The sequence below is a fragment of the Gossypium arboreum genome, chromosome 7 (genome assembly GCF_025698485.1).
Source record: "Gossypium arboreum isolate Shixiya-1 chromosome 7, ASM2569848v2, whole genome shotgun sequence".
Lineage (NCBI taxonomy): Eukaryota > Viridiplantae > Streptophyta > Magnoliopsida > Malvales > Malvaceae > Gossypium > Gossypium arboreum.
The window spans coordinates 11,729,627-11,801,715 of NC_069076.1; the positions used below are offsets into that span (position 1 = coordinate 11,729,627).

Sequence of the window (72,089 nt, forward strand, 5' to 3'; positions counted from 1 at the left end):
CGTCTAATTATACCGAGTTATTTCTTTGATAGTGTGATCGGCCTCCGACGTTTCCTTCGATCCCCGAGTGGCTAGATAAGTACTATAAGAAGAAGAAAATAAAGAGATTAAGCACTAGGCTTAGTAAGCTTACAAGAAAATAAATCACAACATTCAACGTAATGGATAATTATGCATAATATCATCTAACATCATAAATTTCTTTACTTCTCAATTTCTATCTTCTTCTTTATTCCCTTACCTTCTTTCTTACCTGACCTTTCCTTTTTCATAAGTATAATCTACTTTTCCTTTGCTGTTAATTCACTGTAATTTAACTCGTATCCTGACCCGTTGAACCACTCGGAATACTAAGGATACTAGGGTCGCTTCTGTCTCATCAATATCTCGCCAATGCCATGTCTTTGACATGGACTTACATGAATTATTCTGTCTCCAATGCCATATATAATATGGACTTACATGGCTCAATCCTGTCTCCAAAGCCATATTTCTAATATGGACTTACATGGCTCATTTCGCTCATCTCTGTCAACCCTAATATCCTAACATTCCTAGGGTTCAACCGGCTTTCTAACACTTTTCCTCTGTCACTTCACCTTAAATTCGACTTTAAATATTTTCATAACATAAATATATAAATGCTGGAAATTGACAATAATAATGTAAAATAAAAGAATATTGCATTTATTTATCAGTAAACTTACCTCGATACAAAATGTGACTAAACTTTACAATTTAGTCCTTTACTTTTTCTTTTCCCGATCTACTCTCGAATTTCGCTCTTCTTGATCTATAATAGCAAATTTAGCTTATTTAATATCAACATTTATCAAAACAACCCTTTACTCAAACTTTGGAAAAATTACATTTTGCCCCTAAACTTTCACATATTTGCACTTTTGCCCCAAGGCTCGTAAATTAAACTTCATCCTATTTTCTTATGTTTTATGACATGCTGATCATTTTTCCTTCTATGGCAACATCAAATTCACACACTAACATGTACTTATGACTATTAGGTATTTTTACCGATTAAGCCTTTTACTCGTTTTCACTTAAAACCAAGTAGCACAAGTTGTCTAACATAATTTAAAACCTCATATTCCATCATAAAACATCAAAATACACAAATTTCACCTATGGGTATTTTTCCAAATTTGATTCCTAACTTAAATTATTGCTAGCATAAGCTTTATCGAGCTACTGGACTTCAAAACGTAAAGATCATTAAAAGCGGGCTTGGAATCACTTACTATGAAGCTTGAAAGTTGAATAAACCCCAGCTATGGAGAGAGGTAAGGTTCTGCTGGTAACTTGAAGAAGATGATACAATTTTATCATCTTTTTCACCTTTTTATTAATGTTAATAACCAAATGACCAAAATGCCCCTCCTTACTAAACTTTCAAAAATTCCTTCCATGTCCTAATTTTGTCCATGAACTTAAAATTGGTCAAATTACCATTTAAGATCTCCTAATTAATATTCCAAAATAATTTCATACTAAAAACTTCTAGAATGCAAGTTTTGCAAATTATTCGATTTAGTCCCTAACCTCAATTTAAGCACTTTATGCATAGAATTTTATCACGAAATTTTCACACAATCATGTAATCATACCATGAACCTCAAAATAATAATATATATATATATATTTTTTTTACCCTAAATTTGTGGTTTCGCAACCACTGTTCCGTTTAGGCCCTATTTCGGAATGTTACATTTCTCCCCCCCTTTAGGGATTTTCGTCCCGAAAATCTTACCTGTGAAGAGATATGGGTACTGTTTTCGCATAGCCTCTTCGGGTTCCCATGTAGCCTCGTCTACCCCATGTCTATTCCATAGTACTTTCACAAGTGCAATACTTTTATTCCTTAATTGCTTTACCTCTCGAGCTAGAATCTTTACCGGTTCTTCACCGTAAGTCATGTCTGGTTGAATCTCAACCTCTGTTTGAGAAATCACATGTGACGGATCTGAACGATAACGACATAGCATAGACACATGAAATACATTATGAATCTTCTCTAACTCAATCGGTAAAGCTAACCGATATGCTAATGGTCCGACTCTCTCAATCACTTCAAACGGTCCAATAAAACGTGGACTTAGTTTGCCTTTCTTGCCAAATCTGAGAACTTTCTTCCACGGGGATACTTTCAAAAAAACTTTGTCACCAACTTGATATTCGATCTCTTTTCTTTTTAAATCGCATCGACTTACGCCGTCTCAAGTCGCTTTTAAACAATTTCGATAACTTTCACTTTTTCTTCCGCTTTTTAACTAGATCAACCCCAGAATCATCTTTCTTTAAGCTCATTCAATATAAAGGTGTGCGGCATTTACGTCCATACAAAGCTTCATAAGGTGCCATCTTCAAACTTGATGATAACTATTATTGTAGGCAAACTCTACCAATGGTAAATATTTTTCCCAACTACCTTGAAATTCTAATACACAACATCTAAGCATATCTTCAAGTACTGAATAACTCTCTCGATCGACCGTCGGTTTGAGGGTGGAAAGTCAGACTAAAACTCAACTTTGTGCCCAAAGCCTTCGTAATTTCTTCCAAAACCGTGAAGTAAATCTTGGATCTCTGTCTGAAATGATCGATAATGGTACCCTATGTAGTTTGACTATCTCGACATATACAACTCGCCAACTTGTCAAGTGAATAATCCATACTGACGGGATAAAATGAGCCGACTTCGTTAACTTATCAATCACAACCTATCTGCATCTTTCTTTCTCGTGTAACGGCAATCCTGTCACAAAATCCATAGTAACTCGATCCCATTTCCACTCGGGGACTAGCACAGTCGCAATAAACTCAAGGTACCGATGTTCGGCCTTTACATTGCTGATGATCAAGCATCTAGAAACAAACTCAAATATCTCTTTTCATTCCTACCCACCAATACAATTTCTTCAAATCATTATACATTTTTGTACTTGCTGGATGAATAGATAAAGAACGCTATGTGCTTCTGTAAAATCTTCCAATAAGCTCATCATTCTTTGGTACACAAATTCGTCTCTAAACATCAAACAACCATCGAACCAATCCGAAATTTGATTCTATGCCCTCACATTGAACTCTTTTAGCTTGTAACTCATTATCATCTTTCTGAGCTTCACAAATCTCTTCAAGAAATACCGGTTTAGCTCTAAATTCAGCTAAAATAGAACCATCATCCGACATGGCTAAATTGGTATTCAAAGCTCGCAATGTAAATAAAAGTTTCCTGCTTAAAGCGTCAGCAACTACATTTGCCTTACCTGGGTGATAATCAATCACTAACTCATAATCTTTAATCAACTCTAACCATCTTCTTTGCCTCAAATTCAAATCTTTTGAGTCATCAAATATTTCAAACTTTTGTGATCGGTGAATATGTGGCACTTCTCACCGCACAAATGATGTCTCCAAATTTTCAAGCAAAAAACAATGGCGCTAGCTCTAAATCATGTGTCGGATAGTTCTTCTCATGTGGCTTTAGTTGTCTAGAGGCATAAGCAATTACCTTCCCTTCCTGCATAAGTACACAACCAAGTCCATTCATGGACGCATCATCAAATCACAAACTCCTTACACGGTTCTAGTTGCACTAAAGCAGAGCTTTAGTCAACAATGCTTTTAACTTGTCAAAACTCATTGACACTTCTCATCCATTCAAACTTAACATCCTTTCGCAGCAATCTTGTCGTGGGTAGCTATCATGGAAAATCCTCTACAAATCGCCTATAATATCCGCAAGACCAAGAAAACTTCTAACTTTTGATACATTTCTAGGAGGCTTCCAATCAACAATGGTGAAATCTTGCTCGGATCAACCTTAATACCTTCACCAAACAATATGTCTAAGAAAACCAACTTCTCGTAACGAACTCACTTTTGCTGAACTTGACATACAACCGATTATCTTTCGAATCAGTAAATCGTTCTCAAATGCTCGCATGCTCGGTCTCATCATGAGAATAAATCAAGATATCATCAATAAACAAAACTACAAACTTATCTAAGTACGGTCCGAAAATTCGGTTCATTAAGTCCATGAAAATGGCAGGAGCATTAGTCAAGTCAAATGGCATCACAAGGAACTCATAATGACCATACCTAGTCGAAAGCGTCTTCAAGACATCGACTCTTTAACTCACAACCGATAATATCCGAATCTCAAATCTATCTTGAAAACACAGTAGCTCCTTCAATTGATCAAACAGATCATCAATTCTAGGCAATTGATACTTGTTCTTTCTTCGTTACCTTGTTAAGTTGCCGATAATTTAAGCGAAATCTCATCGATCCGTCATATTACCTTGTTTCAATTCCAGAATTCCTTTCTCTTCGGTCAATAAACCTCGGATGATGTACTTTTTACGAAATTCCTCCTGAAAGAAATCCCAAGTGACCTCTCCTTTGGTACAACTGATACAAGTGTCTTCCACCAAGAGTAGGTGAGTCTCTAAGAAGTGATACTACACATTCCATACATTCCTCGGTGTACAAGATAACTCATCAAAGACTCGATAGTATTTTCTAACCAAAATTCTGCTCTTTCTGCATCATCATCTTTTGTTGCTCGAAACTCTTCTGCCCTTTGTTTCCTGATTCTATCAACTGGTGGCTTTTCTCTTATCACTGCACTGTGATTGGGGAGCTTGAGCTACATGGGTAGCCCGAGAATCATGAGGGGTGGAGGTCTAATCTGCCGGATTCGTACGAACGAACTCGGCAAACAAATCATTCAAAGCTTGGAAGAGAGCTTCTCGAGTCACTCCTCCCTGATCAACTATTACTGGCCTATTCTCAGATGGCGCTGCCCCTTCTGTGGAAGCAGGCGCATTACTTTCTACATCATCATCACGGCTGCTTGGATCCATTACTATAAAACAAAATATTTAAAAAAATCGTCAGGAGTCGTCACACTATCAAAATACAAGTATGGCATGTATAGCTAGACTTTTTCTCACACTAACTGTTCCGAGAACCGACTAAACCTGCTCTGATACTAATAAATGTAACACTCCTTACCCGAGACTGTTTCCAGAATCGAGCACGAGGCATTACTAAACTTATTCTATCCCTTAAATAGGTTTAAATTGTTTATTTAAGCATTTCGGAATGTGCTGCCATTCTGCGTCGTAGTCGCCTAAAAATTCATATCTTGAGTTCCGAAACTAGAAATTAAGATCCGTAAATTTTTCCTGAAACTAGACTCATATATCTATCTACTAATTTTTTTCATAGATTTTTGACTTGGCCAATTAGTACAGTTTATTAGTTAAAGTTTCCCCTGTTTCAAAACTCGACTGCACTAACCTCTTGTTACTACGAACCATGTTTCTTCCTGTACAAAATTCATATCACTAAGCCGTTTGTTTCTCTTAAAACTAGACTCAACAAGGATTATAACCATATAAAGTATACCTTCTAATTAGTTTTGTAAAATTTATGGTGAATTTCCAAAGTTGAAACAGGGGTTCCAGAAATTGCTCTGACCCTGTTTCACTAAAACTCAGATATATCATGAAATATAATACCTTTACCTATTTTTATTATTCCATAAGAAAATAGACATAATAAGCTTTAATTTCATATATTATTCATCTTCAAACTATGTTTATAAAATTTTTAGTGATTTTTCAAAGTTACGTCATTGCTGTTACTTGAATCTGTTTTTAGGTTACTTTCACATTTTTCATAATTTTCATGTGATAATCACCATTCAATCATACATATTAATAAACATGCATATCATCGGCCATTTTATTAGCTAATCACTAGCAAGTATTTACACATCATTCATTGTTCATATTATACCAAAAGTGGCTAAGTTTCTATACATGCCATACACAAAACAAAACGTCTAATTATACCGAGTTATTTCTTTGATAGTGTGATCGGCCTCCGACGTTTCCTTCGATCCCCGAGTGGCTAGATAAGTACTATAAGAAGAAGAAAATAAAGAGATTAAGCACTAGGCTTAGTAAGCTTACAAGAAAATAAATCACAACATTCAACGTAATGGATAATTATGCATAATATCATCTAACATCATAAATTTCTTTACTTCTCAATTTCTATCTTCTTCTTTATTCCTTACCTTCTTTCTTACGACCTTTCCTTTTCATAAGTATAATCTACTTTTCCTTTGCTGTTAATTCACTGTAATTTAACTCGTATCCTGACCCGTTGAACCACTCGGAATACTAAGGATACTAGGTCGTTCTGTCTATCAATATCTCGCCAATGCCATGTCTTTGACATGGACTTACATGAATTATTCTGTCTCCAATGCCATATATAATATGGACTTACATGGCTCAATCCTGTCTCCAAAGCCATATTTCTAATATGGACTTACATGGCTCATTTCGTTCGTCTGTCAACCCTAATATCCTAACATTCCTAGGGTTCAACCGGCTTTCTAACACTTTTCCTCTGTCACTTCACCTTAAATTCGACTTTAAATATTTTCATAACATAAATATATAAATGCTGAAATTGACAATAATAATGTAAAATAAAAGAATATTGCATTTATTTACTGTAAACTTACCTCGATACAAAATGTGACTAAACTTTACAATTTAGTCCTTTACTTTTCTTTTCCCGATCTACTCTCGAATTTCGCTCTTCTTGATCTATAATAGCAAATTTAGCTTATTTAATATCAACATTTATCAAAACAACCCTTTACTCAAACTTTGGAAAAATTACATTTTGCCCCTAAACTTTCACATATTTGCACTTTTGCCCCAAGGCTCGTAAATTAAACTTCATCCTATTTTCTTATGTTTTATGACATGCTGATCATTTTTCCTTCTATGGCAACATCAAATTCACACACTAACATGTACTTATGACTATTAGGTATTTTTACCGATTAAGCCTTTTACTCGCTTTTCACTTAAAACCAAGTAGCACAAGTTGTCTAACATAATTTAAAACCTCATATTCCATCATAAAACATCAAAATACACAAATTTCACCTATGGGTATTTTTCCAAATTTGATTCCTAACTTAAATTATTGCTAGCATAAGCTTTATCGAGCTACCGGACTTCAAAACGTAAAGATCATTAAAAGCGGGCTTGGAATCACTTACTATGAAGCTTGAAAGTTGAATAAACCCCAGCTATGGAGAGAGGTAAGGTTCTGCTGGTAACTTGAAGAAGATGATACAATTTTATCATCTTTTTCACCTTTTATTAATGTTAATAACCAAATGACCAAAATGCCCTCCTTACTAAACTTTCAAAAATTCCTTCCATGTCCTAATTTTGTCCATGAACTTAAAATTGGTCAAATTACCATTTAAGATCTCCTAATTAATATTCCAAAATAATTTCATACTAAAAACTTCTAGAATGCAAGTTTTGCAAATTATTCGATTTAGTCCCTAACCTCAATTTAAGCACTTTATGCATAGAATTTTATCACGAAATTTTCACACAATCATGTAATCATACCATGAACCTCAAAATAATAATATATATATATATATATATATATTTTTTTACCCTAAATTTGTGGTTTCGCAACCACTGTTCCGTTTAGGCCCTATTTCGGAATGTTACATGTCAATTGTCTAACGATCCCTTTTGACTTGCACAATCTATTAAACTCATCAGAATAGAACTCTAAGCAATTGTCTGTGCGGAAGTATTTTATTTGTTTTCCCGTCTATTTTTCAATCATAATTTTTCAAAACTTAAATGCGGAAAACACATCACTTTTCTACTTCAAGAAGAACGCACAAACTTTTTTGGAAAAATCATCAATAAAGGATAGCATATAATTAGCTCCATCTCTCGAAGGCACTCTAGATGACCCCCACAGATCAGAATGAATATACTCCAACGTTCACTTCGTGTTATGGATTCTTTTGGTGAATCGAACTCTCTTTTGCTTCCCAAAAATACAATGCTCACAGAAATTCAGTTTGCAAATTCTTTGTCCATCAAGAAGTCCTCTTTTACTCAATTCTGCCATGTCATTCTCACTCATATGCCCTAGGCGCATATGCCAAATTTTAGTAATATCATCATCTGACAAGGAAGAGGAAGCGACAGCTGCATTACCAGTAATAGTAGAACCCTGCAAAACATATAACTTGGCAGTCTTTCTCTGCCCTTTCATCACAACAAGGGAACATTTGAAATCTTTAAAACCCCACTTTCAGCTATGTATCTATACCCTTTTGAATCAAGAGTACTCAACGAAATTAAAGTTCTATTTAATTCTGGAACATGTCGTACGTCACTAAGTATTCTGACAACTCTGTCAAACATCTTAACTTTAATTGTTTCAACACCTGCGATTTTACATGAAGCATTATTTCCCATCAAAACAACATCTTCAGACACTATTTCGTAAGTTGTAAACCAATCCCGATTGGGACTCGTGTGGAAGGTGCAGCCTGAATTAAGTATCCACTCCTCGCTCACTTTAGAATTGTTGACTGAAGCGACTAGAAGTTCACCATCGCGGTAGTCTTCTACAACATCAGCTTCACCGAAATTTTCTGGTTGTTTTCCCTTTTGATTTGCAGCCTCCCTTTTAATCTTGTTCTGTAGCTTATAGCACTCAGCTTTAATGTACCATTTCTTCTTACAGAAGCTACAAGTTTTACCTCTGTTTAAAGACTTTGATCTACCCTTGATTTACCGCGAGGATTCTGTTCCTGTGTCCTTCCACGATCATCATTAGCATTCTGATCTTGTTTCCCACGAATAATGAGACCCTTTCCCTGAGAGTCTGGTTTAACTACAAGATGTTTCATCTTATCATACGGGGTCAAAGAATCATAAACCTCATCAACTGTGAGAGACTTGCGGCTATATAAAATTGTGTCTCTAAAGGTTGAATAAGATGGGGGCAACGAACAAAGTAGAATCAACCCTAGATCTTCCTTATCATATTGAACCTCCATGGCCTCTAAGTTTGAGAGAATTTCTTTAAAAACTGTTAAGTGTTCGTGTACAGACGCACCTTTCTCCAAACGATGAGCATAAAGACGTTGCTTCATATGCAACTCGCTTGTTAGAGTTTTCGACATACATATTTGTTCTAGCCTCTTTCATAATGGAGCGGCAGTCTTCTCTTTCATTACATCCTGCAAAATTTCATTGAACAAATGCAGATGTAATTGTGTTAACGCCTTTCGATCCTTATGCTTCTTCTCTTCATCTGTTAATGTCGAAGGTATCTTATCTATCCTTAGTAGGGCATCCTCCAGATCCATCTGCGCAAGAACTACTTGCATCTTAATCTGCCACAAAGCAAATCTGGTGTTGCGATCCAACAGTGAAATTTCATACTTCAAAGACATCATTACAGTGATCGAGATGAACAACCCGGATGCTCTGATACCAATTTGTAAAAAATAAAATAAAGAACACACATATTTTTACGTGGAAACCCTGAAGAGAAGAAAATTCACTATGTCAAATTCGAATAATTATAAGAGGAATAGATTATGTCTATTTACACGCTTGTAAAGCCATATTCTAGTAAGACTGAAACACATTATTCTAATCAATATAAAATAGATGGAGTTTAATAAGGTTTAAAAAACCTTATTCTAAAATAAAATAAAAGAAGTGCAGTTCTATATGGATTTTACTTTCATTTTATTTTACCACTATATTTTATTTAAATAAGAATTCGGGTCATTTAATTCTAACAGTTATTTTGAGCAACCTAGAATTGAAATTAACCTTTCTTCATAAGCTTTAGAGTTCTTCATTTGAGATGTTTCTTTGAATATTAACAAAAGAAAGAAAAATGAAAAATATTATGACATTATGCATTTGAGGTTTCCAATTATTTAAAAGTAGAGTGATAGTTCTAAGTATGTATCCTTCTAAAAATGACTTTTCTATGAAGACATCCAAGCATGAGATGATAATGACCTTCTTTCACTATCCTTTCATGTTCAGAAATTATCTTTTGTTGTCCTCTTTGAGCCTGACTGAATTATCTTTGGAATTAACCTTAACCAAGGATCACCTTCCACTCTAAGGGACAAATATCATGAAGAATTTGTCTGTTGTACAAGAAGTAGACGGTTCCAATATGTTGTGGAAATAGTGTCTTTTGAAATAGAGGCAAAATTTGATGTGATTCAAGTTGAAAAGGAATTCTAACACATTTTGTTTTGGAAAAAATTGAAGAAAAGTAAAATGAGAAGAGAAAAATAGAAAATTGTGAAATGAAATGAGGAAGGACAATTGAATTTAGAAGAATGAGTGATAAATTTCTTCATGAAAAAAAATGATCCTTCGTTCTAATATCCTTAAATATTTGTTTAAGCCTAAATATCTGTTCTTTTAAAACCCTAAATCTTGACTTATACTACGTTCCTTTTAAGTCTATTTTGATCATGTATGGATATCTAAGTTGGAATGTCTATCCTCAAACCTTATCTCATGTATTAGAATTTTTATTTTACTTTTAAAAGAATTATGAATCTTCTAATACGTGGTAGAAAAAGAGAAAGAATAAACTCTAGAATGAAAAGCTCAATAAAAAGGGGTAGTCTAGAGCAAAATGGAATTCAAAAGCTGCTAGCAAGTTACTAAGATCACGAAAACCCATAACACCAGGGAATATCAAATTATCATCTTTCTTTTGGAAAATTGACCTTCCAATCATCACAGTAGGTCTTAACCCATGTCAAAGAGTTATTATTTCAAAGGACTAAACAATATTGCATTTGCTTAATTTTAAAGGAATTCATGTTTACCAAGTTGTTTCGTTTGTGAGCCTATATGGTTAGGGGGCATACTTCTTTCATCCTGATGCTTTTATGTATTAACTAACATATTGTTCTATCAAGCTTTTTTTCCTTAAATGACTAAGGCTTAATTTTACATTATTTCTCAAAAGTGCTTTTTGGGGTCAAAAGCATTTTTGGGGTCAAAAACATTTTTGGAGTCCTAAACAATATTAAACAAACAACTTTTGTAGTCAGAAGTGTTTTTGAACCCAAAAGCAAAAGTATTTTTTTTTTTTTTAGCTTTTGCTTTTGGCAAAAGCGTTTTTAGAATCAAAAGATAATTTTAACTCTTATAAAGTATTTTATATAATATTTATATTGGGTATATAACTATTTTGAAATTTATTTTAAATATATAATATTATATATTTAAATTTTTATTGGTTATATTTTAATATTTAAAATATAATTTATATATTTGAATTAAATTTTATAAATAATTGATAATAATTGTTTTAAAAATATTTAAAATTTATATTTCAGTATATTAAAATATTAACAAAATTATAATAAATTATTTTATATTCTTACTAAAATATCGAATATTAACTAATTTGAACATTATTTAAATGCATATTTGTTACTTTATAACACTATGTCTAAAATAGATATTTTATTTCTCAAAACATTTTTAACAGTAATACTAAACACTTAAATCTTAAATCAAACTTTTCAAACTTCTCAAATCACTTTTTTATAGCACTTTTTAAAAGCACTCCTCAAAAGCAAGTCCTAAATTAACACTAGAGATTATCTAGTCAAAGTTCATCAGTCTTTGAGAGACTTAAATTTTATTCTTAATTCAAATTATTTTCGCCATATAAGAATATCTTTGGAAAATGTAGAAAATGGTTTTCAAATGGGACAGTTGTTCTACGACAGAGTGAAGACAAGTCATGAAAAGGAATCATGAAAGTTTAGGATGAAAAGTTGTTGGGGGCAAGAAGATAGTGAATTGGAAGAGAAGTGGTACAAGTTAATCTACAACAGTTTGGGGGATTACTTTGATTTAGAGAAAGAAAAGTGAATCAGAAAGTTTAAGAAAGATTTGAGAAAAGTGTTTAGAGTATTGAGCATATTTGCCTCATTTATGAGCATATACATTATGTTCATTAAAATGGCATGTATCATGTATGCATATTTTGACAAGTACATACATCAACTTGATCATGTCATCATAAGCATCCTTGATTGATATCATCGTAGCATTTGCACAACTTCATGAAGCATTTATGTTTTCTGAGAGTTTTTTTTTTTTTTTTTCCCAAATTGATCTTGCTTTAATATTATTCGACTTTTTGGTTAAGCCAAACATCATTTCCGTCTAGTTTCGCCTAGTAAGTATTTCTAAACTCTGGTTTTCTCCAAGTTTATTTTCAAAAGTTATGATTTTGCGCAATTGGTATTTTCAAACTCTAGTTTTACCCAAGTTCACTTTCAAAAGTTTTGGTTTCACTCATTAAGTATTTTCAAACTTTGATTTCGCTACTTATTAAACTCTAGCATTTTCGAAAGGTAAAAGTATAGTTTTCAGTACCCAAAGATATCTCTACTAAGTATTAAATGAGAATTATAGAATCTGTGTTGACTAATAATTTTTTATTGTGAATGAAATTGGGCAAAGAGGCAAAATGGGCAAAATGATAATTTTACTATTTAAGAGCATTTTGATCATTTCACATCATGTTAATGTGATATTAAATTATTGGAATTGAATTTAATGAAAAGGAATGGGTGAGAAGGATTGAAAATGCAAATTATGTGGAAGGTTATTTTAAATTTTTACAAATGATTATATATATTTATTCTTAAATTACAATAAATTGTGGACCACTCAAAAAGGAAAGTGTCTTGAACTTATTATTGTTATTATTATTATTATTACTATATAAGATAGGAAATAAAGAGATAGATAGTTGAATGGTTGAGCGTTGCCCCAACAGTTGATGGCATTCGGTTTTAAAAGCCAATTTTGGCTATCTTCATTAATTAGGCCAATATGCCCATTATATATGTAAATATATATTTTGGGTTATATCGATTGAACTTGGCAAATCTTTTTATATTAGAATTTGGATTTTTTTTTATTTAAGTTAGGCCCTAAAATTGATAATTATTTTTATATTAGAGTCTAATTTGGATAAAAGAAAAAGTTTAAGTCTCAATGTAAAAATATTTTTCAAGTTCAGCGCTTAACTTCGACAAAAAAAAGTTTAAGCCTCAATGTGATAATAATTCCCGATTTCAAGACTTAATTTTAATTTTAAAAAAAAATTCAAATCATAATATAGAAATTGGTAATTCAAACCCCAAATAATGATTTAACTCATGTATGTTATTAGGACAAGGACGGGAGCTCAAAAAGGTTAATTTTTCACCCCTAGCTAGATGGCAATATCAAGGAGGGGAGGTTTGCTCTTTTTTCCAATTTTCTTATATATTTCTTAAATCTAAACCAATCTCAGCACAAACTTTGATTTTTCACTAAAATCAAGTAGAGAATCAACTTTCAAACTTAGTTCCTCCATCCATTGCAACATTCAAAGTTAAGTTTTTATGGATTTTGAGGGGAAAAAAATGGTTGCTAAAGAGAGAAAGGTCAATAAGGTAAAAATAATGTCTTTTTTAACTCTCATAGTTTGATATTTGAACTTAGATGTTACGAAAAAGTTTAGAAAAAATATATTTATTAATTTTAGTTATATTTTTGTGTATATGGAAAAATGAAGAACGTTGTTAAATAATGGAATTTTCTTACTAATTAAGGATAGAATCAAGTTTATGGAGGTTTGATTATATGTGTTATTGCATCTTAAGTTAAGTACATCGGATACTCTTACTTATTTTATTTTAAAGTACTTTATGAATTTGGTAATATTTATGTGATAAGTATTTATAATATATATATATATGTATATAAATATATACAAATTCCTTGGCTCAATGGTGTAGAAATTAGTTATTATTAAGTTCTGCTAAAAATTTGAATGTGAGATGACATATTAATTAATGAGGTATTATGAGACTTTGGTTGCTTACAAGTATTAGTAAGCATATTTGGATATGTTGGAATTATGTTATTAATGTAAAATGTGAATAATTGTCATTATGACTATGAATAGGACTTATTGGTTAATTCATAATTTTACTCGATAAAGTCAATACTATGTTAAAACATAAGATTTGTTACGTAAAAATTTAAAAATAATAGAAACGTGACTTTCCACTATTGGGAATTATTATACAAAATGGACTTGTGTATAAGGCTTAACGAAATGCGAAAATGTATATGTAAATGTAAAATACCTATGATGCCTACATGTGAAAGAAAAAGGATGAACATGCTCATAAGGCATTTATTAATATGGATTTGATCATAAGTTTGTTAAAGTGCATAAAGTGCCCTTATATGATATGTGTATATGTATTTGTTAATTATCTTGATGGATATATGTTATTTATAATTGCAATGTGCCTTATTAGACTTAGTAAAATGTTATGAAAGGTTGGTATGCCAATTAAGGTCTATAGCATGTTTGAAGTTTTGTTGGAGGTTTCACACTTATTTGCACTTTTTATCGCATTTGGGCCTTGCACTTATGTGTATCTTGGTGTGGTGTAATTTATGCTCTCATGAGCTCATTGGTGCAGTAGAGGGATGTGTTGCGCTATCTTACAGTTTAGCATATCGGTACTCATTGGTGTGGTGGAGGAGTCTCGTATATGCAAATAAATTTTACTAGAATTTAATATGGGCGAAAATGAATTAAAATATTGGTAATCAACTTTAAATGTGAATATTGATAACTAAAAGCAAAAAATAAGTGATGTGAACTAAAGGACTTTTAACTAAATGAGACAAAAAAGAAATAGTAACCGAATAGATGAGTTGAAAGAGAATTTAATATGAAAAATGTGCTTTAAGGATGTGTGGTTTAGTGAAGTTACCTTAAGTGATATTGGATAAATTAATGATCCGAGCATACCTTAGTAAAGGAAATGGTAAAGAAATATATAAGGTGTAAAGAATACGTACGAAAGCTTATGTATGCATGTATGAAAATGTTAGGAAGTTAAGGGATAAAGGATTTAAATATTGTATAAGTCATTCACGTAAATTTCATTATGTGATAAGTTGATGAATTATGGAAATGTAAGTTTAGCCCTATAAGTTGATTAATGTAAATGAATCCATTAGGGACACTAAAACGTAGCTTGAATGAATTGATACGACATAATTAAGAAGGGCCAACATTGACAAAGTATAAGATATATAGTTTAGCAAGCTCAAGCGTTAGTTGTTTAAACGTGAAGGTCTTGACAAGAAGCTTGTAATTTCGGCTTAAGAGCATCGCATCACCATTTGATGTTTTAAAGTCGTAATCGTTACTTGTATTTTGGCATCTACATAGAGGCTTAGACTATTATATGAATTTGTAAATATTTTAACTTGCAAAATTAAGTGTCCTTTGGATCCTATTTGAAAGCAAATGAAGTCATTGGTTCATAAATGAAATTATTCATGTTTGAGATTTGAAATTATGTTTAAATAAGACTCAAATGATTTTAAAATGTTTGGAAATTTTTTGATATCATATGTTGATGTTTGGGAAATGATTCAAAATAATTTTTTTTTTAAATGTATTCAAGCTTTCAAAGTATTAAAAATCATTTTAAAGAAGTTTTATTAAGTCTTAAAATGGTGTTTTATTAAAAGATTTTTTTTTTTTTTTTGCTTAAACTAAGAAAGATGGATAGAAAAGATAATGTTTGTTCACTTTGCTAACGTGACATCCACGTGTGTGTTACATCAACAAAATGAACAAACATTAACAGCTTATTTGGTTGGCTGTAATGCTAAACCATTACAGCCTTATTCAGTGGCCCAACCCTATTCCATTGTTTGGTTAACTGAATAGGCTATTACATCTATATTCCTTACAGCCTTATTCAAGGCAAAATCATCGTTTACAATTCAGCACTCCCCCAAGGGAATACCTATTCAGTGCGAAAATTGTTCAACTTTACCCTTCTCACATCTGAGCATTTTCTCCTTCTTTCGTTCTACCCTTCTCCTCTTTTCAGTCTGATTCCCATTTCATTCCACCCTTCTCCCTCTTTTCAGTCTGATTCCCATTTCGTTCCACCATTCTCCCTCTTTTTCACCTAATTCCATTGATTCTCAGTATCCTCAAGCTCCGGTTGAAATCAAGGTCAACCATTTCAATTTCCTCTCAACAAAAACACAGCTTGAAATTCTAACTTCAGTCTGAGAGGAAAGGGCAAACGATCCAACACCCAGATGTTAAATCAGTGCTGAATCGAGTGAAGCAGTTCGCTGGCAAGGTAATTTTGCTTTGTCTTAATTAAGACCCCCCTTTTGGTTAACTATCACAGATCTCCAAGAATACACTTTACTTAATCAAGCTATTCTCTATTAGTTCGTTTGTTTACAAATTGCATCTATTTTTCCTTTTTTCAGCCAACATTGGGGCAAATAGTTAGGCAGAAACTGAGTGAAGGTAGAAAGGTAATCTACATATACTCCTTAATACAATAAGCAAACGTTTGGTGTTTATTTTATTTGTGTCCATTGTTTTCTTGAAGAAAGATTCTTTTATATGTTATTAGATTTGGAAGGACAAAGATAGAAATGAGGATTTGTTCTTTTGCTCGTTCAAACTTTTATTGATTTGCTTTTTTTAGGATATTTTGCTCTGTTAACCATTCTCCTTTGTAATGATTCATAATTGATGCTCGGGGGGAGGGGGGAGGGGGGAAGAGAAAAATGGTGAAAATTCAACTTCTAGAAGTCTTCCTACACCTTGAATGTGCACTCGAGACTTATATGACATGCCTTGGTTAACTAACAGCCATTACATTATGTAGCCATAAAAAGCTGCTATATTAGTACTGAGGGAGAATCTGCTTAATTGGTTGTGCACAATTACTTTTTAGTCTTTACATAGGATACATGAGCCATTAAACACTGCTAATTAACTTCTCATATAAGTATTGGTAACTTCAACTAAACTTTTCCGGGAGCAGCATATAACTTTCTAGCTTGCTTGTACTAAAAATTATATATATAAAATACGTATTTTCCGTAAACTTCATCACTAAAAAAGTTGGACCAAGACTAAAAACTTCTCGTAAAGTCTTCGCATTCAGATGTCCATCATTGAATGCAATGATTGTAAAACCCTAAAAAAGAGAAGCAAGCAGCCCATAAAAATATTTAAGATGTAATGATAACCATGAATAATTTAGCTTTCATTTGAAAGAGAAAAATTCTACTCAAAGATAAGAGAAATCTAGAACTCTATTGTAGCATAAAACAGAAGTGAACATAGACAGATTCAAAGATCAAAGGAAGTGTGATAAAAGATGCTAAAACAAGAAACAAGAATCAGGTAGTTTCCCATTTTTCTCTACAGATGGAAGAAGATAGATATTGACAGATGGGGCAGTTTGAAAGAACTATAGAATTAAATGAAAATTGAAATTTTGGACATTAGAAAAGTGGTTAGTATATGGCCTAAACTACCACCTAATAGAATAAACTAAATAAGCAGAAAAAACTACAAGTGCTAATAGCTCTTTCAGTTCCAAGTATTTCAGTACCTTGTCATTTCTCTAATGCATTTGTTCAGAAGGGATACTCTGGACTACATCAAAGGGAAAACAAAAATTTCCCCATTTTGGATGTTGTGGGTGAACAAACTATGTCGAAGGTAAATGTTCTTTTCTAGTGACCCATTTTGGTGCGCCAAAACTAATTTTGTTACGACTATATTGTTATTGCTTGTATTCTCCTGCCTATCATCTGCAACTCTTTGGTGTGAAATGTTAGATTCATGGTAATTTACAAAAATTATTTATATTAAAATTATTTGTCCTATTTTGGAAGAAACTCGTGTCCAACATTTTCATTTGTTGAGTTGAAATTAAGAACTGCCCTAGTAGCCGAAAAACATAAACATAATTCAATGATCAAGAACAGATAATGTGCTCATAAGCTTTGTTTTAAAAATGGCTTAAGATGCGTATATATATATATATATATATGTAAATTTCTTTTATGAGTGCATATATGGATGGAGAATTTGGTTTGGAGATTTGCTTAGTGCTAGTATTGCTAGGATAGAATGGGACCGGATGTCACATCTTTGCTTTTTTGTAATTGAAGTTGAACTGTCGTATGTCTATATGGAAAACATAAATATGATATTGATTGAATTGCTTCTTTTGTTACCGACGAGAATCATATGAAAAATGTTATTTTCTCAAAATCATCATCACTTTAAATGTTGTTTTTTTTTGTTTATATATAAATTTAAAATGCATTTGTGACATGACTAGATGAGACGTGTAGCATACAATTCGAAAACGTTTAGAAAACTACGAGTGCTAATAGCTCTTTCAGTTCCAAGTATTTCAGTACCTTGTCATTTCTCTAATGCATTTGTCCGGAAGGGATACTCTGGACTACATCAAAGGGAAAAAAAATTATTTTTGTACCTATTAGAGAAAGACTCAATAATCCAAATTCTAACAACTAAATAAGGAGATTGCTAAGAGGAGAGAGGAAGGGAGAGACGGATGGAGATGGATATGGATATTATTGACTTCTATAAAAGAATATAATTAAAATAAGACCAGAATAGCAGAAAGGACTACATGTAAAATATTTATAACGTTTCAATGACTACATGTAAAATGTTAAAAGTGATTTAACAATTATAAGTGAAGGAGTATAAGTATTGAGTTATGTTTCTTAGTTATTAAAATTGTGCCTCTTAAACTTATTTCAATAATTATATCTCATTGTTAAAAGATGTGAGTAATTAAATAAACATTTATTTGGATAATTGTATTTATATAAATAAACATGAAATTCTTTGAAAATAATATCGAATTTCAGTTGCAACAAACTTTAAAACTTTGAAAATGATATTATTATTATACACTAGTAAATGCTTGATAAATTATTTACTTATACATAAGCAAATATATTTTTAAATGACTTATCCTATTTATTAATATGTATTGTTCATTTTTTCTTTGACAGTTTGTTATTGCTTCCTCTTCTTATTTGGCTTGTTTGATTGCTTCCTCACCTAGAGTTGAGCATCTTGTATTCACTGAATCACTGTAAGTTCTTTAGCAATTAAATTCTTTGATTTTGTTTTACTGTTATTGAAATTAGTATTGGAGAAATGTGACCCTTTTACTACAATTTGAAGATATGTAACACTTTAATATCTTGCAGTAATGGCTCGTCTACCTTTAATAGTACAAAATGAGAGGCGTAAAAGAATTGGTCTTGCTATTACAATATGGTTGCAAATGTGTACAGTTGCGAGTTGGTTCTTAGTTGCACTGGGTGTCATTCATAGCCTGCATACTTATAGACCAAGGATTAGATCCTATATTTTAGATTTTTATGCAAAACAAGATTATGTGAAAAGACTTGTATATGCTAGTGACGAGACGTGTATTGAACAAGTTAGGATGAATAGAACTACATTTTTTAAACTATGTGAGATGTTACAAACTTTAGGGGAATTGAAGTCGTCAAGGAACATGCTTGTTGATGAGCAGGTGGCAATGTTTTTACATATTATTTCTCATCACCTTAAAAATCGAGTTATCAAGCATCACTCTAATAGGTCCGGGGAAACCATTAGCAGATCATTTTACAATGTTTTAAATGTTGTCATACACTTACAAGATGTGTTATTTAAAAAGGCAAAGCCAATTACAGCTAATTCTACAGACCCAAGGTGGAAATGGTTTAAGGTATTGGAGTGAGTTCAATATATAGCTCGTATATAATTTAGTACATTTGGAATTAAATATAGTATTCTAACTGGAGAATTTATACATGTGATGTAGAATTGCTTAGATGCTTTAGATGGAACCCACATCAAGATTAGGGTTCCAACAGTTGATAAACCTAGATATCGAACACGAAAAGGTGACATAGCAACAAATATGTTAGGTGTTTGTACACCTGATATGCAATTTGTTTATGTTCTTCCTGGTTGGGAAGGTTCTGTTGCTGATGGACGAGTTCTTCGAGATGCCATTAGTAGGAGACATGGACTAAAAGTTCCTCATGGTAAAATGTAAAAATTAGAGAAATTTAAATTAATTTTTAAGATCATACTTTTTTTGGGAAATTAACCATGACAAATAGTTTCTTTTTATAGGTTGTTATTATCTAGTTGATGTTGGATACACAAATTGTGAGGGATTTCTTACGCCTTTTAGAGGACAAAGATATCATTTGAATAAGTGGCGTCAAGATTACCATCCAAGTACTCCGAAAGAATTTTTCAATATGAAACATGCTTCAGCGCATAATGTTATTAAAAGATGTTTTACGTTATTAAAACTTAGATGAGGAATACTTAGGAATCCATCATTCTATCTTGTAAGGGTGCACAATAGAATTATTATTGCATGTTGTTTGCTCCATAATTTTATTCGAACCTATATGAGTCTTGATCCTATTGAAGAAGAGTTGGGAGAAGGATTACCTAGTAATGTGATAGATGATGATGAACCGAATATCATAAATATTCATCCGTCAGATGCATGGGCTACTTGGAGGATGGAACTAGCCAACCAAATGTTCGATGAATGGCAAGCATCTAGAAATTAGTTAGGTTTAGGGTAAAAACAGTAAACATTTAAGTTGTTTATGTTATTTCATATATCTAGTTTATGAAACTTTGGTAGTGTTTGAATTGGTTTTTTTTTTTTTTATTGTACTAGACTTGTTGAATGATAATTTATTTTCTTTTGATTCATCATGTGTTATAATTTTATAAAGTGTTGACCTTTTGATGCATAATATTGAACTTAATTTTCACTTGCGTTTTTTCTTAAGATAGTTATGTCAGGTTTTTCCCAATCAAGTGTTTCTTCCCAAAGTTCTCGAGGAACCAAAAGGAAATGGGTTCCAGAAGAAGATGTTGCATTGGTTGCTTGTATGGTTGACTTGCACAATACTGGAACCTTTAATGCGGATACGGGATTCAAAGCTGGTTATTTAAATGAGTTAGAAAAAATGTTAGAAAAAGTTTTACCCAATGCCATGTTGAAGGCTAAACCTAATCTTGAATCAAGGATTAGGACATTGAAAATGGATTGGTCAATCGTTTATGACATGCTTAGTAGAAAAAACAATAACAGCTTTAGTTGGGATGAGCATAGGCAGCTTGTTGTTGCTGAAGATGCGGTGTGGAACTCATATACAAATGTAAGAATTAGTTCAAGTCTTTATTATCTTATTTTGACAAAACTTATATCTAATATGAATTTCTCATTTTTATAGAGTCATAAAGAAGCAGATCAATTCAGACATCGGAGTTTCCCTTATTATGACCAACTTACTGCCATCTACGCAAAAGATCAAGCCACTGGAAAAGATGCTCAAACAGCTGCTGATATCATTGAAGAAATAAATGCTGAGGATGTAACTGCTACAAATACTCATAAAGAACGAAACAATTTCCATAGATCTGAACCTGATGTCTCTTTGGATGACATGGATCTTTTAGCTACACAACCGCAACCAGAACCGCAACCAGCAAAAAACCAAGGTGATTCTGCATTTTCAAAGAAGAAAAAAAAAGATTTCTAATGCAAGTGATTTTTCTATATCATTTAATGATGCTGCCGCTTTATTGGCAGAAAATATACGGACTGTTGGCCTTGAAATCAGTAAGAGTACTGCATCCGAAATGGTAATTCAACAAAATTCAGAAATGACCACTCAAGAAAGTGCGCTGAAATTATATCCAACATTATGTGAAGTAGAAGGTTTAACTGAAGATGAACGCTATCGAACATTGAGCAAAATTCCAAATCACCCAATGCAAATACTCATTTTCTTTGGTTTACCTTCTACTGTGCGATTGGAATGGATCAGAAGATTTCTTACTGACCATTAAAAATCATGATTGTGTTGATATTTTAATAACTTTTTGTGTTTGTAATATTTGGATAGTATAATGACATGATAGAATGTTAACTTTTTGATGTAAAATTTTAAAACATATAAATTATGACATAGAAACTAATGAAATCATATAACTTTTATTAATATATGAATATTATGCTTGGATGTGAAATATAATTCTCAAGTTATTTATTACTTTTTAACAATGAGTTATTTATTACTTCTAATATTTAATTATTTTTTATTTTAAAATAATTAAATTATTTATTTTAGTAATGATATTTTAACATATTAAATATGTATTGCGTTTAAAAATAATAAAGTAGATTATGTATATTTTATAGTATTATATATTTTGATTTTTAATTCATATAATAATAATTATATTAATAATTTTATTAAATTATATTTTTATTAAATCATTTTCCATAATAATCTTATTAAAATTTAATAATAATAACAATAATCATCAACCTTAAAAAAAATTCTCCTATGGGCCTGCTACCCTAGCACGCCAGATGTCTGCCGCTTTGGCACGTTTTTAGATTTTTGTCTTTGTTGTTTTTGGTTCTCTTGTTTGTTCGACTGATAGGAGGCAGCTACGTCATCCAATACTATTTTTGCACCCACACGACTGTTTTCTGGTCAGTTCCCTCGCCTGCAATCGATGGAAACTAGGTTAGCAAGGCTAACGCTGAATGAAGATGAAGAGGCAGTATTACAAATTCAAGATGAGTTGATCCCAAATGGAGAGGAGGTTTTCAAGTTGGTGGGCTATTTTTTAACAGCTAGTATCATTCATTTTCCAGCCATGAAAAGCACTATAGCCAATCTCTGGCATCCCGTTCGGGGTGTTCAAATATGAGATTTGGGAAATAGGTGTTATTTGTTCCAATTTTATCATGTTATGGATATGGAAAGGGTCCTAAAAGGGGCGCCTCGGACGTTTAATAATCATCTACTAATGTTACAAGTAGTACAGTGTGGGGAGGATCCTTTACAAGTGTCGTTATTTTTTACACCTTTTTAGGTACAGATCCATGATGTTCCTATTGGCCTATTTTTTTAAAGTCTGGCAGTGCAGTTGGGTAATTTTGTTGGGAGTTTTCTTGAATATGATGCACTGAATTTGGGGAAACAAAGCAGAAACTATATGCGAGTAAGAGTCAAGATTGATGTTAGACGCCCGTTGAAAAGGAAAAATCAGATCATGTATCGAGGAAGTTACACATACATGAAATTTAAGTATGAGGGTTTGTCTCTATTTTGTTTTTACTATAGACGCTTGGGTCATAGTGATTCGTATTGTGAAGTAAAGATTGCATTAGGTGTGGAAGTTGCTGAGTTGGGATGGGATCTATCACTGAGAGCTCAATCTATGAGGGCTTTATCCGTGAACAGTGTTTGGCTGAGGGAAGAGGGTGAATAGATAATGAAGGGGGATAAGGATGGTGATTATATGGAAGAAAATGTTGCGTGGATAGCTGAACATAAAACTCAAGGCTGTGGGCGATCCATCGATCCAGTATTGGGAATTTGTTTGGAAGGTAATACGGCATTCTTAAAGCCGTATGGGTAAAAGCTAATATCTATCCCAATGCTTACTGAAATGGAGCATGATTTGAAAGAAGGGGTAACTATTTATGAGGGAAAAAAGTGAACTAGAGGAGAATTGGGGATACTAGTAGAGAAAGGGTAGATTAACAACTCAGTAGCAAGAAACAGGACAATGATGGAGGTTAACCAGTTATCATCAGCGGCTGCCAATAGGCAAGCCGACCGAATGCAATGACAATCCTAAGTTAGAATGTCTATGGACTGGAGAGTTCACAGACGGTACGCAAACTTCGGCACATGCTGAAGACACAAAATCCCCAAATAGTCTTCTTTATGGAGACTAAGTTATGCAAGAGTTATATGGAGAAAGTTCGTTTTAGGTGTGATTATTCACATGGAATTGAAGTTGATCCGGACGGTACTAGAGGAGGGTTATGATAGAGGATAGTGAAGTGAGAGGTGTATGGCGATTCACAGGATTTTATGGTTCCCCTTATATACAAGATAGAGAGGACTCTTGGGCTGTCTTGAGGAATTTGTATAGTAAAGAGGGAATTCCTTGGTTGGTGTGCAGGGATTTTAATGAAATCATGTACGGGTTTAAAAAAAAGAAAGGACTACCATGAGACAAAAGGCGAATAGAAAGGTATCGTAATGCATTGGCAAAATGTCAGTTGACAGATGTCGAGTTCTCAAGTAACTAGTTCACATGCGAGAGGGGGAATTTACTTGAAACAAATATTCGAGAGCGATTAGATAGAGGAGTTGCAAATAAAGAGTGGTTAAATCTATTCGGAAGTGCTAGGATTTCTCATCTTGTTCACTCTTTTTCTGATCATTGCCCCCTTTTAATTAATACGGGGAGATTTGACAAAATGGTGAATAAAAAACAGTTTAAGTTTGAAGCCTGGTGGATTATAGATGAATCTTTTGAACAAAAGGTTAGAAATATTTCGCTGGCGTCTTCAGGAGATTTGTTGGAAAAATTAGATACTTTAAAGGCAGGCTTGGCAGACTGAAAGGATAAAGTTCGAATCGCTAGACGAGGGCGCAAAGATTTACTAATTGCATGGCTATCAGAATTGGCTAAAGCTGATCGAAACGATGCTAATCTGGCTGAAACGATTGACACAAAGATTCAACTGAATCTTGAAATTGATAAAGATAAACGTTATTGGGAACAGAGAACTCGTATTAACTGGCTGAAGTTCGGAGATAAAAACACAGCTTTTTTTCATAGCCATGGTACACAACGTCGTAGAAGAAATTGCATTCAGAAACTAAAAGATGCTGAAGGGAACGACAAGGATGACATCCAAGAAATGGAAGAGATTTGTAAGGTCATATTTTCAAAATCTTTTTACAGTTGAAGCGAGAGGGGATGGTGATCATTTGCTGTCAAGAATTGATAGATGCATTTCAGAGGACGATAATCAAAGGCTTACAGCGCCGTATAACCCGAAAGAGATTCGCGAGGCTATTTTTGCATTGGGTTCTACAAAAGCCCCCGGTGAAGATGGATTTCCGGTTTATTTTATCAAAAGTGCTGGCACGTGGTTGGAAGTGATGTAACTAATTTCTGCTTACAGGTTCTTAACGAAGGTAAGGAGTTTAGCCAGGTTAATCACACTCATATAGTACTTATCCCAAAAGTAGCCAGTCTATGTGATATAAAACAGTTTAGGCCAATCAGCTTGCGTAATGTGATTTATAAAATCTTTGCAAAAGCTATTGCTAACCGACTTCGAAAAGTTATTGAGAAATGCATTGATCAAGCTCAAAGTGCGTTTGTCCCAGAAAGATTGATAACAGACAATATATTACTGGCTTATGAAATTCTCCACACACTCAAGCTAAAGCGGCAGGGGAAAAGAGGTTTTATGGCTGTGAAGCTCGACATGAGCAAGGCATACGACAGGGTCGAATGGAACTTTATCAAAAATATAATGATTCGAATGGGGTTTACTGGAAACTGGGTTGATACTATTATGAAGTGCTTAACTTCTATATCCTACTCGGTTGTAGTTAATGGATATACGGAGGAACGCTTTAAACCAAAACGGGGACTTCCCCAAGGAGACCCATTAAGTCCATTTCTTTTTCTATTATGTGGGGAAGATTTATCTAGTTTGATGCGCCTTGCAACTAAAGAAGGATTATTGAAAGGTGTTAAAGCTAGCAAAAAAGGACCATAGATTTCGCACTTGCTGTTTGCCGACGATTGTATTTTGTTTTGATAGGCGACTGGTAGAGGGGCTAGAGTATTGAAGGGCATCCTACGAGAGAATAGAAGCTGCTCGGGTCAATGTGTAAATTTTGACAAATCTACAGTATTTTTCAGTAAAAATACATCGGAGGAAGCAAAAGGCGAGGTTGCAAGAGTATTGGTGGTTCGATGCTCAAATGACCCAGAGAGTTATCTTGGGTTGCCTAATATACTAGGAAGAAAGAAGAAGGCATCGTTCCAGAATCTAAAAGATCGGATAAAGAAAAGAATTGATAATTAGAGTACGAGACACCTATCTCAAAAGGGTAAGGAAGTATTTATAAAGGCCGTTTTCCAAGCCATCCCTACTTATTCAATGGCTTGTTTTTTATTGCCGAAATCATTGTGTTTAGAATTAGAAAGCATTACAGTGAGATTTTGGTGGCAAAAAAGTCATAGCAGAAGAGGAATTCATTGGAGTGCGTGGAGAAATCTTTGTCATTTAAAAGAGAGAGGGGGTCTCGAATTTCGCAATCTTTGCCAGTTTAATATTGCGTTATTAGCAAAGCAAGGTTGGAGAATTCTTTTTTATCCAAATTCATTATTAGCAAGGATTCTCAAAGCTAAATACTTCCCGCATTCAGATTTTCTTAATGCTCGTTTAGGTAACCTACCTTCACTTACCTGGAAGAGTGTCTGGGCTGCTAAGCGATTGTTGCAGGACAGGTTGTGTTGGAGAGTCGGATGAGGAACCAGAATATCTCTATGGGATGATTGTTGGGTTCCGGGATTAGATCCAGGAGGATGGGGTACCAAAAATGATAACGATGTCAAGTTAGTTGCAGATTTAATTGATGATACAAACATGACATGGAAAACTGACTTAGTTAATAATACCTTTCCAGTTGATGTTGCTCAGAAAATTCTACGAATTCCACCAGCAGAAACACCTCACGAGGATTTTAAAGTATGGAAGGGAGAGCAGTCTGGTGATTTTTCAGTAAGGGGCGCCTGCAAACTATTACAAGATGCTCGATTGGATCCTAATTTTTATTTAATATAAGCTAATCTAAAGGATTTCTACGGCAAGCTATGGAATTTACAACTGCCTGCCAATATAGCAATTACAATATGGAGAATATCTTAGAACTATATCCCAACTCTAGCTAATTTAAAACATAAACGGGTGAGTAATGACGCGGCATGTCCTCGATGTGGAAGAGGGGAAGAAGACATCACCCACATCTTTAGGTATTGTCCTACAACAGGTGAAATGTGGCCATTATTAGATCTGTCATGGATCAGTGAAAGTACGATTCAAGGATTTTGGGAATGAATTACCTGGGTTTTCAGAACGAGTACCTCTGAGCAATGTAAGATTTACTGTTGTGGCATGTGGTTTATTTGGAACTCAAGGAATAAATTCATACATGAACAGAAAACAGAAACAGGGAGGGAATTATCTCTTAAAGTTTGAAACTACATAGCTGAACTCGAAGGGTTGAGGATGAAAGGAAGTACCTTAAAACCGAGTAGTAGTCACAGGTATCAAGAGGGAAGAACCAGCGTGACGATTCAGTTCGACGCAGCATTTGATAGTAGGAATTTTAAGTCGGCATCCAGCCTGGTGGTCTGGGGCAGAGGCGGACGACTCATGGCAATGAAAACAGTTTTACACCGGAATGTTCAGTCTCCATTTGCTGTGAAGCCCTTACGGATTTACAGGCGGTTAAACTAAGGAGTGAAATGGAGTTCCCCTCTGTGACAGTTATGGGGGATTCCCTAACAATCATTAAGAAGTGCAAAGTCATGAAGAGAGATAAATCAGTCATAGGACCGATTATTCACGATATTAATAATAGGATTAATCGATTTGAAGATCTCAGATTTCAGTTTCTAAACAGAACAGAAAATGATTTCATAAGATTGCAGTCGAAGCGCTGAAGAAGGAGGAAGAAACATACCTGGTGCGAGGGAGAGACGATCTTCCGGAAGGACGGTAGAGCAGAGATCCGGATTGAAGAATACAAAGTGAAGAAGGAAATGTAGAGGATAGCAGGTAATGGGGATATGAAACAGCTACCAAGGGAACAGATTGGACAGATGATGGGAAAAGACTATGGAAAGTGGAGTCCAACTGTTACTGAGTCGACTAGCATTAATTATTTAGATTTCCTTTTTGCATAATATCTGGATTTGACTTTTCAAAGATGTTTTTGAATTTGTTTTGCTTTAGTAGTAAACTGATCAAAAACAGGTAGGCCTAAGCCCAAGGTGTGATCCAATGTGGGTTTCTTTTTTTTTTTGAATATTAATAAAAGCTAGTCGAATTTCTTCAAAAAAAAATTCTACTAGGGATATTTTAGTCATTTTAATTTTTTTCCTTATGCTATTAGAACATCATTTCATTTAACCAAACACAAGAATACTATTACAGTTCTATTCCATTCCATTCAACCAAACAGTTGAATTACTTATTACAGTTCTATTCCATTACAGTTCTATTCAATTACAGTTCTATTCCATTACAATAAACCAAATATACTGTAAGTGTTCCATCCATTTTGAGGTAATTTGACAAATAACATAAATTCAAAGACTAAAAAATACAAAAAATTAAATAAAGGAATAAAATAATTTATTTTTTTTATAAAATTGAAAGCGCTAAATGAGTCATTGAAAAATAATGGAGCCTAAACTTCAAAATGGAACCGTGAGTTGACATTCTAAGATAGGGCAGACAAAAGGGGAAAATAAAATCTTCCGTTCAAGTAGAAAGCTTGACCAGTTATATATGCGACAAACTATATGGTCTGTTAATGTAGTTGCCTGGAGTTCCCTTTGTGAGTGGAAGGAAAGTTGGCGATGTATGCATTGAACCTGTTCCAAATTTATGTGAGATGTACCCCTGAGAATGCAGGATCCACCATAGTTGCTTTTCCAAAACAAGATAAATGAAACTCTACCCTACATTGCACTTTATATCCCCTCTGCAACAAATTAAAGATGAGGCGATAGAGAGGCTTTTAGTCCCGATTCCATACAGGATTCATGTGAAAAAGATGTTTGATCTTCTACTTCCACTTGAATGCTTATGTGGATTCTAACTACAATGTCATGATTTCTCTTTGATGAAATGATGAATCCTTTTATCCTGAAATTAGGTTGTGGACTGTTTTCATTTCATCATGATTCAATCCCACAAAAGCAAAGGAATAAGGTCACAAACTCACATGTTAAAACTTCCATGGATGTGGCAGACAATTGGAACATATTGGCCATCCCATTGTTGCATTTGAAGCTCACTTTTTCATGTGGGCTTGTTTTAGATTCGTCTGGGAACAATTAATTATAATTTAACTCATTTTGTTTCTTTCCGTCTAGGGGGAATATTGTACTTCCCTAATTAAATTATGTCTTGTTTTCATTACCTTTTAACATTTCATAGGTTGAGATTCGAGACAATAGAATATTTGATATTTTATTTTATGAACTATTAATTAATAATAAGATAAATATAAAAATTTAAAAAATTTAAAATAAATATAAATATTTTTTATTTTAAACATAAATCTTTCAAATATAAATATTATTAAAATGCATCAGTTTTAAAAATAATTATGATTAAATAAAAAATTATTATGGTTTTAACTTGGATGAAATAATAATTAAAATTTTTGTCGCACTTATTTGACACAAATTCAAACTGTATTATCTTTATCCCCTACTTTTAATATTGTGTAAAAAGAATATTTTTGATTATGCATGAATTTAACTGTCCAACCTATAACCCTTACGTCACATTTAGTTCACTGTAATGGAATAGTGTTGTAATTGAATAGAGCTGTAATGGAATAGAACTGTAATAAGTAATTCAACTGTTTGGTTGAATGGAATGGAATAGAACTGTAATAGTATTGGTTGAATGGAATGATGTTGTAATAGCACAAGGAAAAGATCTAAAATAACCAGAATATCCTTAGCGTAATATTTTTTAGGTTAATGATTATTGTTATTGTTATTAAATTTTAATAAGATTATTATTGAAAATAATTTAATAAAAATAATAAATAATTTAACCATATTTTAACATAATTATTATTAAATATAATTTAATAAAAATGATTTAATAACATTCTTAATATAATTATTATATGAATTAAAAATCAAAATATATAATATTATAAAAATATATATAATCTACTTTATTATTTTTAAACGCAATACATATTTATCGTGCTAAAATATCATTATTGATACAAATAATTTAATTATTCTACAATAAAAACAATTAAATATTAAAAGTCATAAATAACTTCGAATTATATTTCACATCCAAGCATAATATTCATATATTAACAAAAGTTACATGATTTCATTAGTTTATATGTCTTAATCCATATGTTTTAAAATTTTACAACATAAAAAAGTTACAACATTGTAATAACATTCTATCATGTCATTATACCATCCAAATATTACAAACACAAAAAGATACCAAAATATAATCAACACGACCATAATTTTAATGGTCAGCAAGAAATCTTCTGACCCATTCCAACCGCACAGCTGAAAGTAAACTAAAGAAAATGAACATTTGCGTTGGATTATCTAGAATTTTACTCAATGCTCGATAGCGCTCATCCTCAGTTAAACCTTCTACTTCACATAATGTTGGATATAATTTCAGAGCATTTTCTTGAATGGTCATTTCTGGTTTTTGCTGAATTAGCACTTCAGAGGCAATACTCTTACTGATTTCAAGGCCAACAGTCCGTATATTTTCGCCAATAAAGTGGCAGCATCATTAAATGAAGTAAAAGAATCACTTGTATCAGAAATCTTTTTTTTTCTTCTTTGAAGATGTAGAATCACCTTGATTTCTAACTGGTTGCGGTTGTGTAGCTGAAAAATCCATGTCATCCAAAGAAAATCAGCTTCACATCCATGGAAATCGTTTCTTTCTTTATTAGTATTTGTTGCAACTACATCCTCAACATCTATTTCTTCAATAATATCAACGGTTGTTTGAGTATCTTTCCCAGTGGCTCGATCTTTTGCGTAGATGGCAGTAAATTGGTCATAATAAGGGAAACTCCGATGTCTGAATTGAGCAGCTTCTTTATGACTCTACAAAAATGAGAAATTTATATTAAATATAAGTTTGATCAAAATAAGATAATAACAACTTGAAATAATTCTTACATTTATATATGAGTTCCACACTGCATCTTCAGCAACAACAAGCTGCCTATGCTCATCCCAACCAAAGCCATTATTGTTTTTTCCACTAAGCATGTCATAAACGATTGACCAATCCCTTTTCAATGTCCTAATTTTTGATTCAAGATTAGGTTTAGCCTTCAACATAGCATGGGGTAAAACTTTTTCTAACATTTTTTCCAATTCGTTTAAATAGTTGGCTTTGAATCCCGTATCTGCATTAAAGGTTCCAGCATTGTGCAAGTCGACCATACAAGCAACCAATGCAGCATCTTCTTCTGGAACCCATTTCCTTTTGGTTCCTCAAGAACTTTGGGAAGAAACAATTGATTGTGAAAAATCTGACATAACTATCTTAAGAAAAAACGCAAATTAAAATTAAGTTCAATATTATGCATCAAAAGGTCAACACTTTATAAAATTATATAACACATAATGAATCAAAAATAAATAAATTATCATTCAACAAGTCTAGTACAATACAAAAAACAATTCAAACACCACCAAATTTTCATAAACTAGATACATGAAATAACATAAACAACTTAACGTTTACTATTTTTACCTTAAACCTAACTAATTTCTAGATGTTTGCCATTCATCGAACATTTATTTGGCTAGTTCCATCCTCCAAGTAGCCCATGCATCCGATGGATGAATATTTACAATATTTTGTTCATCGTCATCTACACATTACTAGGTAATCCTTCTCCAAACTCCACTTCAATAGGATCAAGACTCATATAGGTTCGAATAAAATTATAGAGCAAACAACATGCAATAATGATTCTATTGTGCATCCTCACAGGATAAAATGATGGACTCCTAAGTATTCCTCATCTAAATTTTAATAATCCAAAACATCTTTCAAAAACATTACACGCTGAAGCATGTTTCATATTGAAAAATTCTTCCGAAGTACTTGGCTGGTAACCCTGACGCCACTCATTCAAAAGATATTTTTGTCCTCTAAAAGGCGCAAGAAATCCCTCACAATTTGTGTATCCAACATCAACTAGATAATAACAACCTATAAAAAGAAACTATTTGTCATGGTTAATTTCCCAAAAAAAGTATGATCTTAAAAATTAATTCAAATTCCTCTAAATTTGCGTTTTACCTTGAGGAACTTTTAGTCCATGTCTCCTACTAATGACATCTCGAAGAACTTGTCCATCAGCAACAGAACCTTCCCAACTAGGAAGAACATAAACAAATTGCATATCAGGTGTACAAACACCTAACATATTTGTTGCTATGTCACCTTTTCGCGTTTGATATCTAGGTTTATCAACTATTAGAACCCTAATCTTGATGTGCGTTCCATCTAAAGCACCTAAGCAATTCTACATCACATGTATAAATCCTTATGTTAGGATACTATATTTAAATCTAATGGACTAAATTATGTACGAGCTATATATAGAACTCACTCCAATACCTTGAAACATTTCCACCTTGGGTCTGTAGAATTAGCTGTAATTGGCTCTGCCTTTTTAAATAACACATTTTGTAAGCGTATAACAACATTTAAAGCATTGTGAAATGATCTGCTAACGGTTTTCCCGGACCTATTAAAGTGATGCTTGATAACTCGATTTTTAAGGTGATGAGAAATGATATGTAAAAACATTGCCACTTGCTTATCAACAAGCATGTTCCTTGATGACTTCAATCCCCCTAAAGTTTGTAACATCTCACATAGTTTAAAAAAGGTAATTCTATTCATCCTAACTTGTTCAATACAGGTCTCGTCACTAGCATATACAAGTTTTTTCACATAATCTCGTTTTGCATAAAAATCTAAAATATAGGATCTAACCCTTGGTCTATAAGTATGTAGGGTATAGATGGCACCCAAGTTGTAACAACCCAAATTTCGGTAAATTCGGCTTTTGTGATTGTTGAGTATGGAGGTATCTGAACATTTGTTTTGTGTTGGTTTGGCATAAAATTTATGTTGGTTTAAATGTTTATGGACTCTCGAGTGTGTTTGGGAGGTCTCAAGTTTGACCCCTAATTTGGGCTAATTTTGGGTTTTTACCTGAATAAAACCTGACTTTTGGTTAGTCGACTTGTAGAAGCCCAAATTGCCTGGGCCCGTTTACATCCAAAACCCAATTCCTAAACCCAAATGGCCCAGACTAAACCTACCCAACAAAACAATAACCCAACCTATCCTAACCCAATTACATGAGCCCAAACCTAATTCATAACAACCTAAACACTAAAACCCTAAAAGTTAACCCTAGCCCCTTAGCTTGTTGGCGCCGCAACCACCCCCTGACTGTCGGCCAATTGCCCTCTGCGCCACTAGTTCTGCAGCACTAGCCATACCCTGCAAAAACAAAGTAAACAAGCAAGGCAGAAGCAAGATATAGCAAAAAATAATAATAAAGCATGTAAAAAATAGGCTATAAAAAGCCGAATGAAAAAACGGATTGGGGGTTGGATTTTTTTATCAATACAAAGGATATTTCAATATACACAAGCAGATTCGGGAAAATATAAAGAAAGAATACGAGAATAACATCAATCCAGCAACCAAAAATACCAACATCAAACGTTTAAGCTGATTTTTTTAATTCCATTTTTAATTTCATTTTCGGGCCTATTTTCTCACCTATATATATATTAAAACATATAAAAATATAATTAAAAAAAACAAGAAATTTACCTTTTCCGGCCACCGTGCACGGTGAGCAGCGCCGGCGCCGGCGACGGTCCGACTACCGAATGGTGGCCGGGCTTCCCACCAGAAATCGCCCCAGCTCTCCCTCTCTCTCCTTTTTTTTTTATTTGGTTACAAATGTTTTTTTTTTTTATTTTTAGACTATTTATAGTGCTTAAAAACGGTGCCGTTTTGGCATTAAATCCCAGGGCATAAAACGACGCCGTTTTGCCCTGGGTCGAACCAATCCGACCCGACCCGCCAGGATCCGCGTGTTTTTTCATTGGAGGGGCTAATTGCACTTTTAGCCCCCCCATTTTTTTATGGTTTTGCAATCAAATTTATTGTGCTTTCAATCTAGCCCTATAATTTGTTGCGTTTTTCAATCAGGCCCCTTGCAATGCTGCGCGTTTTGGAGGGAAGGTTTATTGCCCGATTTAGTCCCTCTTCTTTGTTTGCGCGTTGGACTTAGTCCTTTTCCCTTTATTTTTTTTAAAATTCGCCCCAAAGCTTTGATTTTAATCCAATTTCAGTCCTTTTCATTTATTTTTCAGTATTTACCTTAATTTCATATTATTTTTGCTATTTAATTCAGCTTTAAATATTAATCATGTTATATATAGTATTGTTATCAGATTATTTTTATATAATATTATTATATTATATTTAGCTATATATATATATATATTTTGTTTCTTACTATTATATGCATATATATTTATTATTATATTTATTATTAATATTATTAGCATTAGCATTTTCACTTAATATGTATATATAGATATACATGTACGTATTAATATTTTTATATCAAATGTATATATTGTATATATTATATATATTATGTATATATTTTTAATGTTATTAGTTGTATATTTCTTATATTATTCCATGTATATATTTTATATTATCTTATGAACATATTCGAAATACTATTATATATATACATATTTTTAATACCATATTGTGTATATATTATTATTATATTTATTTTATTCCTATTATATTTATTATTAATATTAGTACATATATTTTACTATACGTGTATATATATATTTTGTGTATATAGTATTATTTTTGTATATAATTATATTTATCATTATACTTATTATTATCATTATTGTTATATTTAGTAGTACTTTTATTTTCATTATAACTATTCCTATTACTAATCCTCGTATTATTACTATTGTGTTTTGTTTTTATATTATATTATATTACTGGTTGTACTACTATTAGTATTAGTTTTAGTTTCAATTAATATCTTAACATTCATATATATAAACTTTTATGTAACATTGTTAATAATTATTTTAGATATCATGGTTATTTTTTAATACATGCATATATATATTATGTGTATATTCTTTTAATAGATATTATGTATATATATTTTATATATTATTTTTAACTTATATTTTTATGTTATCCTTTTATATATTATATACATATTTTCAATACTATTAATGCACCATTAATGCCTGTTATTGTATATATCTTAATAGGTGTATGTACATAGCGTTATTAATATTATTAATATTATGTTTTTTCGTCACCTTACGTACTATTATATATTCATGTATGTATATACATTTGTTGTTTTTATTTAGTGTTTAACACTATTATTACGTTTAATACCATATGCATTATCATTGTTTTATATTATTACTATTGCATGTATATTGTTAATGTTTTAAATATTATCTATTTCATATATTCTTAGCTTTTTATTATTATTTGTCCGTCCGAATTTAGCATAGTAGTTCATACCATAGTGCAACATCAATTTTAGTTTCCTTTTACTTTTATTTGTTCTATCTAGAAATATTTTCATTCATGTCTTTAAATTAATTTCAATAAATAAGGCAACGTGCCGATTTAATATTAAATCGTTGATTTCACTGCTATGTTGGGTGAATATCATCAGCTCGTGTTAAAAAAGAACGACCTTCTCAAAAGAGATCGAAATTACAAAAATTCTAGTGTTTTGGTCGGATCACGATTAAAATTTAAATTGAACTCATATTTTTGAGAATTAAGACAACGCGTGTTTTACAAGATACTAATTTTGGGTGTCGCGAGGGTGCTAATACCTTCCTCGCGCGTAACCGACTCTCGAACCCTACTTTACTATGATTTTCACGTAAGACCTAAATTTGGCTATCATTCTTGTTCAAGAGTAAATTTTCTATTCAAAAAACATGATTTATTAGGTGTCCGATCACACCTAGAAAAAAAATCGGTGGCGACTCCCTTTTTTTAAATAAAGCCGAAAGTCGATTTTCAAATTTTCAATAAATCGCCTCAATTAGCGACCGAAAGCAAAATTTTACGTTGCTACAAGGCTTAAAAGAAATTATTGGTAAAAATTTAACAAAATGGGCCTACTGGTCTAGTGGTTAAGTGGAAAAGGTTTATGCTAGAGGTCCTGTGTTCGAATCCTGGTTTGGGCATTAATTTTTGTACTAAGGCTGTGATAGAATTGGAGGTGAACTAAAACACTGGAAAGGTAGGGTTTATCAAATTTTTCTGAGGCGTTCCCCAAAAGAACTCTTCCTGTCGAATTTCTTTTCTATTTTTCCCTCTTCACATTCTTTCTTTTTTATTTTTCTTCCAAACAGAAACTTCCCTGCTGCTATTGATTTTTACGTCGTTAAGTATTAGTTTTTGGTCTTTTTTCCTCATCGTTGCTATTCTCTACGGTTGGCGTGGATTCTGTAAGTGTTGCGGTGCATTTGTTTGGTTTTTACGATTATAAGGTTATTAAGAGAATTTTTTTCTGTTTAGGAGACGATCATCAATCTGTGGACTGTTAAAACGGCACTCTAATCAGTAAGGAACTGTCGTTGTTCTTTAAAGGTAGACTGAACTGCCGTTGTTCGTTAAAGGTAGACTGTTGTTAGTTTTTTGGGATTTGGGTATCCATAGTAAATCGTTTCAAGTGATTGATTTTGGTCTCGGATTTGTTAATAATAGGTTCTGGAGTGCTCGGGATTGCGTTAGCTTCTAATTGATACCAGATATGTACTTCGGTTGTATAGAAAATGGTTTCAGCGAAAGCTGAAACTGAAACTGTCGACGCCACACGGGCGTGTGGACTGTCGTATGGTGATACACGACCGTGTGATCGACGAGTCAGGCCGTGCGCGTACCACACAAGCACGATGGACACGGGCGTGTGATGGCTTGTAGGTCGTGTGCGAGGCACGGGCTCAGAAAAATGGGCGGTGTGGGCCACACGGGCATGTGGGGATTTTGGACCAAGCCGTGTGATTCATACCAGCAAGGCCAATTTGAGCCGTGTGACCCACACGGGTGTGTGGGCCCACAAGGGCAGGGCATACTAGCGTGTGAGCTCAATTTTTTTTGAAATGTTCTGTAAGGTTGTACGGATCGCCTAAGTCGACTGTGACCTGATTGTAAAGGCGGTAAGCATTACTCAGACCCTATACTATGAATGATTCCTAATCTGTATGCAAAAGCATGTTATTATAAGCTTGTGTAACTGTCTGATTTTGTTTATCTGTTCTGCCATGATATTGATATGCTCTGATACCTGCATATAAGCATGCCATGATATGTATGTTGCATTGATTGGGTTGGAATTGTTGTGAAGAGAAGGAAGTCTGAGAGGCAACTAGCTTGATATTTGGCAGCTACGTTGTCCTTATCTGTTGAGTACTGTTTTACGGTACCTTTTGGTGTGTAGGCCTGGATGGGTTGACTATATCCCCATACTTGGTGTGTAGGGTTAGGTGGGTCGATTCTATCCCCACATGGTATGTTAGGTCAGTCAAAAATGGTGTGCAGAGTTGGTGGGCATGTTCTCTGATATCTGATCTGTTATACATGCGATATCTTTACGGCTAAGGCCGAACTATCTGTATTCTATTATCTGTTCGTATGCTTCTGCTTATGGGAATGTACACACTGAGTTTGCCAAAATTCACCCATTCGTTTATTTTGTTTGTCAGGTAATCCCCAATAGTAGATGGATCGGTATGATGGAGGGCTCGATGGTGACCACTGGTAGATACTTATTGGTTTTATAAGTAACATTTATTTCATCGTTTTACTTTTAAAAAAAATGTTGGGATTACTCATGTCTTCGGACTCGAATTGTTTTGGGTTTATTTTGGGATTTTCAATGTTTAAGTTTATTGATTTATAACTGAATGAGGTTTTAGTTTCCACGTTAATGAAATGTTTTCACATAATAATTGGGATAGAGATTTCAAGACTTAAGTAAAGATAATAATTTGTACGATTTTCATTGGATAAGGTTTTGAAAAAGGTTTTCTAAAAGCACTTTCATTTGACGCCGCCAGATTCAGTCATAACGTCTAGGCCGGGTTTGGGGTGTTACACAATGCAACTAAGAACCAACTCGCAACTGTACACATTTGCAACCACATTGTAATAGCAAGACCAATTCTTTTACGCCTCTCACTTTGTACTATTAAAGGCAGACGAGCCATTACTGCAAAATATTAAAGTATTACATATCTTCAAATCGTAGTAAAAGGGTCACATTTCTCCAATACTAATTTCAATAACAGTAAAACAAAATCAAAAAAATTAATTGCCAAAGAACTTATAGTGATTTAGTGACTATAAGATGCTCAACTTTGGGTGGAGAAAGCAATCAAACAAGCCAAATAAGAAGAGGAAGCAATAACAAACTGTCAAAAAGAAAAATGAACAATACATATATTTACAAAGCACAAAATAGAAATTACAACTAAATATAAGGATCTATTTAGATTCTTTAAAAAAATACATATTAACAAAAATGAACAATACATATTAAGAATCTTTAAAAAAAAAACAAAATAAATTCACTACTTTATCCTAGAATGCGCTTGTTTTATGTTTTTATCCTACAAAAAAATCCTTTTTTAAAACATCCTATTTTATGACTCATTTGAATGGTTGATAAGGTAAGTTGAAGTAAATTTATAGAGAAAATTAATAAATAGGATAAGTCTATTTAAAATTATATTTGCTTATGTAAAAGTAAATAATTTATCAAGAATTTAGATTGATTTGTTCAATCTTTTATTTTTATTTTTTGCAAAACAGCAACTTAGATTGGGTGTTAACATTTACCTCCTTATATTATATTATATTATATTATATTATATATTTTTTAATTCAATCTCTAAATTTATTTATTTTTCACATTAGTACTGAAATTTGACAATTTTTCTTAAATTTAAACCTAACGTGGTATTATGATATTGCATAATGTGATTATATAAAACATTATAGTTTTTTTTTATAAAAATAGGTGATAATATGCATTATTAAAAAGTAAATATTGTTTATTTGTTGGTAAGGGGCAGGGATTTAGAGGCAATTAACATTTTTGTATTGTATTAAATTAATTAAAAAGGAAATAATAAACCAGTGTTGGAAATAATATACCACTACACATTTAACACATAATGGTTCCAACTAAAAAATTCAAATAAAAATAAACTTGGTAAAAAACCAAAGGCAAAATGAACACTATAACAGGGCCAAACAAACACTTTTACTTTGTATTGGGGATTAATATTCAATCGCACTTTAGAAAAACTATTCCAACAAAAACTGCAATACCATAAGTCATATCTGATGTTAAAGCTCAATGCAATACCATAACCATAGATCACATCCAAGTTTTAATGGCATAGCAATATCTTAATGATGATGAAGATGAGTGCAAGGATAATTAGTGGCTGTAGTAATGGAAGTGTCAACTCCATAATAGAAAACAGAGGTAAAAGTTATAAAAGGAGAATTAAAATTACTTCTAGCAAACCAAGTGCACAACAAGTCCAGTCTTAATTTTTTCAACCTTTTAGGTAAGCAGCAGACTTGCCGATAAGTCCAATAGTACTTGCAGTTGGTCAAATGTCTTAGGCCTGCAAAACAATGTAAAAGGAATATAACTCATTGATCTCGTAGCAGAATCTTAAGCCATATCTAATGTTCAAGCTCAATGCAATACCACCATAACCATAGCCCACAAATACTTTAACTTAAGCAAACTAGGTAAAGAATTCAACAAGTTAAGATGCATACTTTCAACAAGCTCCTCAGGGCCGAAGCGTAAACTTACTTTGTTTCCATTGCCAACATCACGAAGCTCTACTTGTAGTTTTAGAGGGGAACAATTATTTTAGTTAATTTTCTTTTATTGTAGGTCACTAAAGCATATAAGCAGTTAAGAAGGTTGTGAAAAGTGAACAATACATATTTATCAAATTTCTATTATAGACTTTTGCACTTATTTACAGTGAGTGCAACTCCAAAATAATTAAACAATACATAAAAAAGCAAAAAAATCAGAAAATGAACAAAGTTAACATTTCTTACTTCAAACGTAACAAAATGAAATCGAATTCCATTTTGCTTTTGCATTCAAACATACGCAAGTAGTATCCATAGATACTCAGGATAGATTGAGCAAATGTAATACTTAACCCTTCTATGAGAGATTAGAAAAAAAAGCTTAGTAGGAAGCACAAATTTAAAGGAAAAGCCGGAGGTAGGAAAAATAAGAGGAAAATGAGAAAAGAAGTAAACATGGCAAGCGAAGCAGTAAAGGTCAGAGCTTTCAGCTGCAAGGGAGTTTAGGTGGAATTGGCAATGGTGTAGCCATGGGATCTTGATTGGTTAGGGTAATCGATGGAATATGACCTCAATAAGAAGCTAACGGTGGTGGGAGAGTGGCGTGAAGGAAGAAAAACAAGAAGAATGAAAGAAAGAGCAGAACAAACAGCTTAACTTTGTTAACATTTTACAACCCAAGCTACGCAAACAAACAAACAAAAAGTTTGTAAAAGAATGGTAGTATAGCCTCACCTGAACTCGACGCTGACAGCGACAGTTGGAGATGACGGTGGCGACTAGCGAGCTTCAAAGTAGTAGATACAACAGCAGCTAGAAAGGGGTAACACCATAGCACAGCCACTTAAATCATGAAATAAAAATTAAGAAACAAAAATTAAGCATGAAACATTTACAAAATTCACACAAACAAACTAATAACACTTTAAAATAATTTGTTGAAGCTTTTGATTCATTAAAACCCAAAACAATTCAGCTACCAAATCAAACTCTAGAAACCCAGAAAAAAGAACACAAAAATTATGAGGATCAAAGTGAGACTGAAAAAGAACTTTAACTAACAAAATCAGAGGAAAAAAATAGGAATCAAAGGCCATCACTTACCGTAAATAAGGAGGTTCAACGGAAGGAAGATGAAGATGGTGAATGAAGCTTGATTTGTCGTCAATAAGTATCCAATTTCTATAACGTTTACTTTGGGAAAAATGTTTATGAAGAAATTGTCTAAAGTGTGAAAGTGAAAACGACGAAGATGAAGATGATAGACAGGATATTTTGGTCCAAAATAGGGAAAAATGTTATTAACCGTGCCTTTGAATATCTAATCAGACCCAAGACCCTGAATTGCTATTACGGGTCGTACTGTAATAGAAGATGATTCCATTCAGCGTGTAATAGCCATTACAGGCAACCAAACGTTGGTTTGGTGGTGGGCCCATTGAATTGGGTTGTAATGTATTCCTATTACACCCAACCAAACATTACCTAAATCTTCATATCTAATGCAATTTTGTACTTAGCTTATTTTTCTTCTAGTCTAGATGTTTTTCTTGGCCTTTTTACCTGAATATTATAAAAAAAAATTAAATATAATATTAGTATCTGAACTTGTCCACTTTTCCTATGTTAGTATCCAAATTTTTTTTCTATCAATTAATTTAGTACTTTTTTTCTAACATAGTTAAGTCTGAAACAGGTGGCAGAATAAAATTGTAACACATGGTATAATGACATCATCACTTTTTCCTTTTTTTTCCCTTTTCTTTTCCATTTCCATTTCTTTTTTCTCTTTATTTTCCCCCTCTCTTTCCGAACCCTAGTTGCCGCTACCGCTAGTATGCACCACAACCATACTGCGGCGTTATCATCAATGTTTGTTCTCTGATCCACCTTTCATTTCTCTCTCTCTTCTTCTCCTCTTATTTCCATTTTTATTTCTTTTTCTAGATCTACAATTCAAGCTTTTGAGGTAATGTGTGCTAGGGTTTTTTTAAAATGTTTGCTCTTTGTATGATAAAATGCCTACCTAAAACTATCAAGTTTGTTTGACAAGAAATGAGTATTGCTTTTTCATTGCCATTTGGTGAATGCAATACTGAAATGGACAATGACAGTTTAAATTCAGTAACTGAAATCCATTAGTTTTGGAAATGAAGAAAGAGCTAAAACATCACTTAGATCCATAGGTTTCAAAATCTCATATTCAGAGCCAACTGTTTTAAAAAAATGTGGTTCTGGGAAGATGATATTGGAAGGATTTGTTAGTTTTAAAGGTAGAGATTTGGAGGAAATAATGAATTCCGCCATTGATGAAGTTGTAGCAAGCTCGAAGAGCAAAGCAATGGATGTTGTTGAATCTTTAAACCCATATTTTTCATTGGAATCTTCAAAAGAATCGAGAGTTTCAAATCTTCATAATCCACAATTGGAGACTCCGACGTCAAACATTGGTTTTGTTTGTGATGTCAATTTTTTTAATTTTTTTAATGGATTGTTGGGTATTCTTATAGGTGTTCTTAAATTTCTTTTCAAAAAGGCAAATTATTAAAAGGGAAATGAGCCAAGTGAGAACATGTTTAGGCAAATTGGAACGTTGAAAACAGGCAACAGCCTCGGCTCCACCAATTTGGCTGTCGCCATCCAAATTCTTTTTCTTAAAATAAGCATCGAACACGAACCCAAATATTTATGCAGTAACCACCAAGCTGGGATTTGAATCTCAATTTGTATTCAAATTCACAAAAACATGAAACAAAAACGAAATCAAAATCAAACAGGAAATGAATCAATAATCATAGACTATCTAGTTCCTTTCAAACTTCGAAGTGCAATGCCAAAAATATTAAATATTAAATTTCTTTTCAAAAGAACTTAGAAAAGAAAAAGGAAAATTGACAAGAGGAAGAAGAAAGGAATACAGAAAAAAGAAGGAAATAAGAAAAAATGAAAAGAAAATGGAAATAATTTTTAAAAGTATTTTTTATTAATTTTTAATATATTTTGTAGATTGTGACATCATCATGATGCCATCGTTTTAGGTGTCAACTCTATTTTGCCATTTGTCCCAGACTTAAGGATGTTAAATAGAAGTACCAAACTAGTTGACAGAAAAAAGTTTGAGTATCAATCTGAGACATAAAAATCATTAGTATCAATTTAGGAGAAGTAGACAAGTTCGAGTTGTAAGTTTATATTTAACCCTAAAAAATTAAATGATTTACATAAATAATATAGGTTAAAGTTATTTATCAAAATAATATGAAATGAACAGTATTTTAGTAAATTTAACATCAAATTACCACTATTGATGGCGGTTTGAGAATCTTGTGGTGATTTGAGATCCCGAGTGACATATCAGACATTAGTTTGACAAGATGGAGAATCTTTGTCGTTTTAAGATCCAAGGATTTAGATGTAAAAAAAATTATAAAAATTTAAGTTATTGTTTAAAAGATAATATTTTTATAAATAATTTGAGACTCATTTTTATTTCTTAAAAATATTATTATTTTATAATATTTTAGTAAAACAAAAAAGGCCACATATTTCTTTTTCTTATTTTAATGTTGTTGACTAGAGTGGAAATGGATAAAGGTTAAAAGTGCAATTTACTTGATTTTGTCAAAATCCAACCCCAAGTACGTTTTCATTGAAGCATAAAAGAGTTGGTTAAATCATGCAACCGACCCTTTCTTTTTCAAGTAATTCTTCTTTTTCTTTTTTTTTTTAATTCTTGTGTTTCTTCTATCGATAGATCGTGAGATCCACCTACACCAATAAAAAAAAGCAGTCAAAAAACAAGAATCCTTTTTATTAAATAATAGGATAAACTACTTAATTGGTAATTCAATTTTTAAAGTGCTTTTATTTATTCTTGCAATTTCGTCATTCAATTTTTAAGACGTTTTTATTTTAGTCACCCAATCGTTAAATATCTAACGACAATTAACTTGTACAGACTTAATCTTGTTCACACTTTCATTTTGGTTGCCCAACTTTTAAGTTGCTTTCATTTTAGTCCGCCAAAAAATATCTTCTTTTAATATTGATTGAGATAAAAAACATTAAGGATTAAAGTGAAAAAGAGGTAGAAACTAAAATAATGCTTTAAAATTGTTAAATTGTACTTGTTTACCCTCTTTTCGAAAATTTTAAATTTCTTTTTCCTTTCAATATTGAATTTTAAATTTCAAAACATCAAAATTAATTAAATAACTTTATTGAAAATTTCTTATCATTGATAGCGTCAACCGATTTGTTACTATAATATTAAAATTAATTAAATTAATTAATTTAGTCTCCTTTAAATCTTAAAATTTTATTTTATGTTCCCTAATTAAAATCAACTCAAATAAATCATCTTTAATAGTACATTAAACCCAAATTTCTTTTGATTATATGATCTCGCGTCTTTCATACTAAGCTAAAAGTAAAGAAAAATCCTTATAATTAATTAATTTTATATTTCATGTCAAACAAAACCAAAAATTTTCATCTCTTCTTTACCCAAACGAAGAACAAGCAATTACTTTAATTAATTGAAATGATTTTTCTTTGGTTTTAGCTTAGTATGAAAGATTCGAGATTATGTAATCAAAAGAAATCTAATTTCAAAACAATTATTAAATATGAGTTATCAAGTTGATTTCATTAAAAATAATATGGAAACATAACATAAAATTTAAAATTTTCAATATTACAATAGCAAATCAATTAACACTATCAAGGGATAAAAATTTTTAACAATTTATTTAATTGATTTTATGTTTTGAAATTTAACTTTTCAATATTGAAAAAAGAATAGATTTTTCGGCAATGTGATAGACAAGTACAATTTGATAATTTTTTTAATGGATTATTTCAATTTATTTTTTTCATTTTAGTCTTTTTTTATCCCAATTAATACTTTAAAAAATGATATTTTTTGGGTGACCAAAATGAAAGCGGCCTAGAAATTGAGTGATCAGCATAAAAGACATTATGTGGCATGTATTGTTAACCGCCGTCAAGATTTAACCATTGGGTGACTAAAATGAAAGCACCCTAAAGTTGAGTGACGAAATTGCAAGATTTTCCTTTTGAGTTATCAAAATGAAAGAGCCTAAAAGTTGAGTGATCAACTAACTAGTTTACCCTAAATAATAAAATATATTAGAATTTATTTCTTGATGTTTACATTAATAATTAATCAACACAGACTAATGATACTGAACTCTTTACTAGTCTGGAATTTCTTGTTCACACACCACACTAAAGATAAGAGGAGCTTAGGAATTTTAAGCAGTTGCAATGGGAAGAGTTGTTTCCCTGGCTTTCATGGCTTGGAATCTTGGTTCCTTGGCCTGGAATTTCAGCCCAGCATATAACTTCATGTAGTCTTCAAACACAAATTTGGGGTACAACTGTTTGTTCTCCACCAGAGCCGGTGCTGGGTGGATAATGGCATCACTTCCAGGGTTGTAGAATGAAGCTATCGACATGCGAGCTCCGTTGGTTTGAGCAATCACTCGGTGCTCCACGCTCTTGTATTTGCCATTGGTGATTACCTCCAGCTGATCTCCAAGGTTGATTACAATGGAGTGGCGCATAGGGGGAACATCCACCCACTGGCCGTCTTTTAGAAGCTAGAGGCCGCTCACTTGGGCGTCTTGGAAGAGCAAGATGATACCACCAGCATCGGTGTGGGCTCGGAGTCCCTTGATTTTATCAGGTTTTGGACATGGTGGGTATTTGCTAACTTTGGTTCCAAATGTTGGACCTCTTGTCCCATGGAAAGCCTTTTTCAAGTACCCTTTTTCCAGCCCAAGATTCTCGCAGAACAAGTCGAGAAGCTCCTCTGCTAGTTTCTCCAATTTCAGTGCGAACTCTTTCATCACTTTCCTGCATTGTTTTTCAATTCCACCATGTGTCAGACAAGCTAAGAACTTCCAATCTTTTATGTCTGTGTATGTATGTATATGTAAATGTAAACCTGTATTCATGGGCGAGATCTGGGATTTCAGCCATGTTTGATTCAGGGAGATGGCGTAAGAAGAATGTGCTTTCCCAATCCATATCAGTAACCTCGGCCTGGAGACCTTCCAGGGCCTTGCTTGCTACCAATTCCTTAAACCTCTGCTCCATGCATTTCTTGTAATGATCTTTTGTCAATCTTTCAACAGTGTCCAGAAATTCATGGGAAATCCCATGGTTCAGCAGCTAAAAATACATTTAAAGAACAGTTTTATCAGCACAACAAAGAAAAGAAACAAAACTTTGAAATTAGGAAAATCTGGTTTTGAAGGATACCTCAAAGAATCCCCAGTTCTCACAGGCATCCTTGATTTGCTCCATGATTGTTGCTCTCTCCTCACCATTAAGCTTCTCTAAGTTGATCACTGGGAAAGTTGCCATTTCTCTTACAAATCTTTGTTTTCTGAAAAATCTCTCAAAGCCTCACTCTTTTGCAGAAAGCTTAGATTTTGTTGATGCAGAGTTGATGAAAGGTGTGGGGTATTTATAGAAGTTTGAAGCTGTGGGTTTGAAGGGTCTTAACATTTTTGTGGGCCAAGGGAATTTTGTGGGTTGAACTTGAAAGTGCTTTTATTATTATTATTATTATTATTATTATTATTATTATTATTATTATGGGAGTATCCCTTTGCCTTCTCTAACTTACGTTACATTTATTACATATTTTAATATATGAGGTAATATTTAATGCATTGTTTAGTTATATTTCTCATATACTATCGGTATTAAATCATGACATTTTACCATTAAATAAAACCAAAAATGATGGTAAATTTATAAATAAATACAGATAATTTTATTTAAATATAATTAAATAATAATTAATTATAAATAAATATTAAAACTTTAAACATCATCAAATATTATTCACTGATGGTATTCGAGACTTATCGCTAACTACACATAAAATATTATTCCTATTTATATTAATATTTCAAGTTTTTATTGAGTTGTTATCATCATTATGAATTTATTAAAATATCGTTATTTTTACAAATAAGTAAATATTATTTTAAGGATTTTTTAAATGATTTTTATATAAAATGTTAAAAATACAATTACAGAACATCATGAATTATATTTCCTTAATTAAACTATTTATTTTAAAAATTAAAAATTAAAAATTAATTATATTTTTAAAATTGATGTGACTGAGCTGGTAAAAATCATTAGAGTGGGATAGGACCCATTTTGAAAGTCTTTTGTCATAGTAAGTTTGACACCAAGGTTCCTACCACCATCTATTTTCATGAATTTGTTGTTTTCCCAAAGTTTGGTTATTGTGTGGGAAGCTGCTCACCTCTTTCATTTACACAATCCCACTCGTAGACCATCAAATAACCCTAATATCTCCCATTTGAAACTGCGTTCATCTCATCTTCATTTTTGTTTATCCCATCACCTACTTGCTATATTAAACCCCATATTTTTGTGTTACTATTGTTGGAAATAACAATTTCAAAATGGATCCTATTCCTCTTTTACAAAGAAATATTCAACTATAATTTTTGTTTCAAACTAACATGATGGAGGAAGAGTATCACATTTGATGGATAAAGTTGAAGAGTTCTGAGATGAGTTGCCCAAAATTTGACTCAACTTTCTTGTTTCCAATGGTAAACTTATTTTGTTTGAATTGATGAAAGATTACAAGTAAATTAGCACATGAAATACATTACTTATCGAAATCAATCTAAATAGCCTGTTGCTAGCCGCCGTCGCCCCCAAAACGTGGGCAAATATAGACATGTTTGAATGTGTGATGTGAAATATAGAAACAAAGACAATTCTACTAATTTGGGAAAACTTAAAATTAAAAAAAAAAGTAAACCTTAAATTTTGAATATTAAATATGTTAAACATAGTTTTTTTTTAAAGAAAAAAAAAACTTGATGACACAATTTTTCATTTATCTAAAAAATGTACGCTTTTTTCTTCTGAAGTTAATTGTTAGAGAAAAATTCATTTTCTTGTAAAAAAATTATATTCAACCTCAAGAAATCCTGGAGTATTCGGTTCATGAAACGTGAAACTATTGAATGTAATATTATTTAAGTGGTGTTTGATTCATAAAATTCTACATTTTCAATAATAATGTAAGCATTTTTAGTTTGGATTCCACAAAGTACTTTGAGCTGATAATTTAAAGGTAAGCTTAAAATCACATCTTCTTTAAATAATATAATATTTGGGGAAGGATTGTATGAAATAGTAATAGCACGTCATCTGTATCTTTTTTCTAATAGTTTAATACTACATCAAGATTTTCGTCCTAAAAAAAATCAAATCTAAATAAAAATCTTAAAATTTAAGATAAAAATACAAATATGACATACAATTCTTTCTCGATAAGATTCTCTTGATTTTATTACAATTTTACCTGTTGGTTCTATAAGTTTGGTCAATTGCAACTTATTCTCCATTTTTTCCCTTATTTGTTTTATGAAATTAAGGAACTAGTATAGTTAAATTGAGTAAGATTTATTATTATTTTTTCATCAAAATGAATCGACTTTAATTATATTAATATTTATATCTATGGATTGGATTAGGTTAAATTATATAAAAAAAAAAAAACTCGATGCTTTACATTTTAGTAAATTTAGTTTCACACTAGTTTGATACGGGTTCTTTATGCATATTAATTTTGTTTAAAAATAAATGTTAATATTATGATAAAATGTTAACATGAAAAAAAAATTAACATTTTTTAATTAACAAACATTTAATATAATATAAATGGTAATTTCAAAAATTAATCTCAGTTATGATTTCTGCTTTAATCAATTAGATTTAGTCTCATTCGTTTTTGGTACCTTTACAAAGTATTTAAACAACCTTTTTATTTGAAAATTGTTTACAAAATATGTTTTGTAAATCTATTTTAACGATTACAAATTTTAATTTTGTTAATTTAATAAATATGTTATTTTAAAATGTCACTTTTAAATTATTAAAGTTTTAAAAATTATTTTGATTTTACAAACCATTTAAATTTTTCTAGAAAAATTCTAATTTTGTTATGGTATTTCTCGTTACCGATTCGAAATCTAGATATAACTTCGAATTATCAACCCACAACTCAAGTAGATGCATGCAGAGGAACCTACCCCACAAGGTAGAGACATTAAAGGTTCACAGGGAGAGCTTGTGAGTTAGGTTTGTATGCATGTTACTGGGGGTTCGTAGGCAAAGGATGCGAAGTCAAGTGCATGGTACGATAAACACGTGTTAAGTCTAAAGCAGTATATGTGTTGGTGTGCATGGAGCCTACCTAGGACATCATTTCGATAAACAATAACCGTACCTTATAAATACCCAATTCTCCTCACTGAGAGGACACACAACAAAAACACTCAACAAATTTAAATTTTATTAAACTATTTTTATTTAAAAATATTTCAAAATAATTCAATTTAAATTTTATTAATCTATTTTTGAAATATGATTATATTACTATACTTCTTGAGCAATATAATTTACAAATTTAAAAGTAACTTATCTATTTTTTAAAATTTACTAAAAATATTTTAAAATAATTAAAAAATATGTTTTTTCAAATTTAGAAGTTTGAAATTAAGTACATTTATGAAAAAATATTCACATTACAAAATTTTAATTCGATTAATACATTTTATTAATTTAGGTTTACAAATTATAAAAATTAAAGACAGAGATAATTATACAAATTATAAAAGGTGTTTTAACATTAATTTTAAAATTGTTTTTAACAATTAACAATTATAAATTTTAAAATTCAACATAAAATCATAAAACTATCAATTTATAGTGTATTTTAACAGAAAAGCAAACATAGAAATCTTTTATTAACTCTATCCATGATTATATATACAAGAATGAGAGACGATTAAAGATGAAGCTAACACAAAACTAATTCAACTGTTTTACTTACTCTGTCTGTTCATATTTTCCATGCCTTCTTCACAAAAATTGCTTACTTAAAATAAATTTCGGTTGCTAAATGTTTCTGTAATATTTTATAATAAATATAACTTTTGTTCTATTTATGTTATTAAGAACAACTTTTAAAAAATTTTAAATAAAATCGTCTAAATAAAAAATTTATCAAATTTTCCAAAAAAAATTAATGGGAAGCAAAACACAACTTAAGTATGATTTGTGCCTAATCAAAAGATTTTTTTCTTTTTTACAATTTGAAAAATAATAAATTAATAAATTAATTTTATATTAACAAGTGGGAGACAATTCTTTTGACCAAGTATGGAAGAGAAAAAACTGCCGCTTACTTTAATCACATTAAAAGCAATTAGTTTGACATATTAGAATTAAAGAAGTTGATTCACTATGTAAGTCCATAAAGCTAATCTCTTTTTTTAAAAAGGAAATCCATAAAGCTAATCTCACACGGGACCTCATTTCCTGCTTAATTTGTCAAAAAAAGTCAGATTAACAATTTCTCAATGGGAAAATTATATTAATATTTACTCAATTATGTTCTTTTCTTTTTTGACCACTCAATTATAAAAAGTTACTAAATAGTCACTTAACTATTAGTAAAATATTTTTTCGATCACCCAACTATTCAATTTTGTTTTGTTTTCTGTCATAGCCGACTAACATAAAAATGAAAATACCCAAAAATCTAATATAATTTAGTGACCAAAAAAGACAAAATTAACTAGTTAAATGACAAAAAAAACATCATTGGATTACTACTAATGTAATTACCCTTTCTTAAAAGCCATCGTAACAATTTTGTTTCCGGTCCTCAATTAAAATTTTGAAAATTTTAAAATTTATTTTATGTGTGGATTTTCTTTAAACTTATTTATTTATTTTAATTTAAATTTGAATCCATTTTAATTTCCAATCCATACTTGCATCATAATGATTTCATTCTTGAAATGTTTATTATTTACAATTATACTTATATCTTTTTAAAAAAAGTAGATTTCATTCCACTTATTTTCATTAAAAACAAATTTGTAGTCAAACTTGAATTTGCGTATTGATTTTCAAAATTGAAAAAGAAATTAAATAAGGATGTGAAGAAATATTTTACTTGAAAATTTTCCTCAATTTTCATAATTACATCAACATTTTGGAAGTTTTGCTCAAGAGATTAATAAAATCCATGCCTAAAATATTTTAAGCAGGTGATCATCTGGTTTTCATGCTGATTCATAATTATTACGCTTAATATAATATAATATAATATTATATTATATTTGGTGCTTTAAGTTTATTTTTTTCCAATTTAATACTTAAATACTTTTTCCTAATTTTATACTTAATAATACTTAAATACTTTTTTCCTAATTTCATACTTAATCTTTTATTTTATCCAATTTGGTATTTGGACTTGATATTTTTTCTTAATTTGACACCGAGCCTTTTTTTTGCCCAATTTAATACCTAAACTTGTCAAATATTATACAAATTATCCCAAAATACTAGCAGTATTTTTTTAATTTATGAGAGGAAAAAATAACTAATAGATAACTGACATGGTAGATTATATGGAATTTAATGGTAGAAATTATTTATGGATTGAAGAGGATTATTTATGAGTTGAGGAGGACTATGAATAATTAAAAATATATATATATAATCATAACATATAATGAAATTATTTAAAAATCTAGTTATAATTTAAAATATAATCACTTTCTAAGCTATTGATTATGATAACGTATTCTTTAAAATAAGAGTGTAACTTTAATCGGACTTTTAGTATAGATCACTAATTTAATTTAAGAGGAAATTAATTTAACTCTAATCTAATTTTTAATATAGTTAATTAATTAGTTTTTTAAAATACTGTGATGCAAGGAAGGATTTTATGTATCAATTAAAATATATTAAATTATTTATTAATTTTAAAATTAATTAATAATGTGAAAATAAATTTAAACATGTTATTTCATTAAAATGTTTTTATTTTTAAAAATAATATTTTAAATAATATTTTTTACCATATGTAAAAATATTGTAAAACAACTATATTTTAATACTATACATTATAAAATTTTAAAAATACTATATGAATAGTATATACATTTTTTAAAAAATTATAACAATAACAATATATTAAGAAATTTTAAAAATTTTATTATGTTGTAAAAAATTATTAATTTTAAGATTGTTTTATCTGTAACAACTTAAACCTGGCCTAGACTTCCGGGCCAAGTTCGTGAGTTAATTATCCATTCTAAGATCACACTAGCATATCGCAATCAAATTAAACCATTAATCTCATACATTCAACACGACGGTAAATTAAAGACAAAGTCTTCCTAAATTCATAACATCATAAAGCAAATATTCCTACTAATAGTAATAATACTAGGAATAACATTTAACATCAGACCGAGCTTCCGCGATGCCGACCTGATCAAGTCTGATTACCACCTGAAATTCAAAAACAATAGGATGAGTCATGAACCCGGTGCATAAAACGGAATGAAATACAACAAAGGTAACTTATAAGAAATTCCAATTTAGAGATGCAGTTCAACATAGAAGGGTGTTCGTTCTATGTTCAAAGCAGAGATTCCACATATGTATATATGCATTACTCCAGTTCAGATCAGACTCAAATGTAATGTCCCTAATCTATCAGCTACACACCAACTTTAGCCATCCCAGCACACCACTATGGACATTTAATGCCCGTTCGTCCCTGCTCACCTTTACAGTGTTCAATGACACTTTCACAGAAACGCAGCTTAGCTGCTAGCTCAATAAACGACAAGCGCCAGAATCATAATGTTACTAAATGTGGCATAGCCATAATTTTAGTATAGACTCCCGTCTTCTTCTCAATCTCCCACCACATATTGATTCAGAATGCAGTAGTACATATCACATGTTCAGTCACACCAATACAGTACAAAATTAATTTTGCAGTTCGTTAACAGAGTAGTATTACAATGCACATTCAAGTATGTGACTCACAGATCAGTGTCATATAAGCAAATCCAGTCATTCTTATATCGAAGAAACCAATACCATAGCTAAGCAACCTTCTCGGCCTCAAAAACAGTTCTAGGATCCAACATACTGCCACACGGCCTTGGCACACGCCCATGTGCCTTGGCCATGTGGATTTGCAAACAGTGAGTTACATGGCCTGGGCACATGCCCGTGTCCCTGGCCTTATGGTTTTTAAGCATAAACAGTGAGTTACACGCCCATATGCCTGCCCGTGTGGCGTCGATAGCCGCCATTTTTGGCGATTCGAAACTTGCAAAGTAAAGTTTTCGGTATGCACCTGAAGAGATTTCGAAGCAACAACAACAAAATGGATCTCCAAAATCTAAAACAAGCATTCAATTAAACAATTAAGTCATTTTGTCAACATTCATTCCCAGTTTCATTCCTAAAACCCAAGTCAAAAGTTTCGACACGAAACCTTCAGTTAAACTAATACCTACTGCAAAATCAACAGAAATCGTTGGAATTGACATGTCGCTGTTCACCACTTCTGTTACTTCTGCCTAAATAGAAAAATTAACAACCTTCTATTAACGATTCGTATAGAACTCATAACACTTTAGAGTAACTTACGAAAAAGAAAAAGAAAACAATGCAGACAACTGACTGGCTAAGACTTACCCGATACCCTTTTGATCGATGTGGTTTACAGTCTATAATCTCAACTAAACCATATCTACTAACGACCATGACCAACAAATAAAAATAAAAAATAAGAGAAGGATGAAATGAGCACCAAAACAAAAAATAACGAAGAAGAAAAACAAAAGATACTGTAAGGCCCAAATTATGCCCGGGCCCAGACCACAAGAATAAACCAAGAAAAAACAAAAATAATTATAACAGTCCATTATCTGTCTAATTACAACCCAAAATCAAACATCCTAAAACCCATTAACGGATAAACCTGCACCCAAATTACATCAGCCCAAAAGGCCCAAACATTTCAAGAGCGAAACCCTAGGGCTCTCTCTGTGCGCGCAACCATTCAGCCTCCACGCCTCGCACGCTCCAAGACACCACCACCACGCCAAGACACCGTGCACTGCAAAATAAAAAAAAAGCAACAGCAGAGAGACAAACAAAAAGGACGACAACAGAGCAAAGAAATGGAGAAGAATAAAATGGATTTTATTTTTCTTTTCCTTTTTTCGGATATAAAGCCTACTATTTTCAATTGTAAAGGGGCTTCTTTCTTTTTACGAATCTGAGACACAAAAACAAAAAAATCAATACGAAAAAGCTTGAACAAAAAGTCTCCACAAGGTGATTTGATTCTCATTTTCTTTCGATTTCGTTTCTGTTTTCTTTGATTTGTCTATCGCATGAAAAACGAATGAAAGGGAGGGGACGAACGCTCACTGGGCACAATATACGTTTATGCATACATACATAAACAAAAAGAAAAAAAAATCCAGTATAAAGGAAATCTCTAGTTTTTTTCCCTCTTTCTTTTCTGATCTATTTTTGGTTTGCTAGATTTCTTTTAATTTATGGATCGACACCAAGGAAAACCCAACGATCTCTGAAATGAAGAGATTTGGGTGAGGGTCGAATGTTCTTCTCAACCTTTTCTTCTCTATTTTTTGTTTGATTTTCAAAGAAGCAAAGCACAATTTAAAGTTTTTTTTTCAAAAAAAAGGGAAATGAGATGGATTGGTTTACCAGATCTCCATGATTGCAATCTTCACAGGCAAAGGTTGGGCTGTTGATCGCACGTCGTCGGCCATTAGTCCAATATTGGCTCGTCGTCTGCTAGCCAAATGAAACCCTATCATTTAGGGGTTAATGGCTGTTGCTATTTCTAAAAAATGGTTGAAATTAGGTTATGTTTGAAGGAAAGGGGGTTTAAAATCATTCCCAAAGCCAAGCGGCACTGTTTATAGTAGTAAAGGTCTGTGCATTGGCCCAAAAAAGTGAAATGGATTTGCACCATTTTGTTAAATGGCAGATTTGCACGTTAGATCCCCCTCTTGCGCGAGTCTTCAATTTGTGCCCAATTGGCTTACCTTGTATTTTAAAATTTGGCCTGCTAATTTGTGCATCATTTCATTTTGATTCGCGGTTCATTAATGCATTGTGGATGCGAGATATTTACAAATTCAGTCCTCCTACATTTATGTGCATTGAGCATTAATTCATTTTGTAATTGCTTTATTTGCAAATTATCTTCCTTATTTTTACTGTAAGTTTAATTTGGCCTTGTAATTCTCGATTGGTTAATTTTAAATACATTTAATATGTGTAATACCTTACCATGAATTATTATTTCTTGGTATTTAGTATATTATTTAAATTATTATTAAACATATATTTTGTATTTATATTTAATTTGCATCCATTAGTAAAGTTTTAATATTCTTATACATATAGATTTAATAAGTTTGTAATTAATTGTGTTTTTTAAAAAAATTATTAGGTATATAATTTATGATAAAATTAGGTTAATCCTATAATTCATATTTTAATTAGATGATATTTTGACATATAATTACTTCTTACATTTTCACATGTATAGGGCACATATTAAATTATTTTTGCTATGGTACATGTTATTATTTTCATATAACTTTATGTAAATATTTTTCTATGTATATATATCCTCTTTTAAAATTATTTATGTGAATAATATTTTTAAATCATTTATTGTATCTCATATTATCCTTATGTTTATATATATATATATATATATATATTTTATTATTTATATAACGTATATGTTTACTTCTTGTAATGAACCGAAAGTTACGGTATCGGAAATTGAGTCTTGAGTCTTGTTTCAGTGAAATTTATTCATGAATATTTATTAGAAATATTTATGAATTATAGTTGAATGGTTATTTAGTGTTTAATTAAGTGAAGTAGCTTGAATTTAGTTTAAAGGATTAAATTGCATAAGGAATAAAAGTTTAATTATAGATTAAAGAAGTAAAAGGGACTAATCTAGCAATTAGACCCTAAGTGCCATGTGTGTGAATGTATGATATAACATGTGTAATAGTTGGTATATACGTGTAATAGCTATAAGATATTTTATGTTATAGCTATTACACATGTTAATTTATATTTTTATAGGTTAATAATAATATAATATAGTATAATGAATAAATAATAATGAGTAAAGAAACATAGAAAGAGTTACAGAGAGCAAACGTGAGAAAGAAAGAAGGAAAGAAAGAAAGAAAAGAAAAGGGAAATTTGAGGATTAAGGCCCTAAAGTTTAATTGGTAAGTTGTTTTAGCTCATTTTCTTATGATTTTTATGTTTATGGATGCCTAATTCAAAGTTCTACATGTATGAGGTTAAAATGAAGAAAATAGAAAATTTTAGATATTGATTTAGTTGAATAAATTGAGGTTTTATGGGTTAAATTGATAGAAATTGAAGTTAGAAGTGAAAATTGAGTGATTTATTAAAAGAATTCTAAGTTAGGTTTAAATAGGGATTAAGTTGAATAGAGCTCAAAATTTATGTTTTATAATGAATTTTATGAGTTAGAAATTGTTAATGAGTTGATTAAAAGAGAATATGAAGCTTAAGTTAAAGAAAAAGATTAGTAATGGAAAAAGGACGAAATTGGAATTTTTGTAAAAGTTTGATAGAAAGTGAAAATGTGTTTTATGAATTAGTATATTGATGAATTTTAATTGTATGATTGTTAGTAGCAAACGTAGCATCGGATCGTCATCAAAGAAGGAAAAGAGAAAGTGAACGAAGATATCGATTAAATTCGATAAATAGTGGTTTGTATTTCTATAAACCGAGCTTAATCGTTATTGCTATATTTGATATTTATATTGTATGAAAATGTGAATGAGGTAAGTATTTTTACCATATTGAACTGAATGTGATTTTGAATACCCTATTAACGATTATCGGGCTAGTCGGATATAGTTGACATGTCATAGGAATTGGAAGTATTGGGATATTCGACATTGAGTCGATGAGACACTATGTGTCGACTCATCGTTAAAGTTCGGATTTGTTCCGATGAAGTACTTTGTGTACTATAATGTTAAAGTTCCGGATTTGTTCCGATGAAGCACTATGTGCTTATCCCGGAGTGTGGGTTGGATCCGTGTATCCGTTAGTGTCCGAGTTATGTTAATAAGGGTAAATAAAGTAAAGGTTATTAAAGTCTTGATTGATATTGAATAATAGCAATAATGTGTTTGAATTACCATGTTTTAAAGTTGATTAAGCTATTGTTTATGGAAATACCATGAGAGTATTCTCAGCGACGGTTTGTTTCCGTGCGCAGGCTAGGTACGAAAGTATAAGGACTCAGCATACAAGCCGATCCCCAAACTCAAATTGGTGAAGTTTCTATCTTTTTGGAAAATGGCATTGTACCTAGGATGTCTTTTGGTTATATTGAAAGTATCTAAGTTGTTAAATGATATTTTGGTATGTTTTGTAAATGTTACCAAAACCTTAAGAATGGTATGTTTTGATATGTTAGTGAAGAGTAATAAGAGGAATTGTTGGTAAATGTTGTAGAAAGAAGAAATGAAGATGTTATAAACTTAGTTATCAACATTTTATACTAAAACAGATTTGGACAGTAACAGTAGTCCAACTTTGAAAATATACCAAAAATAGTATAAAGTGAATTAGATGATGAATAAAATATGTAATTGAAGCTTAATGAATCTATTTTTATATGGAAGAAACAAAATTGGTAAAAGAGTTGTATTTTATGAGATATTTACGTTTTGGTGAAACAGGGTTAGAACAATTTCTGGATTCCCTGTTCTGACTTTAGAAATTCACCATAAATTGTGTATTAAGAATTAGGACTCAAACTTTATATGTATGGATTCATTATTGAGTCTATTTTTAATTGAAACAAATGGCATAGTCATTGGATTTCTGTACAGGAAGAAATTTGATTCGAAGTGCACAAGGGTCAGAGTAGCTGAACCCTGAAACAGGGGAGACTTCTTATAATAAACTGTACTAATTGGGCTGACCAAAAATTCTAGAAAAAATTTAGTAAGTAGATATATGAGTCTAGTTTCAGGGAAAATTTACGGAATTTGATTTCGAGTTTCGCAACTCGAGATATGATTTTTTTAGCGACTGTGACGCAGATGGATAGTTTACTACGAAAACTGTTTAAGTGCTAAGATAAGTTTTGTAATGTCTCCTACTTGACTCCGGCAACGGTCTCGGGTAGGGGGGGACGTTACAATATTGATTGGTATCAGAGCTATTTAGGTTTAGTCGGTTCTAGGACTAAATCGAATGTCAATGGGAATCTAGAGGTACATGCCATTACTGAGTCAAATTTGAGTTGGGATTGGATGCTGATATGTTTGTTGAATATTTTTGTTTTATAGCATTAAGAATGTCTGATAAAAGCATTGAGGATACTGATCAAGAGATGTATAGTGAAGATGATGAACCGTATAATGTGAATGAATCGGAGTCTGCAACTCCAAGTGTGAATCCAGTAGGAAATCAACCGAATGTTGGAAGTGACAATACTGAAGTCTTTAGAATAATCGCCGATGCCCTTCAAAAGCGGTAGGAACTATGCTTGCTACGTCCTCTATCCCTACTACCCGAAGAGCTCCAATTAAAGAATTGAGAAAATATGGAGCTACAGAATTTTTGGGTGCCAAGGGAATTGATTCGACTACTGCTGAAAATTGGTTAAAGACTACAAAGAGAGTTCTGAAGCAACTTGAATGTACACCACAAGAAAGCTTAGTGTGTGTTGTCTCATTACTGCAAGAGGAAGCTTTAGTATGGTGGGAATCGGTGATTCGAAATGTACTTGAGGAACAGATAAGTTGGGACTTCTTTCAAAAGAGTTTCAAAATAAGTATTTGGGAGAAATGTACATAGAAGACAAAAGACAAGAGTTCTTAACACTGAAACAAGGTGAGATGCTTATAGTGGATTATGAACGAGAATTTACGAGATTGAGCAGATATGCCATCGAGTTTGTACCGATTGAAGCCGACCGATGTAAAAGATTTTAAGAGGATTACGTGATGAATTTAGACTACGATTGATGCCTCTTAGAATCACCGAGTTTGCGGATTTAATGGAAAGAGCTAAGATGATTGAACAAATTCTTGGAAGGGATAAAAAGTCCAAGTTGCTCATTCGACCAAAAACGTCCCGAATGGTTAGTTCAAGTCCGCAGACCTAAGCGGTCAAAGGAATCACGAGGTAATTGGAGATTTAGTTCTCGATCGAAAAGGAGTGATCGAGGTCGGAAAAACAGACTCATGTGTCTACTAGCGATATCCAAGTCCGATTCGAATCTGAAATTCCAATATGTGAGCATTGTGGAAACCGACACAAAGAGGAGTGTAGAAAATTGACTAGAGGTTGTTTCCGTTGTGGAGCTACCGATCACTTTATTAAAGATTGCCCAAAGATATCGGAACAACACCGACATGAGTGCAAAGATCTGAATTTGCTTCCAGAGGCGGGGATCGGGCCAAGTAGTTCGTTTGCTAGAGGTGGTACTAGAAGAACTAGTGAGAGTGCTACACAACAATCTGAAGCTAGAGCTCCAGCTCGGCGTATGTTGTGAGGACTCGAGAAGAGAAAGATGCTCACGATGTGGTGACAGTATATTCTTATTGAATTCAGACCCGTTTATGCTTTAATAGACCACGGTCATCACATTCATATGTTAATCTGAAAGTAGTTGAGACAAAAAATTAGAGTTTGAATTGTCTAAAGTTATAATAGAAGTGTCTAGTCCATTTGGGACAAACTACTTTAGTGAACCATATATGTCGAAGATGTTCGTTAATGATTCAAGATAGAATATTCCTGTTGATCTGTTGATTATGCCATTTGGTGACTTTGATGTTATTTTGGGAATGGACCGGTTATCGAACATGGAGTGATTTTAGACTGTTATAAGAAGAAGTTTATTGTTCGAATGAAAGTGAAGATAGAATTGAAGTAAATGGTATTCGGACTAGTGGATCAATTCGTATTGTTTGACCATTAAAGCTAGCAAGCTTCTTCATCGAGGTTGTAATGCTTTCTTAGCATATGTGATTAATTCGGATTCGGTTGAAAGTCGATGTAGTAAAATTGGATTGTATGTGAATTTTCCGATGTATTCCCGAGGAATTACCGGATTACCCCGATCGAGAGGTAGAATTTGTGATTGAAGTCTACCAGTGCAGATCCGTGATCGATACCTCCGCATCGTATGGCACCTCTTGAGCTAAAGGAATTAAAAGTACAGTTGCAAGACTTATTGGACGAGAGGTTTTATACGACCTAGTACATCACCATGGGGAGCTCCAATGTTATTTGTTAAGAAGAAAGATGGGTCGATGTGATTGTGCATTGATTATCGACAACTCAACAAATTGATTGTCAAGAACAAGTATCCACTTCCCGAATAGATGATTTGTTTGATCAACGAAAGGAGCTTCCGTATTTTCAAAGATTGATCTAAGGTCGGGATACTATCGGTTGAAAGTAAAAGAGTGCGACATATTGAAGACGGCATTCCGCATGCAGGTATGGGCATTATGAATTTTAGTGATGCCATTTGGTGACAAATGCCCTGCCGCTTTATGGATCTTATGAATCGGATTTTTCAACCATACTTGGATCGGTTCGTAGTAGTTTTTATCGACGATATTTTGGTGTATTCCAAGTCGAAAAAGATCATGAGCAACATCTCCGATTGTTTTGCAAATACTACGAGAAAAGCAATTGTACGGAAAATTGAGCAAGTGTGAATTCGGTTATCGAAGTTGTGTTTCTTGGTCATGTCGTATCGGCGGATGGAATTAGAGTGGATCCAAAGAAGATTGAAGCGGTTATTCGGTGGAAAGTTCCTAAGAATGTATCGAGGTACGAAGTTTTCTCGGATTGGTGGTTACTATCGAAGATTCACAACGGATTTTCAAAGATAGCCTTACCGATGACCAAGCTACTACGAAAAATATTCCATTTGTTTGGAATGAGCAATGTCGAAAAGTTTTGAAGCATTAAAACGAATGTTAACAGAGGCACCGGTGTTGACTTTACCGAATCGAAAGAGATTTTGTAGTGTACGGTGATGCTTCATTGAGTGGATGGGATGTGTCTTGATGCGAACGGAAAGTCATTGCTTATGCTTCACGGCAATCGAAACCGCATGAACGCAACTATCCAACTCATGATTTAGAATTAGCAATGTAATTTTTGCCTTGAAGATTTGGAGGCACTATCTTTATGGTGAAAAGTGCTATGTTTATACGGATCATAAAAGTTTGAAGTATCTACTTTCACAAAAGATTTGAATCGAGACAAAGGCGTTGGATAGAGCTTCTAAAAGACTATGATTGTGTCATAGACTATCATCCGAGGAAGGCTAATGTAGTAGCCGACGACCGAGTAGAAAAGCTGCGATTGAATTACGAGCAATGTTTGCACAACTTAGTATCATCAAGATGGAAGCCTTTTGGTGAATTAAGAATAAAGCCGGTAATGTTTGATCGAATCGGATCAAGCACAGTTAGAAGATGATAAGTTGTTAAAGAAAAGAGATGATTCGAATGGTACAATGAAAATTTTAGCATTGATGGAAATGGTCGCTTAAGATTTGAAATCGACTTTGCATTCGAATAATTACGAGTTGAAAGAGTTAATTCTTGAGAAGCTCATAATAGTCCATTTGCATTTCATCCCGGAGGTATGAAAATGTATCGTGATTTGCGTGAATTGTATTGGTGGTCGGGAATGAAAAGGATATAACGAATATGTGGCAAAGTGTTTGACTTGTCAACGAGTGAAGGCGAACATCAAGTTCCATCGGGATTACTTCAACCCATCAATATTCCCGAATGGAAATGGGACCGAATAACGATAGACTTTGTGACGGGATTACCGATGTCTACAAGTAAAAAGAATGCTATTTGGGTAATAGTTGATCGACTTACGAAGTCACTCATTTCTTAGCTGTGAGAACCGATTGGTCGTTAAAGAAACTTGCTTGAGGTTTATGTTCGGAAATCATTAGATTACATGGTATTCCAAAATCAATAATTTCGACAGAGATCCAAGGTTTACGTCAAGGTTTTGGAAGCAATTACATGAATCTTTCGATTTTCGACTTCATTTTAGTACGACTTTTCATCCACGATCGATGGTCAATCTGAGCGGGTAATACAAATTTTAGAAGATATGCTTGAGCTCAGTATGATTGATTTTGAGTCTAATGGGAATATTATTTGTCATTAGCCGAATTTGTGTATAATAATAGTTTCGATCAAGTATCTGAGATGGCACCGTATGAGGCTTTGTATGGACGAAGATGTCGATCACCGTATGTTGGATGAATCGAATGAGAAGAAGATGATTGGACTGAATTGGTTCAAGAAACGGAAAATACTGATTAAGAAAATTCGGAAAGATTGAAAAGCGCTTTTGATAGACGTAAATCGTATGCGATTTGAAACGACGGGATATTGAATACTCGATCGGGGATAAAGTATTTTAAAGGTTTCACCTTGGAAGAAAATTCTAAGATTTGGTCAAAAAGGAAAATTAAGTACTCGTTTTATTGGGCCTTACGAAGTTATTGAGAGAATTGGACCAGTAGCGTATCGATTGGCCTTACCTCCTGAACTACAGAAAATGCACGATGTCTTCCATGTTTCTATGCTAAGAAGATATCGATCGGATCCTTCACATGTTATTACGACCAAGAATGTAGAGATTCGACCTGACTTATCGTATGAAGAAGAACCAGTTGAGATTCTAGCACGAGAGGTAAAAGAATTACGTAATAAACGTATTCCTTTAGTAAAAGTGCTATGGCGAAGTCACAGTGTTGAAGAAGCTACATGGGAACCAGAAGAAACGATGAGATCTCAATACCCCATCTCTTTTCGTAAATTTCGAGGACGAAATTTATTAAGGGAGAGAATTGTAATGAACCGAAAGTTACGGTATCGGAAATTGAGTCTTGAGTCTGTTTCAGTGAAATTTATTCATGAATATTTATTAGAAATATTTATGAATTATAGTTGAATGGTTATTTAGTGTTTAATTAAGTGAAGTAGCTTGAATTTAGTTTAAAGGATTAAATTGCATAAGGAATAAAAGTTTAATTATAGATTAAAGAAGTAAAAGGAACTAATCTAGCAATTAGACCCTAAGTGCCATGTGTGTGAATGTATGATATAACATGTGTAATAGTTGGTATATATGTGTAATAGCTATAAGATATTTTATGTTATAGCTATTACACATGTTAATTTATATTTTTATAGGTTAATAATAATATAATATAGTATAATGAATAAATAATAATGAGTAAAGAAACATAGAAAGAGTTACAGAGAGCAAACGTGAGAAAGAAAGAAGGAAAGAAAGAAAGAAAAGAAAAGGAAATTTGAGGATTAAGGCCCTAAAGTTTAATTGGTAAGTTGTTTTAGCTCATTTTCTTATGATTTTTATGTTTATGGATGCCTAATTCAAAGTTCTACATGTATGAGGTTAAAATGAAGAAAAATAGAAAATTTTTAGATATTGATTTAGTTGAATAAATTGAGGTTTTATGGGTTAAATTGATAGGAATTGAAGTTAGAAGTGAAAATTGAGTGATTTATTAAAAGAATTCTAAGTTAGGTTTAAATAGGGATTAAGTTGAATAGAGCTCAAAATTTATGTTTTATAATGAATTTTATGAGTTAGAAATTGTTAATGAGTTGATTAAAAGAGAATATGAAGCTTAAGTTAAAGAAAAAGATTAGTAATGGAAAAAGGACGAAATTGGAATTTTTGTAAAAGTTTGATAGAAAGTGAAAATGTGTTTTATGAATTAGTATATTGATGAATTTTAATTGTATGATTGTTAGTAGCAAACGTAGCACGGATCGTCATCAAAGAAGGAAAAGAGAAAGTGAACGAAGATATCGATTAAATTCGATAAATAGTGGTTTGTATTTCTATAAACCGAGCTTAATCGTTATTGCTATATTTGATATTTATATTGTATGAAAATGTGAATGAGGTAAGTATTTTTACCATATTGAAATGAATGTGATTTTGAATACCCTATTAACAGATGTCGGGCTAGTCGGATATAGTTGACATGTCATAGGAATTGGAAGTATTGGGATATTCGACATTGAGTCGATGAGACACTATGTGTCGACTCTTGTTAAAGTTCGGATTTGTTCCGATGAAGTACTTTGTGTACTATAATGTTAAAGTTCGGATTTGTTCGATGAAGCACTATGTGCTTATCCCGGAGTGTGGGTTGGATCCGTGTATCCGTTAGTGTCCGAGTTATGTTAATAAGGGTAAATAAAGTAAAGGTTATTAAAGTCTTGATTGATATTGAATAATAGCAATAATGTGTTTGAATTACCATGTTTTAAAGTTGATTAAGCTATTGTTTATGGAAATACCACTGAGAGTATTCTCAGCGTGCGGTTTGTTTCCGTCTTGCGAGCTAGGTACTGAAAGTATAAGGACTCAACATACAAGCCGATCCCCAAACTCAAATTGGTGAAGTTTCTATCTTTTGGAAAATGGCATTGTACCTAGGATGTCTTTTGGTTATATTGAAAGTATCTAAGTTGTTAAATGATATTTTGGTATGTTTTGTAAATGTTACCAAAACCTTAAGAATGGTATGTTTTGATATGTTAGTGAAGAGTAATAAGAGGAATTGTTGGTAAATGTTGTAGAAAGAAGAAATGAAGATGTTATAAACTTAGTTATCAACATTTTATACTAAAACAGATTTGGACAGTAACAGTAGTCCAACTTTGAAAATATACCAAAAATAGTATAAAGTGAATTAGATGATGAATAAAATATGTAATTGAAGCTTAATGAATCTATTTTTATATGGAAGAAACAAAATTGGTAAAAGAGTTGTATTTTATGAGATATTTACGTTTTGGTGAAACAGGGTTAGAACAATTTCTGGATTCCCTGTTCTGACTTTAGAAATTCACCATAAATTGTGTATTAAGAATTAGGACTCAAAATTTATATGTGTGGATTCATTATTGAGTCTATTTTAATTGAAACAAATGGCATAGTCATTGGATTTCTGTACAGGAAGAAATTTGATTCGAAGTGCACAAGGGTCAGAGTAGCTGAACCCTGAAACAGGGAGACTTCTTATAATAAACTGTACTAATTGGGCTGACCAAAATTCTAGAAAAAATTAGTAAGTAGATATATGAGTCTAGTTTCAGGAAAATTTACGGAATTGGATTTTGAGTTTCGTAACTCGAGATATGATTTTTTAGCGACTGTGACGCAGATGGATAGTTTACTACGAAAACTGTTTAAGTGCTAAGATAAGTTTTGTAATGTCTCCTGCTTGACTCCGGCAACGGTCTCGGGTAGGGGGGACGTTACACTTCTTTTTTTATACAATATTAATTTCATTCTTTTTATCAATAATTATACCCAATGTTTATCTGTATATAAAGATTTCATAAATTTACTTTATATATTATCTTATATCATATATCATGTGTTCACCCATCTATTTTGAAAATGTCTTATACCATATCGACCTCTAAACTCCATTTTGTTTTCGTATATGATCCGTTGATTGACTTATATTGTGTCATGTTTATTATTGGCGTATATCATCTATCTATTGTTTTATTTCTTATATAAATCGTTTGTCAACCACGTTGACGAGTTTGATTATATTTTCTTGATCAATTATGCTCGGTTATAAGTTTGTTAATTGGTATTGCATTTTATGTATGCATATTACCCCAAGTTCTATTTTCCCTTTAGCCTACAAATGTCGGATTACAATTTTCAACCTCCTTTTTTGAAAAATTCTAATTAATTATTCCATCATATTTCAAGTCAAACTAATATGTTTTAAGCTATTTTTATAATCAATCATTTAAAAATTCTTTAAAACGAAGGTGATGTCGATATTTGGCAATTCATGAATCGTGCCCTAACGTCTTTGGTTACAATTTCTCGTTTGCTTAAAATAATCAAATATCCTTCAAAATTTCACGATACTTTCTAAAATCATTTAAAACGAAGGCAATATTCGGCGTTTGACAATTCGAGAATCATGCCCTATCGTCTTTGGGTTGTGATTTCGTTTGCTCAAAACAATCTAATATTCCTTTAGGTTTTCATTCATGTTTATTAAAAACCTTTCAAAACGAAGGCGATGTCCGATGTTTGGCTGTTTGAAAATCGAGCCCTATCGTGCTGGGTTGCGCTTTTTCATCTGCTCAAAACAATCGAAGATCCCTTCGAAATTTCACTCGAGAGGCAATGTTCAATGTTCAGAAATTCGAGGAATCGTGCCCTTCCGTGCTGGGTTTCGGTTTTTCGTTGGACCAAATAACTGGGCATCCTTTTGTTAATTTCAAATTATAAACTTTCGGACGTCGAAACAAAAAGTTTTTGACAATCAATTCGGGTTATTCAGCATTTATTAAAAAGAGCCACATTCCAAAAACATTTTTTTAGACATAAAGACAGTATTTAATTAATTTGGTACCAATTTTGGGCGTAGTGAGGGTGCCAATCCTTCCTCATGCGTAACCGACTCCCAAGCCCGTTTTCTAAAATTTTCGTAGACCAGAGTCGTTGTTTTAGTAAATCGCAAATGTTTTATTAAAATAACCAAATTCTTAGGTGATCTGATCACACCCAAAACAAAAAGATCGGTGGCGACTCCCTTATTTCTATTTTTTTCAAAAGTCGATTCCCCCATTTTTCATTAAATTTAAAATTGTAAAATTCGAAAAAGGGATGGTTTTGACAGCTTGGCGACTCCACTGGGGATTAGAGAGAGTCTAGCCATAAATTTGATTATTTGTTGTCCTTTTGTCAGAAATTGAAAATTTGTTTTTTGCATTCGATTATATGATCGTTTTGATGTGGGTCTAGTAGAATGATGTTGCATTGCATTACATGACCGTTGTGGTTACACCTTCTAAGTGGGAGTAAGAAACTACGCTTTCGTGAGGTTTTCACCTCCGTATGGGCTAGTGGATTGCTTCTGGGGTACATCCGTACCTATGATTTCGTGAGATTTTCATCTCCGCATAGTCATAGCAAAATGTATCCCCCCGAACCAAACTCGATCTACATGAGCCTATAGTGGGTGAGGATCGAGGAATCTGCTGGTTTGGGTACCCTTACTCTAGAACCAAGCAAGATATAGAGAGACCTAGGAGCTTACCCTAGGTAGAGCCACTCCGAACCCCTAGTGATCACCCGATTAGGTACTTTGTTGGTTGTTTATTTCTGCACTAATGTGTTTTGTTTGTTTATGATTGCATTGCATTACATCATCATAGAAAGGAGGTGTTGATTCATATTCAATTGCTAAATAGAACAATTTGTCATAAGAAAACAAATTTTTTAATAACGCGGATTACAATACGGTTGCCCGAATTTGGTCCAAGTGAACACGACAGAAGAAGGCTAACAGTTCGTGAAGGAAAACAAAACTTTACCTAAGGATTCAAGCTGATAAAGATTATCTAAAAGCTGTCGTATCCCGACTTTCTTAAAGGAGCTAATTAACATTGCGAGGATAGTAATTCATGGCCTGGATCAAGCAAAATGAGCCAGTAGAGGCATGCATTGGAAGCTTGCGAGATTTGACTTTCACGAAGAAAGGGGATCAGTGCCTTCACCTCGAATATGAAAGCAAGGCCGTATACGTAATTCATTTTATGAAAAATAATTTGTTTTATAGAAAATTTGTTCTAGGGGAATTGAATTCAAAATCAACATCTTCCTTTCTTTTGTATTCATCCCATGCATTTACATTGCATTGCATCATTTGCATTGCATTGCATGCATCATTTGCATTAAATTTCCCAAAAGGACCCTAATTAGGTAAAGTTATTTCAGAACCAACAAAAGATATGGACCAAAAGTTGGAGAGAATGGAGCAAAGGCAAATACAGATGGAAGAGCAGTTGATCGAAATTCAACAAGCTATGCGAGAAATGCTAGAACTCCAAAGAAATATGATGGGCCAGGTAACCCATTTACTGGCCGGAGAATTTAAAAAAAGGAGTGGCCCAGTGGTCAATGGTGGGGATGATGTTGAAGAGATCATTTACTCCCCAGGTTTTACCCCAATAAGCGTCCTGACCCAACCAGACATGCAAGGGGTACCCGCTGTTATCGGACACCAATACTGATGAGTTTCTTGATGGGTTCAGGTTTTAACCCGAAAGATGATCAAGCCAAGCCAGTTGCTCTGGCAGAAACAAAAGCAAGGGGAGAGCGGACTTTAACGGCCCCGAAAAAGAAAGAAAAGAAGGTAAATAGTACGAGTATGTATAACAAGGGTTGTTCGGAGCCGATTATAGCAGGCCGGCCAAGGTCAGTAGCTATCAGCCATCAGGCCTCCTCAAGGCAAGAACCCAATCGAAAATCAAACTCAGAAAAACCCCAATACACGCCCATTCCAATCACATATGGAGAGTTGTACCACGTTCTGTTCGACACACGTGTTGTATCCCCTTTTTACATAAAACCAATACAACCTTCGTCCCTAAATGGTATGACGCAAGCAGCAGATGTGAATACCATGCGGGAATCACGGGGCATTCTATCGAAAACTGTATCACTTTTAAGAAGCTAATCGAAAGATTTATTAAATTGGGTATTGCGGAATTTGATGGTCCCTCTGGAGCGGGAAATCAGTTATCCAACCTTTCTGTTAAAGAGGCGAATGTTATGAGTTTCATGCTAGATTGGGGCACGAGATTTAAGGGTGCATCGAGCTCAGGACTCTAATGCAAGGCCTGGTATTGGGAAACCCGACCATCAACGATGTATCAGAAGAGAAAACCCGGGAGTAGACTTTTCCAAGCTTCTGTCTGTACGTACTTAGGGTGTTTTGAACAATAGGACTTTGAAAAGGATTTTTGTATTTTTTAGAGCTAATCTAGAGTAATATTCAAAACACACTTGTTGTTTTAAGCCTAGAAGCAACAAGAATCATTTTATGAAATAGGCTTATATCCAAAATATTTATTTCAATGAAATACATGTTTGAGTAAATATTCTTTTATTCTTTCTATTTTATATGTCTATTCTTAGATTCTTTCATTCATGATCATACCATATAAATAATCATTTATAGAATCATTTATTCTTTGAAATATACCTTAGTACCTCTAACAGTTCTCCAGATATCAATAACGTGAGCGACGCTGTCATTAATTCCGAGTCTTTTTTTAGCAAGATATGTGTCTAGAGGGATCTCAGGACCTTGAAGATGACAGAGATTGTGACTTATTTCCTGATTTGTTAAGGACGGTAGAACAAGATGAAAAAACTGATCCTACTTTACAAAGGGTCAATGGATATTGTGAACAAAGGGCAAAGATTCAAACCAGAGTCACCACAGGGACAAAATGAATTGCCTTTGAGTTACTTCAAGAAATTCAAAGATGTTTTCACATGATCATGTCGAGATATAGTTGAGATACTAAGATCTGTGGATGATACAAAATGTCTATACAGTGCCAAAAGGACACATGTTAAAGGTTTCATGGTAGCTACGCTAATCATGAGGTTTAGATATTGTTGATCCACCATGGAAGAGGATTACATTGGTTAAAGTCACATTCATTTCTTCACAAATTTTCCCTATACGAGGCAAGGATGTTATCAGGCCGTTCTCATCAATTCATCTTGGCAGTCACGAAGGGGGTGAGGGTCACTTCATGTGTCAATAATTACAAGATTAATAGTCGTCAAATTTCAAACGCAAAAAAAAAAAAAAAAAGAAGAAGAAGAAAGAAAAAGAGAAGCAGTTGCTGACAAGTAATGTCAAAAAGGATTATCTTCAAATACATTTGCACAATGTCAAAAGTTTGCAATTTGTTCAAGGATCAAGCACCATATTACAGTGCAGTAAAGGCATCCAAAAAGAAAGACAAAAGGTTCAAAAATATAAAAAAAAAAAGAGCAAAAAAAAGGGGAAAAGCAAACAATAGAACAAAAGCTATAGTGAAAAATAACCGAGTCTTGTAAATATTGGCATAAAGAAGTTATCATTTACCCTTTATATTTGTCAAATGTCGGCTAGAACCTTCGCCGGGACAATACATTGTTCGATGGATTTTGAAAGAAAGATTTCTTTTGGTCAAGTCTTAGCTGAAGTTGGATTAGGCAGAATAGATTTAACCCCGATATGATCAGTTGAATTTGAAGAAAGGAGATTGAAAGCCATATGACATGGCCCAATGTACCAGAAATGAATGATGCAAGCTTACATCAGAAAGGTTCTTCCTAGAGGATTCCATAAGGGAGATCTGGCATTGAAAAGTTCTTTTTTACATAAAAGGACTTCCAAGAAAAATGAAAGGCCATAGCGAAAACCCTCAAATGATAATCTGAGATCTTCAAAAAATAAAAAAATAAAAAAAAAAGAGAAAGAAAGAAAAGGAGAGGCCAAAGCGAAAACCCGCAAAGGGCGCCTTGAGACCAATGGGGATTTGAGTTGAAAACCCGAAAGGGCGGCTCAAATTTGGATCAAAGTAAGGCATACAGTAGTCTTGCTATATCTGAATTAACAATAAAGAAGTATGCTACATCTTGGGGCATCGACAAAGTGTCGCGAATCCCCTAAACACATAATGAGATCAGAAAGGTCCTCAAGAAGTTAGTACAGAGAAGCTCAAGCTGCGATATCTGGGGCACCTAGTTTCCATTTTGCTCATTTTGAATTTGTTATCTTTGATTGCCTTATTCTTTTCAAGATACATCCCAATAAATTTCCTTCTTATTGCATCGTTATCTTTGATTAACCCATTCATGTTGAGTTAATTGCCTTCTTGTTGCATTTGCAATATTTGATTAACTTATTTGCTTCGAGTTGTGCTCTTACCCAATTTCCTTTTTGTCCATTGTTTTGATCTTTTTTGAGCATGTTGCATTGAAATAAAGATTAATGGACCAATAATACTTTCATAAAAGAAGTATTGCATATTACTCGAGAGGCTTCTAAATAGTACAAGAACCTGAAACAAGACTGTTGTTGAGAACCCACCAAACCTAAGGGATGGAAATGTTTGAGAAGAAGGAGTCTAAATTATGGCTATCTTTTCGGATTTTCTATCAAAGGTATCGGTTGAATGAAGAGGCAAGATATTTCATCGGTGATACAACCTTGACAAATGACGAGCAATTTCAACCCAAGTGTAAAAGGGGGATTGTTATCAAGAAAAGAAAAATGATATTCCGCATTCACATGAATATCAGACATGCACACAGGGTCATTACACCCGAAAGATGATCAAATTGATCCTATACCCTGAGTTGCAGTGGGTTGGATAAGCAAAAACTCAATAAAATTTCAGTAGGGCAAGCTTGCCGAGCAGATTGAGAGTGTTTCTTTGGGTTTTCTGTCAAGAATACCAGCTAAACAAGGTGGCCACGTAATACGTCAGTGATAATGTCCTGATGAACGAGCAATGATACCTAGGTCTTTTTCATTTCCATATCATTCATAACACATCTAGTTAGAAGCATTCGATTCATTTTAATCATAGTATTCCAATTATTTGACACAAACATCACATCTAGTTAGGAACAATTGATTCATGTTGATCATAGCATCCTAATTATTTGGCATAAGCATGGGCCTATGAGGCTAAAATTTTAGATCTTGTTTCCCTGAAATTGAAGTGAAGCAAATCGAAGACAACGAATCTGAGCTTCCTGAAGTTGCAGTGAAACAGATTTAAGCCACCAACCTAGCTCCCTAAAGTTGTAGTGGAGTGGGCTAAAATTTCAGATCTTATTTCCCTGAAGTTGCAGTGAAGCAGATCGAAGACGGCGAATCTGAGCTTCCTGAAGTTGCAGTGAAGCAGATTTAAGCCACCAACCTAGCTCCCTAAAGTTGTAGTGGAGTAGGCTAAAATTTCAGATCTTGTTTCCCTGAAGTTGCAGTAAAGCAGATCGAAGACGGTAAATCTGAGCTTCCTGAAGTTGCAGTGAAGCAGATTTAAGCCACCAACCTAGCTCCCTAAAGTTGTAGTAGAGTAGGCTAAAATTTTAGATCTTGTTTCCCTGAAATTGAAGTGAAGCAGATCGAAGACGGCGAATCTGAGCTTCCTGAAGTTGCAGTGAAGCAGATTTAAGCCACCAACCTAGCTCCCTAAAGTTGTAGTGGAGTAGGCTAAAATTTCAAGATCTTGTTTCCCTGAAGTTGCAGTGAAACAGATCAAAGATGGTGAATCTGAGCTTTCTAAAGTTGCAGTGAAGCAGATTTAAGCCACCATCCTAGCTCCCTAAGGTTGTAGTGAAGTAGGCTGAAGATTATAGATCTTGTTTCCCTGAGATTGCAGTAGGGCAGATCGAAGACGGCAAATCTAGGCTTCCTGATGTTGCAGTGAAGCAGATTTAAGCAAGTCCTAGCTCTCTAAAGTTGTAGTGGAGTAGGCTGAGGATTGTAGATCTCGCCTCCCTGAAGTTACAGTGAGGCAAATCAAAGACGATAAATCTTGGCTTCTTGAAGATGTAGCGAAGCAGATTTAAGCATCCTAGCTCCCTAAGGTTGTAGTGGAGTAGGCTAAAGATTATAGATCTTGCTTCC

At 32.7% G+C, this 72,089-nt stretch overlaps 2 long non-coding RNA genes and 1 pseudogene across 4 annotated transcripts; 1 reads left to right on the forward strand and 2 right to left on the reverse strand.

Moving 5' to 3' along the window:
• Positions 1 to 22,167: 22,167 nt before the first annotated feature.
• On the reverse strand, positions 22,168 to 27,715 carry LOC128295366 (uncharacterized). Of its 3 annotated transcripts, XR_008285790.1 has the most exons (6): positions 27,492 to 27,714; positions 27,049 to 27,309; positions 26,869 to 26,937; positions 26,425 to 26,786; positions 26,212 to 26,290; positions 22,168 to 22,422 (listed from the first exon to the last, which is right to left on the reverse strand). It is a non-coding gene; the product is annotated as an uncharacterized LOC128295366 (long non-coding RNA). The 3 variants fall into 3 exon arrangements; XR_008285791.1 differs by having other exon boundaries at positions 26,869 to 27,309; positions 27,492 to 27,715; XR_008285792.1 differs by lacking the exon at positions 26,869 to 26,937.
• Positions 27,716 to 44,666: 16,951 nt separating this feature from the next.
• On the reverse strand, positions 44,667 to 46,010 carry LOC108483351 (1-aminocyclopropane-1-carboxylate oxidase 3-like; annotated as a pseudogene).
• Positions 46,011 to 56,220: 10,210 nt separating this feature from the next.
• Positions 56,221 to 57,038, forward strand: LOC128295186 (uncharacterized). The gene is made up of 2 exons (XR_008285522.1): positions 56,221 to 56,271; positions 56,790 to 57,038. It is a non-coding gene; the product is annotated as an uncharacterized LOC128295186 (long non-coding RNA).
• The last annotated feature ends 15,051 nt before the right edge of the window (positions 57,039 to 72,089 follow it).